The sequence below is a fragment of the Saccopteryx leptura genome, chromosome 4 (assembly GCF_036850995.1).
Source record: "Saccopteryx leptura isolate mSacLep1 chromosome 4, mSacLep1_pri_phased_curated, whole genome shotgun sequence".
Classification (NCBI taxonomy): Eukaryota; Metazoa; Chordata; class Mammalia; order Chiroptera; family Emballonuridae; genus Saccopteryx; species Saccopteryx leptura.
In genome coordinates, this window is record NC_089506.1 from 5,230,042 (window position 1) to 5,302,130 (window position 72,089).

Sequence of the window (72,089 nt, forward strand, 5' to 3'; positions counted from 1 at the left end):
AGGATTTAAGAAGACTCAAGCTTGAAAATATGACCTGTAAGATCTCTTTGAAATGACCACAGAATTGTCTGTGTGGATAAGAAAGACACTGGTGACAACATGACCCATGGGACAGACAAGAACAGAATTCAATGGTGTGACTCACTTCCATTCAATTGTGTCGGGAGGCACAGAGTAAGGCTGAAGTCGTGATTGAACACACCTGGTGCCCCTTCTCCTCTGCCTGAGGGTGACCTGAGCCCATTACTCCCCAAGTTCAATCATGAAATGGGAGCTTTCACATGACACTGATCCCAGGACCCTCTGAAGCAGAGGAATCCTGCAGATGCAACATGAGTGATCATGGAACTAAATATATTTTAAATGAATAATATTGCAGAGTGCCCTTTGTCTCGGTTATTGGATTTTGGGGCCCCCCTTCAGTGTCGCTCCAGCAGGGGTGCCTCCCCTCATCCTTGTCATAGCTCAAGATCGGGGGAGTCTATCTGGATAAATGCATATTCCCTGTAACAGTCTCTGACTTCTTCCTTCAATCAGGAGGCTCTGGGACCCTCAGGGGAAGGTTTCAGAGCTAAAGTGCATCTACCCAGAGGGGAACCCTATGTGTGTTGTGTGAGGGGCTCATGTAGAGAAACAGAGCCCTGCTGACTTGGACAGGGCACCCCACAGAGCTCTGGGTTTAAGTCCCAGAGCCTACCAGGAAAGAGACAGCAGGCAGGGGTCAGCATCGGCACGCCCCCTGCCGGCCATGTTGTCCTCCTTCTGGTGGTCAGTGTCCTCCTCCTGTGTCCATGCTACGCTGTCCTGTTTACTTGTCCTTTCACAAAGGGCTGCTCTGTACACCTCTGACTTGGCTCCACCACATCCACTGGAGGGAGTATCTTTGTCCTGCTTAGCTGTGTCACCCAGAAGGTAACCATTGACAAGGCCTTGTTTCCCCTCACAGACCAGTTCATAAAGGAACAGGACCAAGTCCACTCCTGTAGAGGTTTTATGGGCCAGACGGAGAACTAGCAGGTGACCACGTGTTAACCAGGCAGGACAGAGTGAGAAGCATGACGCTAAAGGGAGTGAGGACTCCAGTGGAGCAGAAGAGGGCGGGGTCCCGCCCTTCCTGTGGGGACCGGAGGTGGTGTCCCCGAGGTGGAGAGATTACTGTGGGACCTGGTGAAGGATCCCCCGTGGGAGGTGTGGTGTGAGGTGGGCCAGGGGACGCAGGTCAGGAAGACTTAGAAACACAGTGCGTGTCATAGGAGAGCACGGGGAGCCTTCGGGTGGCTTAGGGCAGTGGTCCCCGACCTTTTGTGGGCCACATACCGGTTTAATATCAGAAAATATTTTCATGGACCGGCCTTTAGGGTGGGTTGTGACTGAGGCAAACGTCAAGAGTGTCTTAGACGAATGTAACAGAAGGAATCTGGTCATTTTTTAAAAATAAAACATCTTTCAGACATAAATATAAATAAAATGAAAATAATGTAAGTTATTTATTCTTTCTCTGCAGACCGGTGCCAAATGGCCCACGGACTGGTACCAGTCCATGGCCCGGGGATTGGGGACCACTGTTGTAGGGGACTCAGAAGGTACCATTATCCTGGAAAGCACAGGAGAGACTCAGCAAGTTGTCCCTGAAGTTAGTCGGGGAGCTTGTAAGGGTCCTCAAGGATTTCAGAGAGCGACCTGTCAAGTCAGTCACCGCCCAGGAACCATAAAGAACAGATGGTGACATTCTTGGTCTTTGAAACATGTGGTTTAATTTGGATTACATTTTATGTCTTTGAGGAGGGTACGTCTCTGATTCCTGAGGGTGACAGGACCCTCTGCTTCTGCATCGCTACTACTTGCAGCACTTCATTCCCATTATGCCACACTTGCCGGCAATCCGTCTTGTGCCTTTAGCGCAACGGAGGGGCATGCATCTTCCTCCCCTATACTTGCAGGACTGAGCAAGACCTGGAGAGAAAACAGAGAAGTCAGAAACATGTCAGAAATCTGAGCCCTGTAGTGTAAGGATGCCCCGGGTCAGTGTCCCCTGGACACCCCCCCCAAGGCCGCGAGTGTTTGGTGACAATAAAAGATGAGTGTGTAATATGAAGATCCAGATTTAGGACAGAGACTAGAATGACTGAGGTTCAAGAGGATCCATATGTTTCTAGAACGAGCACATTAAAGGGTCTGAGCCAGAGGGAGGGACAGGCTGGTCAAGAGTCCCTGCCACTTCAGGTCCTCCGAGTGACAGTCCCCAAGAAGTCCTGCCTTAAGTCAGGGTCACACAGGGGTCAGTGGTCTCTGGATCAGACACAGCTGGTGGGTGTGTATTTTATCTCTTTGTTTTGTCAGCTAAGGATTTGAGCTGAGCAGCCTCTTTCACGTCCAAGAACTGTTTCTGGAAAACTTAACATCGTCATAACTTACAACTGAAAATGGTATTTCTGGTCCCTGAGAACCCTCTCCAACCTGGTCCGGTTCTCACTCTTCCTGGGCCTGCCCTTCCTTCTTCTCTTCCCGGCCTCCAGCATCCCCTCGCCTCTCCTCCCTGCCCCGGCCTTCCCTGGTCCTGCTCTGTGCTGTAATACAGCCATGAGGGAAACTGATAAAACTGGCTTTCCAGAATATTTTGTAATGTCTTAACCGGTGACCTCATGTCTCAGTCTCACACTACTCTCTCCCTCCTGTCTCCTTTCTTCCTTCATCCTTCTATTCGATCCCTGTAACACTGAGGAGATATTGAAAAGTCAGCACTGAAGTCAGAGCCACTGGAGACGGGCAGCTCCAAGCCCTGAACCAAGAGGAGCCTGGTTAGTGCGTGTCCTTGACACTGTCATGCTGAGAAGACAAAGGCACAATGGTGTCCCCCACACAGTGTCCCCAAAGCCAGGCTAGCCTTGCTGTTCTCCACAGTTCTCTAGGTCAGTGTTTTTCAACCAGTGTGCCATGAGACATGGTCAGGTGTGCCGTGGGGAAATTAAACATGGGTCCCCAAACTACAGCCCACGTGCCGGATACGGCCCGTGGAGGCTATTTATCTGGCCCGCCGCCAGCCACCTCCATCCGAACATAAACATTCCCCTCACAATCCCTCCAGCTATCAGCGACAGGAAGAGTGGAGGCACAGGGAACGCTCACTGACCAATCACCTTCTAGGATTCATCCCGACCACTAGCGATGAACCAATAGTAGGCCGCCTCTCATCCACACCCAAGAAGGTCCCCGCTCGGGCTGCCGCACACTTGTCATTGTGTGGCTGCAGCGAGTAGTTGAAGCTGCTACTCCTCCCCATGGTCCCGATTTCTAATCCCGGTCAGGACTGGATGTAAATGTTGCCAACACTAGATGAAACCTCAGCCTCAGCTGGTTATGTCTATCCTGATGGTGTATATAGATATTTGACCTTTTTCTTTTTAAAAGAGGCCCCCACAGAGGGTGATATACAATGCATCACAATGTTATCTATATTGTATATGGCCTCCTGAAGGGTCATTTTCTTAAAGAGCTCAAATCCCTATATACACCATCAAAAAAGACAGAACCAAGGCCCCTGCACCCAGCTGACCATGGGATTTGAACCCACAACCTCAGGGAGAACTCTAGTATTTATCAGAATCCTTACCTAGAAAGCAAACTTCCCAATCTGACAGTAGAGATGCTCTGAGGACTTATGATGTTACACAAGTGCCCAACATTTTCTAAAATTGATTTTGTCCAGTCTCTATATAGAGAGAGTATTTGCCAAATTGATTTGAACCCACAACCTTGATGAAAGCTCCAGTATCTATTAGCGGGACTATATATATGAGGGGATACATGGGACTGTATATATGAGGTTACATGGGACTGTATATGAGGGGATGTTACGTGGGACTGTATATGAGGAGATGTTACTTGGGACTGTATATATGAGGGATGTTACATGGGACTGTATATATGAGGGATGTTACAGGGGACTGTATATATGAGGGGGTTATCCTTTTTTATTTAACTTTTTCTTTAATAAATGTAATTTATTTAAAGGACCTCTGCCAGGCATATTTCACTCTTGTGACAGTTTGGGATCTCAGCAGGATGAGCAAGTGACAGTGATGGAGAAGTTTTGGAGAAGGGAAAAATGCAAATGCCGAACAGAGCCCTGGACAAAATTCTGACCCAGATGAAGGCCCTAGAATGAGTGGTCGACCAAAGAATAAAGACAAGATGGTGAGCTCAAGGCAATACAGCAAAAGCTATCTTTCATTTGGATTTACTTTCACCGGGGATGAGACAGCACTGACTCTGCTGTGATTGGTGTGTGGTGAGAAGCTTAACAGCGCCATGGTGCCAAGCAAGCTTAAACGCCATCTCCAAATGAAACACCCTTCCGTTCAAAACAAGCCGATGGACTATTTTGTACACTCACGTACAAACAATGAGAAACGGGCAACTTTTTTGAGAAAAACCACAAAGGTAAACGAGAGAGCCCTCAAAGCTAGCTACCTTGTTGCTGAACTCGTAGCTAAATCACAAAAGTCCCACACTGTGGCAGAAACATTAATACTGCCAGCTTGTAAAGCCATTGTAAATGAGATGCTTGGCCCTACCATGGCCAAAGAGATAGCTAAAGTGCCTCTCTCAGATAACACAATTGCCAGATGTATTGATGACATGTCTGCGGACATTGAAACTGTTGTTTCGGAAAAGGTGCACATCAGTAAGAAATTTGTCTTGCAACTTGATGAGTCGACGGATATTAGTGGACATTGTCAGCTCTTGGCCAACGTGTGTTTTGTGGATGGAGAAGCCATTAGAGAAAACTTCCTATTTTGCAAGGCACTGCCAGAAAAATCAACAGGAGAGGAAATATTTTGGGTCATGTCGGAATATCTTGATAAAAGCGGGCTTACATGGGAAAACTGCACAGGTGTCTGTACTGATGGAGCCACAGCCATGGTCGGGCACATCAAAGGCTTCGTAAGTAGGGTCAAAGAAAGAAACCCAGATGTTATTGTTACACAGTTTTTTGCACCGTGAGGCCCTCATTACAAAGACCTTACCAGCAGATCTAGCTCCTGTGTTGGATGATGTTGTGAGCATAGTGAACTTTGTGAAGACGTGACCTTTGAGATGTTGCTTATTTGTGTCTTTGTGTAACTGTAAAGAAATGGGAGCGGAACATAAAATCTTATTGCTCCACACGGAGGTCCGGTGGCTGTCGCGTGGCAAAGTGCTGGCCCGTGTGTATGAGTTGCGAGAGGAACTTAAAGTATTTCTGACAAACGAGAAGTCCGATTACTCAAAGCTGCTTGCAAGTGATGAGTGGTGTGCAAAGCTGGCATACCTGGCGGATATATTTCATTATCTGAATGAACTGAACACACGGATGCAAGGCCAAAATGAAAACCTGCTTACAAGCTCTGATAAAATGAATGGATTCCGTTTAAAGGCGCAGCTCTGGCAACAACATGTGCAGCGTGGCAACCTTGAGATGTTCCCGCTCACCGAGAAACAGCATGATGGCAACACTGCTGCAATGTGCGAGGTGATTGGCAGACATTTGAAAACTCTTGAGAAGACGTTGTCATTTTATTTCTCTTCAGCCTTCACAGAATGCCTTGACTGGGTTAGGGACCCATACAGTTCAGTATCCATTGATGGAAAGGACATGACTTTAAAGGAGCAAGAGGAACTCATTGAACTGAAACAAGATTGTGATTTAGTGCTAAAGTTTGCTGATCTTCCTTTTGGACAGTTTTTGGTTATCTGTTGCCAAGGAGTTCCCCATTCTGGCCAACAAAGCTATTTTGACATAGCTCCCATTTTCAACCACATATCTATGTGAGCTGAGCTTCTCAAGCTTGACTGCGATAAAAACTAAAAACAGAGAGAGACTGAGAGCTTTTGAGGAAGAGCTTCGTGTGTGTCTACTATTCCTGCCAGGATATCCCTTTTGTGTTCATCGAAACAAGCCCAGGTTTCACACTAAGTGAGTATAAATACATTTAGAAACTATATTATTAACTATATGTATAATATGTATTGTGTTAGAGTGTCATTTTGGTAGGTGGTGTGCCCCAGGATTTTTTAAATGTAAAAAATGTGCTGTGGCTCAAATATGGTTGAAAATCACTGCTCTAGGTCACGGGAGATCTTGCCCTTTAGTTTAAAGAGTCAGCAAGTGACACTGTGCACTTCCGTTTTTAAACCAAATCAGATATCTTTCTATAGGTAAGAAAAGCCACGTGACACAGGCGTCCTCTGTGAGCAGCCCCTCATCTCAGAGGACGGTGAGTAGGTGGCATTTACCGGCTAGCAGGACCCTTCAGGGGGCTCAGAAGGGCATGGAATTGCCCGGCCTGTCCTTGACCCTCCTCCGTGGGGAAGAACAGGGTGCTGGGCTCTCCTGAGTCCTTCAGACAGTCTGTCTGGTCTAAAGGTGTGTGTAGACGACAGAAGAGAGCAGGAGAGAGAGAGGAGGAGAGAGGGAGAGACAGAGAGAAGGAGAGACAGGGAAGGAGGGTGGAGAGCTGGGGGCACAGAGGGAGACTGTCCCGTCCTGTCCACCTGTCTGTCTCTCGTTTCAGCCCCTCTTAACTGGAACAGCGAACAGGAACACGAGGAGCAAAGCAAACAGGAGCTGGTAGGTCCTCATGGTGACTCCGGTGAGCTGCACAGCTGAGTGGACAGTGAGCTCCGCTTTGCTCCTTATAAAGGACCAGTTCCCGCAGGGTTCTGTGTAGGCTGCACCTCTGGTGACTTCACAGTAATTAAATTGTCTGTCTCTCATGTGCCATGACAAAGGCCCTGGGGCACCAAGTGCACTGAGTCATCCTAATGCAAATCGGGATGGGAAACCCCAGGGCACCTGTCCCCTGCCTTGGGACCAGCCCCGTCTCCCTGTGCCGCTGGGCTCACGTGTGACGTGTACGAGACATGTGCTGGGCTGTTTCTGTGTGGGAACAGACATCCTGGAACACACTGCCCACCCCGTGGCACATTGAACAAGCCCACGCTGTGTTTCCTGAGCACATGGGGATGGTCTCAGCCAAGCTGGGAGCCAGGCTGTCTCATTGCAAGAAACAAGGGACACAGTGGGCCTGACCTGAAACTCTGAGGTTCCTGTGGATGGGGGACATTCATGTGGAACCTGCAGTGGTGGGATTCAAATCATTTCACAACTGGTCTCTGTACTAATGACCATTTTAAGTATTAAAAAAAGATATGCCAAATGCTGGTTTATTATCTTATGCATTAAATATTTAAATAACAATAAAAGAGCTATAAAATACTAGATTAAGTTATAACTGGCTCACCAGAGTCAACAAAAAATAGGTATCAGTTCGCTAATAGAATTACTTAAGGAAATTACAATTTGCCCAGCTTAGGATCTATTGCAGAAGGCATAATGTCCAAGTGCTTAACCTGTGCCCAAGTAAATACTTAGCAAAGTAGAAAAATTAAGAAATAGGGAAAGAGGAACATTTCCAGGTGAACATTAGAAATAGATTTTATGGCCTGACCTGTGATGGTGCAGTGGATAAAGCATCGACCTGGAAATGCTGAGGTCGCCAGTTCGAAACCCTGGACTTGCCTGGTCAAGGCACATATGGGAGTTGATGCTTCCAGCTCCTCCCCCATTCTCTCTCTCTGTCTCTCTCTCCTTGCTCTCTCTCTCTCTGTCTCTCTCCTTTCTCTCTCCTCTCTAAAAAAATGAATAAAAAATCATATGTCTTAAAAAAAAAAAAAGAAAGAAATAGATTTTACTAAAGTAAAGCCACCTGCACAGGATACAAGTATCTCTAAGTTTTTATTGACATCTTTTCAGGATAGGTAGAAGCTTTCTCTACTAGAAATGAGACCACAGTAACAGTTGTTAAGAAATTCCTATATGAAATGATTCTCAGATTTAGCTTGTCCATTAATGTTAGGTCTCATAATTGGCCTGCGTTTATATCGAAGGTCTCACAGCTAGTAGGAAAGGCACTCAGTATTAATTAGAACTTACATTGTGCTCACAGGCTTCAGAGTTTGGGAAAATTAAACCAAACTCTTAAAGAAGTCCTGACCAAATTCATTCTGAAAACTGGGGAAAACTAAATTAGCTTACACCTATATTTCTGCTAAAAGCTAAATGTTCCCAAAATTCACCCTGTATAGAATTGTATTATGGAAGGCAACCCCTTTTCCCTAAGTTCCCTTACAGACCCCCATGGAGACGGTGCAAATGGATCTCATCAAACCCTGTAAGTGGACCCTGAGAAGGATGACATGCCCTGCTCCAGCCACAAACCAGCAGCTGACTAGTCTATGTATGACAGAAGCTTGAGGAACTTCACCATGGGACTTCCCATAATTAAACTTTGGGAAGGGAGAGACTAAAATCAGGGAGAGGCCAGAGCAGGTCATCTTAAGGTCTGATATGTGTGTTACTGTAGGTCACACAGAAGGGAAATATAAGTCCCTTTGTAGAAGGGAAGCTATGAGGTAAATAAAATATATATGTGTATATTTATAGCTACCCCTATAAAGTAACCTATAAATATAAGCTACTTAGAGAGAGGACACCTCCCCCCAAAAAAATACTTTCAAAAAATTACTTGTTGCCAGCTTGGTTGTCACTAAAGATTAAAATTTTTGAAATGAGGAGTTCTGATTAATTAGAAAGAGATATTATAGTTTTAATAATGAAAGGCATAAGGAATAGAAATACTTCTGAAAGAAAAATGAAGACAGTAAGTTGTTACAAAAGCTAGTTATTTCTACATAGATAAGAAAGTTCATAAACGTTAAGGGTTATGTCAGTTGCAGAAGGTTTGTGCAGGTTGTAGGCATTTAAGAAAAGGTAAACTCTATCAAATTAATGACACTCAGAAGTCACTATACCCTTACACTACAGGGTAATAAAAAGCTAAATCAAGAATTTGATTAAAACTTAAATAAAACCAGTGGGGAATATAACAATGTGCCAAGAAAGTGTAAAACTGTTAGCATGAGCAAAGCCAATTTGTATGCCTTCTGTAATCATCATTTTGAAATTCTTGTATTATTGTAAGTGCAAACTTGCAAACTAAGCTAAACTTCAAGTCATACTGTCAACATAGATACTGCAACATGTCAGACACTGTGCAGCCCAGACTTCCTGATAAGCTAACCGTAGTTCTGTTCTATGAACTGATGTTGTCGTTTTTTACTTTATAAGCTCTGCACTCTAAGTATTCAGGGCTTCCAATTTCAGTCTGTTTACCCCTGCAGCCAGTGACTTAAAATAAAACTACTTTTAAATCGTTCTGTAGTTTTAGTGTCTTTCTAGAACTCACTGGTCACTTTATAACATTCTTTCTTTCTTTCCTTTACTTTCTTTTCCTTCCTTCCTTCCTTCCTTCCTTCCTTCCTTCCTTCCTTCCTTCCTTCCTTCCTTCCTTCCTTCCTTCCTCCCTCCCTCCTTCCCTCCCTCCCTCCCTCCCTCCCTCCCTCCCTTCCTTCTTTCCTTTCTTCATTCCAAGCCTGTAAGGAGAAAGAGAAACCTTGTCCAGCTCTTCTATGAGTCCTTACTGGGGAATCGAACTGACCACCTCTCTGCTCTAGACTAGAACTCCAACCACCAGAGCTGTCCAGCCAGGGCTTAATTATTTATGTTTTTTACTTTTATAAATAGAGAGAATGGAGAGAGAGGAGAGGGGGAAGAGAGCTTAACTCTGCCCATGCAAAGTGCAGGCATAAAAGTCCCTGTGCTCACCCACTTTTATCATCTTTTCTTTTTGCCAGTGGCCCTCGGACTCCCCAATATCGTCATTTTTTCTTCTAGCCCAGGATCTGGACAGCATGTCCTAGGCTATATTGTAGCTCAGAGTGACCAAGAGACAGAGTTCTGACCAATAAAATGTAACTCTTGAGCGATTAAGTAATAAAATGGATTTTTTCAATTCAATTATTTACTTCTATGAGAGAGAGAGAGAGAGAGAGAGAGAGAGAGAGAAGAGAGAGATGAGAAGCATGAACTTTTTGCAGCACTTCTGTTGTTCATTGATTTATTTCATACTTGCATTGACAGGAGAGGCTCACTTTAAAGCACTGAACCCTTGTTCAAACCAGCCATTTTGGGCTCAAACCAGTGACCTTGGCTTCAAACCTGTATTCTTTGATCAGAAGCCACTGACCGTGGGCTCATGCCAGCAATCTCGGGATCATTTCTATGAGTCCAGCTAAGCTGTTGAACCCATGCAGATACAGGTTAGTTAGCACTCAAACTGGCATCCTTAGGGTTTCATACGTGGGACCTCAGTGACCCAGCTCAACACTCTATCCACTGTGCCACCACATCTCAGACAGAATTTTATTATTTTCATATAATGAAATAAAGTGTTTTTACAGAGTGTAGTTGTACAATGCTATTGTTAATATTTTGCTCAGTATCTGTATTGAAGTACAAGAGCACCTGAATTTGTGCAGCTCTATTCTGACCAGGAAGAGGACAGTTACCGGATAAGGATGGTGGAACAGGGAAATGTGAGATGTCCATCCTGAGACCAAGTTGAGACATGACACCCACGTCCTGTCCTGCCCACATGCAGATTGCTGTGACTTGGGAAAAACACACTCCTTCCTTTCTGCCGGCCCTGGTGGCTGGGATCCCGGGGCCCTGGTGTGGCTGAGAGCAGTCTGCACCTGGACTGTGAGGTTTGGGATCTTTTCCAATGTGATCCGTAAGGACTCCCACCCCAATGGGGTTCCGGCTTTGTTTCTGTCAGGAGTCAGCAGGGACAACATGATCTCATGTCTAGGAAGTGCCTGGGTTTATTTTCTCTTAAGGTCTTTCTGTTTGGTATTGGTTTTCAAAAATGAAATAGTTGCCCATTTATTTCAGTAAGTTGTTCTGATTCATTTTTAAATTTAGGAAATGTCCTCTTTGTCCCAAGTACCGTAGATCATTTCCGAGTGAGTCATTACACCTCTGCCTTTTTCTCTTTCCTAGGGATAATTTGCATTTCTTTGTGGCTTTTCAAAGTTTTGGTAAATTTTGAGTTTTGACTCTTTCCCATCACGGGATGTAAAGCTGGGTCTCCCATGGACAGTGCTCTCCTGTCCTGGCGGTGGGAGCTGACAGGAACGCATGGTGACTGATGGTAAAGTTTCAAAATGAAGTGTTTCTTATTTGACCATTTGCAGGGAAAGGTCATCTGAAGTAGAAGTGGCCACAGGGCAAAGAGCACATAGAAGGTTCTATGAGGACAACACAGCCTCAGGGTGGAATCCAAGGTCCTGGCTTTAGGACATGTGTGGCGACCCTGGTACAAGAATAAGGGGACAGAGAGGTGCTTGTCATCTGGAAAGAAGGCTTCTCTGTGTCCCTGTCTTCCCTGCAGCCTCCCTCTCAGCTCAGGATCAAACGCCTGTTCGTGGCATTGCTTAAAACATACAGTTTAATGATAGAATATATTAGATTATATTAGAATCAGTATGTGATTATTGTAACTAGGAGATTGTATCTCTTTAAGCAGATATAGAGGACTTCGAAACCAAGTGTTTTCTTTGACATTGACTCATTTACCCTTTGTGGTCCAAATGAGGACCATTGAGGTCATGGTCACTGGACATCTGAGCTTTACCAGTGGCTCTGGGATTCCCCTTTCTCAGTTCATTATTAGAGATCATCAATGCTGCTCATTATGCTCCGCTTTGGGTGTAGTTCTTACTTTTCTCTGCTGGTGGCACTTTGATTTTGAGTCCTGGAGATGGAAGCTGACAGTCTCATGGAAATTGAGAGTGCTGTTCAAGACATGAGAGAATTTAGGTCAACTCTTGCACTGGTCATTGGGCTAATGTCACCACTGCAACCAAGAGGAACTATATATTTCACTGGTCAATGGGTATGACCCACTCTAATGAATGGCTCATTGTCATTGCTTGAGACCACAGATTCTGGTTAGTATACTGTTTTTTGTTGTCGTTCTTACTTTTCTCTGTTGCTGACACCCTGAAGCATTAGGTCTCTTGATCTTGTTGATATAACTAGGAATACACACATGTGACTGAAACACCTGCTTATCCTGAGAAAATATACATATCAATGCCCTCCCTTGTCTTAAAATTAAAGAACATGTAACACAGTCCATTGGAACCACGTTTCCTGTGTCAACAGCACTCTTTGGTTCACTCCAGACTCCTTTCACCTTTGAGTTTTATTATGAATGGATTAAATGTTGTCTGTTAAGCTTGTTCTAAATATGTTTATTTTGCTTTTTTTGTTATTGCCGTGTAAATGATCAAATTGTTCATTATTGGGTTGGAAATGTTGGATAACATAATGTAGACCATTCAGGACGGAATTCTCCATAGGTGTGAATCATACACATAAGAAAAAAGGAGCAGAAGCAAAAATAAAAAAGAGAAAGAGAAACTGTAATTTTAATGCTTGAAGTTTATTCCGGAATGAAAGGAGAGAAGGGACAGGTACACAGACGAAATGCAGTCTTGGTCCCTCAGTGGAATGTCACAGTGCGCTGGGTCTCGGTTCACAGAACACAGTGACAGCAACAATTGTATGAACGGCATTTCTCCTACGGAATCCAGGGTGACGCTCATTTCTATTGTGTAATTCCTCTCTGCAGCAGTGTAGTAACATACTTGAAAAAGACTGTGGAGGGAAGAGGAGGCTCAGGCAGGGAGGGACGGGCACAGGGAGCACAAGCACAGCCAGTATCAGAACCATCTACTCAGAGGAGACGTGTCTGCTATGGGAGACCACAGCTGCCAGGTCAGGGGAAAAAGTCACCTGTCTCTGTAAATGACAAGGACCTGCTGAATCTGCGTTGGTCACACAAATCCATGACCATCTCTGACCTGAGTCCATCACGTCTGTGCTCATTCTCTGCCCCGCCTCCATCGTCCTCTCCTCTCGTGGTGCCTGCTTCTCTCCCCCCTCATCCCACCCCCGACACTGACCCCGGACTCCATGCCCCTCTGACAGGCCCTCTGATGGTGTCAGTTCTTGTAGCACGTGGGCATGTGACACCTGAAGCTTCTCTAGTGACACGTTCCTCACCTGAAATGGGCAATACCATGTCCTGAGCCGCTTCCTCAGGCTGGTCTTGGGCGGGCAACTGGTCACCTGTCTCCTGCAGGGGCTGAGCCCAGGCCTGGAAGGCCAGGAGAAGCAGGGCAGTGAGGAGGGCAAAGGTCCTCATGGCTGAATGTCCCCTGGAGGTGCGGGTCAGGTGGGAGGGCAGAGTGAGAGGTGAGGAGGGTAGAGCCAGCCTGCACTTATAGTGGGGTGGGTGGGGCACAGCGACTGGGTTGTGGAGCCTCTGGCTGGCCTGGGGCCAGGGCCTCCAGGGCTCCCAGCATCCTTAGTGATCCAGTCCCGGCCTCTTTGAGGCAGCATGTGTCCCTGGGCTCAGTGCCCACCTTGCTTCATGTTAATATTGATGATCTGGTGTGTGTTCTGTGCCATCTGCTTGGGTATTTAACGTCTAGTGTCAAAGAGGACAGGACTAGAGCTGTCATTCAGTGAGTACAGGGAACAACGTTCTTCTGTGTCTGATGCAGGGACCTGCTCACTTGTGGAGTCTCAGACCTTGGGATCAGACCTTACCTTATAGTATTAGCAGGTTCGTTCTCCTGGTTTAAAAACTATGGGGGACAGTTTGCTGGTCCTGGCTGGGAGATCTCCTGAGGTGGAGGGGACACTGACTCAGACTCTGTGAAGTGAGCACAGAGGGACAGGAGGGAAGGAGTTGATGAGAGTTCAGCTGAAAGACACACTCATTTCCTGACGTCAGTAGAATTTAAGCATATCACATTATCTTTTCTCCAATGACTTGTGTCCTTGTTTAGAAATGAGTGATACAACAAAGTTCTTACAAACTCCTTCTGAAATTTCTGATGTTTTAAAGGTAAAAGTAATTCTTGAACCAAAAAGAAATTTTAAAAGGGAGCTGAGTGATGAGTGAGACTATCGGTCCCCTCCCTGCGCCAGCCCTCCACCTGCTCTGCAGCGGCCACCAGGGTCCCCGTGTTCTGAGTGTCCTTCCTCACCCCAGGCTTTATCTAGAACACTGTTCCAGCAGCGCTCACAAGACCACGTCCCTCTATGAATAACATTGTACCATCCCAGCACTTATAAGTCAATTATAAGCGGACACTTACTGATCACTAAATTCTGACATTTTGGTTATTCCTAACTATTTTCAGTTATGAGCATAACTTCAGTGAGTAACCTCTTGTTTGTTTGTGACTGTCTTCTATAGAAATGTCCCTAGTAGATTCTGGGTCAAAAAACACATCGTATACATTTAAGAGATATTAATATATTATCATCTGCATAGCTCCAGTTGACATAGCTCACTGAAACATATGAGCCCACCTGCTTCCCAAGCACAGTGGGAGGTATTTAAAAGTCTCCGTGGTTCCCGAATTTTCTCGTTTATTTTTTTAAGCCTGTGATCTGGGCAGCCATGTGTCTTGTTAAAAATAAACTGGATTTTCCAGACCCTCTTGCAGCTCAGAGTGACTATTTAAACAGTGTTCTGACCAATCAAATGTAACCTCTGAGTTAGAGCCATTATTAAAAAATAAAATGAGTTACTGTCACTGTTTATAGTTGTGCTGTGTTATTCTTTAATATTTTTTCTCTTTATTTCTACTTGGAGGATGGGAGCAGCTGGACTTGAGGCCTCTCTGGGAAGGACAGTTACTGCATGTGGACAGCGTAGCCAGGCAATGGGAGATGCCGTCCTGAGACCCCAGTTGAGACAGGTCCCCCACCTCCAGTGCTGCCTGCATGCTGATCGCTGTGATCTGTAAATAACCTGCTCCTGACTCTCTGAAACCCCTGTTGGCCGGGACCCTGGGGTCCAGGCGTGGCGGAAAGCAGTTTGTTACCTGAACTGTGAGGGTTGACATCTTTCCCAGAGTGACAGGTAAGACCTGCAACCCGGATGGAGTCCTGGCTTTGTGTCTCTCCTGAGTCACGGGCAACATGTGTCCACATCAAAGAAGTGTCTCTGTTTATTTTCTCTGAATGTTCTTTCTCTTGGCATCGGTTTTGGGAAATGGAATACCTGGCCGATGTATTCCTTTTGGTTTGTAGTGCTTCTTTATACATTCAGGAAATTGTCACTCTGTCCCAGGGGCTGTGGAACATTTTCATGGTCTGTCATTTCCCTTCGCTCTTTCTCTTGTTTACACAAATACTTTGCACTTTTATGTGCTGTTAAAATTTTTGGTCATTTGTGAGTTTTGTCTCTTCCCCAGTACCGTTTGTAACCATCAGTCTTGTCTGTGTCGGTGCTCTTGTTCCTGGGAGGGGTGGGGGCTGAGAGGGGCACATGGTCGGTCAATGATAGTTATGTTTCCATTTAAAAGTGATTCTAGTTTGAACTATTCTCAGAGGAATTTTTCTTGAATTACTTTATTTCCCCATGTATAAGATGCTTCCCATATATAAGACACACATTAATGTTGGGGCCCAAAATTTGAAAAAATAATTGTTTTTTATAAAGTTATTGAACTCAAGTTATATTCATTATAAAATTCATACAACTCCTCATCACTGTCAAAATTCCCAGCCAGTACATTGTCCTCATCTGTGTCTGATGATGAATCACTGTCTTCATATATCGCCTCATTCTCAGTTCCATCAATTGCGTTTGAAATGCCACAACCACTGTATTAAATGAACTCAATTCTTAGAACCCACACTTTCCAAAATAAGTTGTGTCTTAAAATGGGGAAATATGGTGGATGTGGCCATAGTGAAAAAGATCAAATAGAAGGTTCTATGAGTTCAAAACAGCCTCAGGGTAGAATCCAAGGTCATGGCTTTAGAATGTGTGTGGTGACCTTGGAACGGGGAGAGGGGGACAGAGAGATGCTTGTCATCTAGAAATAAGGCTTCTCTGTCTCGGTGGCTTCCCTGCAGCCTCCATTTCAGGTTAGGACCCAGTGCCTGTCTGTGGCATTGCTAAAAACATACCGTTTCTTGCTAGATTATATTAGATTCAGTATGAGATTTTTGTGACTCATAGACTCCATCTCTTTAAAGACAGTGTTGAGATCAACTCTTTCAATGGACAATGAACTAATCACCTTTTTAAGGTTCATGGGGGACCATCATTTCTCTGGTCACAGGCATGATTGTGATACGGACCCGATCAGGACTCTGCTTTCCTGTGGCTGTTATTTGAGATGAACGATGCTGGTCAGTCTGCTCTGGTTTGGGTGTAGTTCTTACTTTTCCCTGTTGGTGGCACCCTAAGCATTAGGTTGATTGATCTTGTTGATACAGCTAGGTACATGCACCTGTGACTGAAACATCTGTTTATTGTAGAAAGTATCTCTGCATATCAATGTCCTCTCCTGCCTTAAAATTAAAGAACCAGTACCAAGCTCATTAGGTCTACTCTTCTTGAAGTTAATGGCACCTTTTGTATTCTTTCATTTCTTAAAAATTTTCTTAAGTGAGAAGCAGACAAGCAGAGAGACAGAATCCCTCATGTGACCCAACTGGAATCTACCTGGCCAGACCCGTACTGGGCGATAATCTGCTTTTTTGAGGCTATTCCTTTGTTTCTCAGCAATGAGCTATTTTTGCACATGAGTTGAAGTCATGGATACATCCTCAGCTCCTGTGTCCATCTTATACTAAATGAGCATGGCTAGGGGTGGAGAAAAGAGAGAAAGAGGGGTGGGATGGAAGTGTGGAATGAAAGGAGGAGAGAATCAGATGATCAATTCTCCTGTGTGCCCTGACTGGGAATTGAATTCCATATGTCTATACGCTGGGCCAACACTCTAGTACTGAGCCAACCAGCCAGGGACAAATGATACCTTTCAGTATAATCCATAGAAAAGTTCCACTTTGAGTTTTATTATAAATCAATAGAATTTAGAGGGTTAGAAATTTTCTTAAATAACAATCATGATCCTTTTTGCTAGTTTTGTCATTGCCGTGTGATGCTCAAATGTTTCATCTTCAGGATTAAAAGGTCGGTTAATTTAATGCTGACCACACAGGAAAGAATTTTCTGTGGTAGTACAACACAATAACAAGAATAATGGAGGAAGAGACCAGATGACCACAGAGTAGGTGGACAATCCAACTCCCACTACTCAGAACCAAGGTGGATTACAACTTAATTCTGAGAACACTCATCTTGAAAGTCCAACTTTGGACTAAATTAAGAGGATTCTATAGCCGAAGGCCACCAAAGAACACACACTGAGACTCTTAGGAAAGGGGAGATGCATAAAGCACTGCCTCCCTCCCGGAAGGAGCATCGGCCTGGAGGGACTATTGAGACGAGGAAGGTTACCCGGCGAGTTGTGGGTCCTCAGCCCCAAAACCAGAATTCCAGCCTAGAGCCCTGGAGCCTGGAAGGGGCTTTTGCACTGTATTTGGCTGAGAAAGGAGCCTATTTACAGTTTGAGAGATGGAGGCAGAACTGTTGGACCCAGGCTCTGTATTAAAGGGACTGTATGGAGAGCCTCGCTCACAGACCCTTTCCTGGAGCTCCAAGAGTGGGGAGCGCTGGGAGGACTGGAGTTGTCAGGGAAGAGAGTGGTCTGAGAGGCACAAGGGAAGACACTTTGAGGGATGGACACCCTAACCCCTGAGCTGAGTCACTCCCCAAATCTAAATTGATCATATTACCTGGGAACAGCATCACCAGCAACGGGAAGATATTACTCCGTCAACAGGATAGTCTCCTGCCCCAGTTAGAACAGAGAGCTGCTTACAGGCAGGCAGCATGTTAGAGACAGAAATAGTGAGTGCAGAGGTCTAAGCAGTACTGCCTCCCCACACTGCTGAGTGCTCCCCTGGTGTAGATGGACTGGTGGCAGCAGGGCATGGAAGTGAAGGTCATGCGGTCCGAGTGAGCATACGTGGATCTGACAGAGGAGGCAGACACCCGCGGTGCAAGCAGCATTGTCCGGGTTCGTACTGTCCTGAATCCGGTGCTGGCCACCCTCAGAGACAGTGGAGGCTGAGGCCACCTTGGAAGTTGTCTAAGCAGGAGCACGCAAGCCAGCCTGGGGCAGCGGAGACTGCAACAGCCATGGAGGTGGGCTGCCACCATCATCACCTCAGCCCGAAGACCCATGGCAGGAACAGTGGCAGCCGGCCAGTGGACAGACCATACAATGTGAGCACAGGGCCACATCCAATGAGCCCCAGTGAATAAACCCTACTGAGTTCTGAAAAAGAAGAAAAAAAAAGAAACAAAATAAAATGTCAGGAAGGAATGACACCTGAGGCTAAGGGCAGGTCACATCCAACATAGTATCTAATCATTAAATTACAGTACTGAATCCAACATGAATCCAGCAATAAGAGGCTGCAAAAAGCAGATCTCAGGGGAACTTTAACTTTTAATAGAACTTCCCCCAGGCCAAGAGAAAACAAAAGCAAACCTAGGAGTGTGGCTAATATTTACAAGGGGACCTGGGCCCAGCAGAGGCAGCCACAAGACCTTGATCAACTGTAGCTCCCAAAAGGTTAATAAGAGTCAGTCATAGGCAGTGATGCCCACTGATCAGCACCAGGCCCCAGACAGCGAGGTCCAGGGCAGGCACATTCAGAGGCAAGAAACAGAAAGCACCAGTTCAGGACCTAAAAACCCTTGTAGTGTGGAAGCTTAGGGAAGGAATCGTCACACCTGACCCAGCTAAAACATAGAAAATGCTGACACAAACAGGAAAAAGAACAGTGATAGCAGATGAGTAGCCCACAGTGGATTACAAGCAACAGCTTATGTCAACCCAAGAAGACTTAGAAATAACACAACTGAAAATTGGAGGCAGACATACCAAACCTAGATTTAGCTAGCTTTACAAATGACACACCCAAACAAGAAGTGCATACACAGACAAAATGGAAAGTCAGAGAAATGTAATCCAAATGAATCAACAAGAGAAATACCTAGAAAAAGAACTGAGAGATATGGAAATAACCAAACTACCAGATGCAGAGTTTAGAATAATGATTAATAGAATGCCCAAGGATCTTAGAGCAACAATGGATGGACACAATGAACACCTACAAAAAGTGATAACAAGCATCAAAAGGACATTGAAATAATAAAGAAGAACTGGTCATAAATGACAAATACAATATCAGAAATGAAGACTACAGTGGAAGGAAATAAGGCAGGCTGGATGAAGCAGAGGATTAAATCAATGATTTAGAAGACAACATAAATGAAAGCATGGATGCGGAGCAGCAAAAAAGAAGACTCTGAAAAAGTCTGTGGAAACTCTAAGAGAGCTCTGTGACAACATAAAGAGAAACAACATCCACATCATACAGGGTTCCTAAAGAAAAAGAGAAAGAACAAGGAATAAAGAGGCTGTTTGAAGAAATCATAGTGAAAACTTCCCTAAATTGATGAAGGAAAAAGTCACACAAGTTCAAGAGGCACAGAGAATTCCATTATAGAGAAACCCAAAGAAACCTACACCAGGACACATCATAATTAAAATACAAAAGCCAAGAGATAAAGAAAAAACACTAAAAGCTGCAATAGAATAAAGCCAATCACCATCAAAGGAGCCCTCATAAGGATGACATTTGACTTTTCAACAGAAACATTTTGAGGACAGAAGAAAATGGCAAAAAATATTAAAAGTAATGCAAAACAAGAGCCTACAACCAAGATGTCTTTATCCAACAAGGCTACCATTTAAAACTGAAGGAGAGATAAACAGATTTCCAGACAAAAAAAAATTTAAAAAAACACTCAAGAAACAAAACAAAACACTTTTCATTACACCAAACCAATGCCGCAAGAAATGTTAAGGGGCCTGCTCTAAATAGAACAAAGGGGGGAAAATATAGTAAAAGAAGAATGTAGATTTAAAGAATAAAATGGCAATAAATAACTACATATCAATAATAACCTTATATGTAAATGGATTAAATGATCCAATCAAAAGACATACGGTAGCTGCATGGATAAGAATACAGGACCCATACATATGCTGTCTACAAGAGATACACCTCTAAAAAAAAAAAGATACACATAAACTGAAAGTAAAAGTTTGGTAAAAAATATCTCATTCAAACCAAAATAAAAAAAGCTGGGGTAGCAATACTTCTATCAGCTCCAGTATCTAAAAGTCCTTTAAATTTATGCCCTTGTATTGTTAGTTCCATTTCAGGGCGTTTCTGACCTATTTTCTTTAAATCCAATTGGCAAAATCAGAGGAGCCAAATCACCAAATTTCTTGGGGCCCCTTTTGCAGGATGTGGCCTGAGAGGCAGAATTCACATCCTTATACTATTCTTCTAACTGCCTGAATTTTGATTGGATTGTTTATCTTTCTGGTGTTGAGATTTACTAGTTCTTTATAAATTTTGGTTATTAACACCTTATCAGACGTATTGTCGAATATGTTCTACCATTGTGTGGTTTGTTTTTTTTACTTTGTTCATATTGTCTTTACCTGTGCAGAAACTTTTTAGTTTGATATAGTCCCATTTGTTTATCTTGTCTTTTATTTCACTTGTCCATGGAGATAAATCAGCAAATATGTGTATATTACTGTGATATATGTCAGAAAGCTTACTGCCTGATTCCTTATAAGATTTTTATGGTTTCATGACTTACATGTAAGTTTTTTTTTTCCATTTTGAATTTATTTTTGTGAATATTATAAGTTGGTGGTCTAGTTTCATAATTTATAATAAATTGCATTTAGTTTGCCTTTACGTATTTATTTTTTACTTGACCTTATCGCATACCCTGTGTGTTCTGTCTGAGGTGTGGATGGTGCCTGGACTCCTCCCCTCCCAGCAGAAGGGCTCACCCCCCTCCCTGCCCCTTCCCCAATGACCACCTGTCCATGGTTGGCACAGGCCTAGTTATAACTTCATGTTCTCCTTATGTCCTCCCCCACCCCCAGACATATTTAATTTCTCTCTGATCCTAGACTGTTACATTGTATCCTTTTGCTTTATTTCAGTCTGCACAGAGATCTTCCATTTTCTTTTGTTTACCATCTTAGCCCTAACGAGGCTCTACACTTGAATAGAAATGTGTTTTCCCATTGTCCTCCTCCTCTTCCCCCCCACCCTCGTGACACGCAGAGTTCCCAGCCTGGATGCTCTCCAAAAAGGAACTAACTCTGACACATTGTGTACCTCCTGAGGTCACTTCCTCGTGACCGTCCAGAGGAGGAGGACAAGGCTAAGTGCTCCAGCATCTCAGGTGGGGTGAAGGTGATACAGGTGGGGTGAAGGTGAGACAGGTGGGGTACAGGTGAGACAGGTGGGGTACAGTGAGACAGGTGGGGTACAGGTGAGACAGGTGGGGTACAGTGAGACAGGAGGGGTACAGGTTAGCCAGGTGGAGTGACTTTGACACAGGTGGGGTATGGGTGAGACAGGTGGGGTAGAGGTGCAACAGGTAGGGTACAGGTGAGACTGGTGGAGGACAAGTGAGCCAGGTGCGGTGTAGGTGAGACAGGTGAACAAACATCTTCCATGAAGGTTAGTCAGTGGGAGGGAAGTGGTTGCAGGAACTAAATGTACATGATGTTTAAATGTAGCCAGGCCTCTTGTTCACATAACATCTTGTCACCCTCAGAACCACTTGGTGTATCGGTCCCATTTCACAGACGTAGGAACCAAAACTCAGCGAATGTCAACCACTCACCGAGGGGGCCCAGTCACGGAGGAGCTTAATCTGCCACTGGGTCTGTTCCAGCATCTCCAGCCGCATAGAAGGGAAGTTGGGGTTCCGTCTCAACCTCAGGGGGTCTGGACCAGAGAGCACTCAGCACAGGGGGAGAGGTGGTGTGAGGCCTGGGGGGGCCCAGCCTTGGGGAAAGAGCAGAGTGGGGACAGCACAGGGCTCAGCAGGGTGCTGTCAGGGGCACACAGGACGAAAGCACAGGTGCACAGAGACTCCCCGGGGGGAATGTCAGTTGCAGGTCAGAAGGACTCACACTACGAGTTCAGAGTCCTCGGAGAGGAGTGACTGGCTAGTGTCTCCTTGTTCACGTTTCCTGTTCAGCTCATGACAGCTGCTGTAGGACCCCGAAGGAGTGTTCTGTCCACGACGTCACCGTCTTACCTCCAGTGTGGGGCCAGCCTGCGGACCAGCAGCGCTTTCTGCAGTTTCCCATGAAGTCGTTGGAGGCGAGGGAGGAGGCAGACTGTAGTCCCAGGTGCCCAGGAAGCTGGGAGACAAAGAGGGATGTTAACTCATATTTAATGTTCTTACAGAACCTAAACCCTCCCTTGGAAAAGAGGAGAACTTGGCCAACATAGTAACCAATAACTGTGAGGGCTGACTGGTCGACCAGGTCCCCGTCAATGAGTAACCAAAGGAAAGTCAGCACAGCTTTGCAGAGGAGCAGTGTGGTCTCTTGTCCCCTGTCCATCAGTGTTTGTAACAAGGTCCAGACGCAGACTCAGGTGTTAGTTTCCCCACTGTTCCTAACTGGCAGGCTCACCCTCCACGTCTGTGCACAGGGATTGTCGTGGGATGTTGTGTGTTTCTGGGGTCTTTCCTGAGAGTCCACAGTGAGCCCTGTCTTTTAATAGAATGTTCTACCACCGCCAGGAGCATTTCTAAACCAGTGAGTAATTTAAGAATAGCTCACTTTCTGATTTGTGTTTCCTCACCGTGAAGTAGAACCCTCTTTGACTTCCCGCATAATTCTCCCGTACTTTTGCATCCACGGACAGGTCGCTCTTCCAAAGCCCCCCGAAACCCCCAGCTTGCCCGTGTCTCTGCTCCTCTTCCTCCCTCTCATCTTGGTCCAGCACGGAGGATGGGCTTGGGGACAGCCAAGCTCGGGTCAGAGGGGCGCGGACGGCAGGGGGCGAACCCTGGTGGGAACACTGGACCCCTTGGCCAGGGGTGAACACTGAATGTGAAGGTTGTTGGAGCTCGTGGTCCCAGCTCTGACAGCCCTTGTCACGGTTCATCAGAAGAGGGACATGTGACTCTCACTTAGCGACATGCTGCTTGACAACTCTGAGAAAACTCACTGATTATGTCCAATTTTCGTTCATTCAATTTCCTCAACAAATTGCTGAAAATTGAACAAAAGAGAAAAAAAAATATTTTTAAGCTTTGTGGTCCCTGTATTCTGACGGAGGAGAAAAACAACAGACACAAGAAACATTGGCTACATTCAGTATTTATAGGTGCACAGTGCAGTGTGGTATAGAACCCTACACTTGAAACTGAAGTAATGTTATTACACAGGGTCTCTCCAATACATTTAATAAAAAATGAAGAAAACATGCTGGGGTCTTAGGAGAGACAGGGGGCACTGAGTGGCCTGTGGCAGGGACAGGAGAAGGCACCGCAGTGTGACGCGTGAGCAAGCGGGTCCTTCCCAGATCCGACCCTCTGACCCTGTCTGTGGCGTTAGTGCTCTGCTGCTCTGAGCCCCGGGCTCTGCTCACTCTCCAGCTTCCCTGGACGTTGTCAGGTCTTTTAAAACAAAGAGCCAGATGGTTGGAGCACGTTGACCTGGGGTCCTGCCCAGTTTCCATACCCTCCACCCCATTGGAGAACACGCCTGCCATTCCCACCTTCCCAATCTGCTTGCTTATTCCCTGGAAGCTGGTGCACTGTCTCTGCAGCACAGTCTCCTGCTGCAGTTGTGGAGAATACTTGTCGTCTCAGAGGCGACTGTTTAAAATCAATTTACTGACATCCTGCTCCCAGAATTCCAGTTTCCTGATCTCTCGATATCTGTTGTTCTTAGAGTCTGGAACCCGCTGGGACCCGCTGACTCTGTGAGCCACTCTGCGGGATAGACAATAAATTCTGCAATGCAACGGAGATGCCGCGGGGGCGTGGCCTCCACTGCCCTGGCTGTCGACCTATGGGGGCGACATTTGTGGGGAAACACTATGTGCCCTCACCCTGGGTCCACGCCGTGAGCTCAAAAACTACCAGAGACTCTTCAAAGACACAGAGCCTCCCTTTCTCAGGTCTCTGGCTCACAGTGAGTCACCAGTTCTAGTTATGCCAAACCCAGCTGTGTATGTAGGTGGTCCCCACTGAGTGATGCCAGAAACAGGAGTCCAGGCAGAGATGTTTCCTTCCTCACCAGGACTGAAGTCACTAGTACCCGGGGTGCAGGACATGGAGGAGGAGTGTTGGGAACGCACCTCCCCCCACAGGAATGCTGCGGTTCTGCCCGGGAAAGGCCACGGAAACACGTCCCCAGAAGAACGTGGATAGGGGGCAGGGGTGGGGGACTTCGCAGGGATGACAGACATGAGCGGGCTACACAGGAGCCCGTGGAAAAGCCTGATCTTTTTTCTTCTTCCTGCACCAATGCCACATATTTCAAACCTCAGTGTCATTTTCAAATATTGTAACTGGTAGTGGAGGCCACAATAGTTGCTCCTTATACAAACAATCTTGTTTTTTCCTTCACATTTTCGTTGTACAGTGACTTTTTACATCAGCTGATTAACAGCACAGAAACTTTTAGACTGAACTTCAAATTCCTAAACTCTCACCAGACTACGAAACGTTATCAACCAATTTACTATTCTTTTTCCATGTAGAACGATAGTCACGGAGTTCTACTAGTTCCTCCCCCCATGAAGTGATGAGGAGGACGTTCCACAGTAGAAAAGACTTAGGATATAGAGCCAGTTCTCAGTTCTAATCGGGGTTTCACCAGGTACAAACCTGACCACCATGCGGAATGTCTCTAGTCTCATTTTCCGCAGGCGTACGATCAGGAGTAACAGAAGTACCTGCACAAGGTAAGACTAACCTGCCTCCGGCTGTAGGGAGGCCAGGAGAACACCCACCTCCGCACACTCTTCTTGCTGGTCCTGATCATTGAAGAAATGTAACACAGGAAACCAACCGTTATTTGGAAATGAGAAGGAAGGACACACAACCCCCACCCCGTGCCAGCCACTTCTGAAGAGTCTTGTTCCAGACAAGCTAATGGTGCGTTTACAATGACGAGAATCATTTTCCATAAGGAGCTCAAGATGTTACTTACGGGTGAGGGAAAAGAGTGAAAATCTCATTCCTCCCTTCCTGGGATTCTAAGTTAGGGTTGGTTGGCCGCCCCCCAGTGACAGAGGACAGGGACAGCAGGTGGAGTCAAATGAAGGGGCGGGTTGCTCTGAGGTCCCTGTCCGAGGACCACGCCTGATTGGGGAAGAGGACTTGTAGTTGCTCCGGCTTCCGCAAAGGAGGAAAGCCCCTCAGCTCTCTCCCACCAGGGCTGTCAGGCTCACCCACATGAGAACCACACACTGAGGTCTGGTCAGTCATGAGACATCACCGTGACATGGACAGGGACCTGAATCAGCAGGGTCCTGTTGGAATGGAAAGCGAGTTTCACTGCTCAGGAGAGGCGGGACCAGTCCCAGGTAGGAGCACAGGACATGGGGATGTGGTCGTGGCTGCCTATCTAGAGATCTCAGGAGATTTGGGGGGATCTGAAGAGAGAACGGAGTCTTGGGAGGGAGTTTTGCCAGGTAGATGGTGGCTTCCGTTCACCTCAGTTACATTTTTCCACCTGCCAGAGTGACGAGAGGGGACATGAATGGCTATATCAGGACTGGATGTGTCCCCAAGTTCAGACAGCAGATTATACAAGTTTTATGACAGTTAATGGGGGAAAGAAAATTCATACAAACTCCTCAGTTTTTTATTTTTTCATAGACTAAGTGTCCATCCATTGTAGTCACTCTTATTTTTACTACTGTTGTCATGACTGTTCTTTTCAGGGTCTTCGGCGTTAACAAAATCAATGCCTCCTGCTCTGACCCAATGTTGTTGACCACAGTCCTTGTTCATTTCATCACATCCACTGCCCAGCATGTAATCTAACGAGCCCCAACTGGACAGTCTGTTCCACAGTTAGTCACCCTGATCAGACCGACCCAGAAGAGGAAACTTTAAACTGAGTTTTATCAACAGCATTCTCATGCCCTTGATCCCCCTTCCAGGAGTTCCCAGCAAGGTCTCCACGGAGCGGACGCCATGAGGTTGTTGTACCTGCTCACCCTCGTGGTCGTCTTCATCTCCCAAATGACAGCAGTCATGCCCTTGTTGGTATCTGTTCTTCCATCCTGTTTCCTTCCTCCGACCACTCTGCTCTGGGCAGGACCCACTGGTCCCCCGTAGCCAGAGTGGCGGTCACACACAGGAGCAGCGACAGGAGGGGCTGTCCTCAGACTTTAAAACAAAGACTAGAGTAACAGGTAAAGAATTCCACTACATAATGATAAAGGGAGCAATCCAACAGAAAGATATAACCATTATATATATCTACACACCTAATATAGGAGTACCTAAATATATAAAGCAGACTTTGATGGATTTAAAGGGTGAGATCAATAGCAATACTATAGTAGTAGGGGATTTCAATACCCCACTAACATCACTAGATAGATCCTCAAGAAAAAAAAAAATTAACAATGAAACAGCAGACTTAAAGGACACACTAGATCAATGGGATTTAACAGATATCTTCAGAACCTTTCACCCTAAAGCAGCAGAATATACATTCTTTTCAAGTGCTCATGGTACATTCTCTAGGATAAACAACATATTAGGGCACAAATGTGACCTCATATCAAGCACTTTCTCTGATCACAATGGTATGAAATAAGAAATGAATCACAATAAAAAAAACTCAAAAATTCGCAAACACATGAAACTAAATAGCAGGTTGTTTAACAACAAATGGATTAACAATGAGATAAAAAAAATATATAAAAAAATTCCTAAAAAGGAATGATAATAGGCATACAACAACTCAAAATTTATGGGACACAGCAATAGCAGTACTGAGAGGGAAGTTCATAGCAATACAGGCACACTGTAAGAATCTCGAAAAAGCTCAGATAAACAACGTAACCTTTCCATCAAAAGAACTAAAAAAAACCCCAGCAAGTAAAGCCCAGATTTAGTAGAAAGAAGGAAATAATAAATATTAGAGAGGAAATAAATTAGATAGAGGCTAAAGAAACAATACAGAGGATCAACGAAACCAGCAGCTGATTCTTTTAAAAGGTAAACAAGATCGATTAACCTTTAACTACACTCACTAAAGAAAAAAAAAGAGGACTCAAATTATTTATTAATTATTTATTAATTTTATTTAAATTAGAAATGAGAGTGAATAAATAACAACTAACAAATTAGAAATACTAAATATTGTAAGAAAATACTATGAAGAACTGTATGCCAGAAAATTAGACAACTTATAAGAAATGGATAAATTCCTTGAAACATACAATCTTTCAAAAATCAAACTGGAAGAATCAGAAAACCAAAACAGACCAATTACAACAAATGAGATTGAAACAATTATCAAGAAACTCCCAACAAAAAAAAGTCCGGGGCCTGATGGCTTCACAATTGAATTCTACCAAATATTCAAAAATAACTAACTCTTATCCTTCTCAAGCAATTTCAAAAAATTCAAGAGGAAGGAAGACTTCCAAGCTTTTTTTATGAGGCAAGCATAATTCTAATTCCAAAACCAGGCAAAGACAGCACAAAGAAAGAAAAGTATAGGCCAATATCCCTGATGAACATAGATGCTAAAATCCTCAACAAAATATTAGCAAACTGGATGCAGCAATATATGAAAAAAATCATACACCATGATTAAGTTGGATTTATTCTGGGGAGGCAAGGCTGGTATAATATTCGCAAATCTATCAATGTGATTCATCACATAAACAAAAGGAAGGAGAAAAACCACATGATAATTTCAATAGAACCAGAAAGAGCATTTGATAAAATCCAGCACCCATTCATGATCAAAACTCTCAGCAAATTGGAAAACAGGGAACATACCTCAACATGATAAAGGCCATCTATGACAAACCCACAGCCAACATCATACTCCATGGGAAAAAATTAAAAGCAATCCCTTTAAGATCAGGAACAAGGCAGGGGTTTCCCCTTTCACCACTCTTATTCAACATAGTCCTGGAAGTCCTAGCCACAGCAATCAGACAAGAAGAAGAAATAAAAGGCATTCAAGTTGGAAAAGAAGAAGTAAAACTCGCATTATTTGCAGGTGATATAATATTGTATATAGAAAACCCTAAAGTCTCAGTCTGAAAACTACTGGACATAGTAAATAAATTCAGCAAGTTGGCAAGTTATAAAATTAATACTAAAAAAATCACACACATTTCTATACACCAACAATGAACAGTCAGAAAGAGAAATTAAAGAACCAATCCCCTTCACTCTTGCAACCAAAAGAAAAAACAAAAACTAGAAGTAAATTTAACCAAGGAGATTAAAGACTTGTACTCAGAGAATTATAAGACATTGATAAAAGAAATCAAGGAAGATACAAACAAGTGGAAGCATATACCGTGTTCATAGCTAGGAAGAATAAACATCATTAAAATGTCTATATTACAGAAAGCAATTTATAAATTCAATTCAATACCAATTAAAATACCAATGACATACATCAAAGATATAGAACACATATTCCAAGAATCTATGTGGAACAAAAAAGAACATGAATAGCCTCAGCAATCTTGAAAAGGAAGAATAAAGCAGGAGTTATCAAACTTACAAATATTTAGAAAAACTACAGGGCCATTGTATTCAAAACAGCCTGGTACTGGCATAAGAACAGACATATATTATAGATCACTGGAACAGAACAGAGAACCCAGAAATAAACCCACAGCTCTATGGACAACTGATATTTGATAAAGGAGGTAAGAGCATACATTGGAGTAAAGACAGCCTCTTCAAAAAATGGTGTTGGGGAAATTGGACAGCTACCTACAAAAAAATGAAACTAGATCACCAACTTACACCACTCACAAAAATAAACTCGAAATGGATAAAAGACTAAAACGTAAGTCGTGAAACTATAAGCATCTTAGAAGAAAACATAGGCAGTAAGCTCTCTGACATCTCTCACAGCAATATATTTTCCAATTTATCTCCACGGGGAAGTGAAATAAAAGACAGGATAAACAACTGGGACAATATCAAACTAAAAAGCTTTTGCACAGCTAAAGACAACAAGAACAGAATAAAAAGACAAACTACACAATGGGAGAACATATTCGACAATACATCTGAAAAGGGGTTAATAACCAAAATTTATAAAGAACTTGTAAAACTCAACATCAGGAAGACAAACAATGCAATCAAAAAATGGGCAAAAGAAATGAATAAACACTTCTCCAAAGAGGACATACAGATGGCCAATAGGCATATACAAAAAAATTCTCACATCACTAATCATTAGAAAAATGCAAACTAAAACCACAATGAGATACCACCTCACACCAGTCAGAATGGCGCTCATCAACAAAACAACACAGAATAAGTGCTGGCAAGGATGTGGAGAAAAGGGAACCCTCCTGCACTGCTGGTGGGATTGCAGACTGGTGCAGTCACTGTAGAAAACAGTATGGAGATTACTCAAAAAATTAAAAATTGAACTGCCTTTTGACCCAGTTATACCACTGTTAGGAATATACTCCAAGAACACCATAGCACTGTTCCAAAAGGAGAAATGCACCCCCATGTTTATGGCAGCATTGTTCACAATAGCAAAGATCTGGAAACAGCCCAACAGTCCATCAGTGAACAAGTGGATTAAAAAGCTTTGGTACAGTCTGACCACGTGGTGGCACAGTGGATAGAGTGTCAGACTGGGATGCAGAGGACCCAGGTTCGAAACCCTGAGGTTGCCAGCTTGAGCGCGGGCTCATCTGGTTTGAGCAAAGCTCACCAGTTTGGACCCAAGATAGCTGGCTCAAGCAAGGGGTTACTCGGTCTGCTGAAGGCCCACGGTCAAGGCACATATGAGAAGGCAATCAATGAACAACTAAGGTGTTGCAACACGCAATGAAAAACTAATGATTAATGCTCCTCATCTCTCTCCGGCCCTGTCTATCCCTCTCTCTGACTCACTCCCTGTCTCTGTAAAAAATAAAATAAAACTAAAAAAAAAAAAAAAAAAAAAAAAAAAGCCCTGGCCGGTTGGCTCAGTGGTAGAGCGTTGGCCTGGCATGCGGTGGACCCAGGTTCGATTCCCGGCCAGGGCACATAGGAGAAGCGCCCATTTGCTTCTCCACCCCCCCCCTTCCTCTCTGTCTCTCTCTTCCCCTCCCACAGCCAAGGCTCCATTGGAGCAAAGATGGCCCGGGCGCTGGGGATGGCTCCTTGGCCTCTGCCCCAGGCGCTAGAGTGGCTCTGGTCACGGCAGAGCGATGCCCCGGAGGGGCAGAGCATCGCCCCCTGGTGGGCAGAGCGTCGCCCCTGGAGGGCGTGCTGGGTGGATCCCAGTCGGGCGCATGCGGGAGTCTGTCTGTCTCTCCCCGTTTCCAGCTTCAGAAAAATACAAAAAAAAAAAAAAAAAAAAGCTTTGGTACATATATACTATGGAATACTACTCAACCATAAGAAATGATGACATCGGATCATTTAAAATAACATGGATGGACTTTGATAACATTATACTGAGTGTAATAAGTAAATCAGAATAAACTAAGAACTATATGACTCCATACATAGATGGGACATAAAAATGAGACTCAGAGACATGGACAAGAGTGTGGTGTTACCAGGGGAAGGGGGGGGAAGGAAAGGGAGGGGGTGGGGTAGGGGAGGGACACAAAAAAAAAACCAGATAGAAGGTGATGAAAGACAATTTGACTTTGGTTGAGGGGTATGCAACATAATCAAATGTCAAAATAGTCTGAAGATGTGTTCCCTGAACATGTATGTGTACCTTGATTTATCAATGTCACCCCATTAAAATTAATAAATAAAAAAATGACTGAAAAAAATGAGAAAATGGGACTTGAGATGTAAAGTATGAGTTATAATAGTAAATAAACCAGTGAGATGGATATTACTCATTCATGGGATAGAAAATTGAGAGCAACCAATTAGACAAAAATTCATAGACACAGAACAACATGGTGGTGACCATAGAGAAAGGTAGGTTGGACCGTTACTGAAAGTTAACAGGTCAAATATATGGTGATGAAACGAGACTTGACTTTGGGTTGTGGGCACACAATACAATATACAGACCATGTATAATAAAATTGTACAACTGAAACCTCTTTAATTTTATTAACCAATGTCACCCCAATACATTTAAATAAAAATTAAAAAAGGAAATAAAACCAGTTAGATGAAAAGATAAGTGAACAACAGAATAAACAGTTGTTAATAAAAGGGAATTCAGAACAGAGAGGATTATGAAGAAAACCCCCAATAAACTGGTAGTAGAATAATAATTTTTGGAAGTCAAGGGAAAGCTTAGATGCTGGAAAACAGAAAACATTCTACAGTTTTGTTTGGATTTCTGTGCTAAGGAAACTAGAGGGATTTGAGAAGATTCATGCTTGAAAATATGACCTGTAGGATCTTTTTTAAGACACCACAGTATTGTCCATGTGAATAAAGAAAGAGTCTGGTGAGAATGTGACCCATGGGACAGACAGGAAGGTAATTTGATGGTGTGACTCACTCCCTTTCAGTTGTGTGGGGAGGCCACAGTGGGGCAGAAGACTTCACAGAACACACATGGCTCCCTATTCCTCAGCCTGAGGGGTGACCTGAGCCCAGTACACACCAAGTGCCACCATGAAATGGCAGCTTTCACATGACCCTGAGCCCAGGACCCTCTAAGGCAGAGGAAGCTGGAAGATGCATCATGGGTGGTCATGTGATTAAATAAATTTTCCATGAAAAATATTGCAGAGTGCCCTTTATCTTGGTTATGGGATTTTGGGGAACCCCTTCAGTGTTGCACCAGCAGCTGCTGCCTCCCCTCATCCTCGTCTTGGCTCCGAGATCGAGGGAGTCTATCTGGATAAACGCGTGTTCACTGGATGTCTTTGACTTCTCCCTCCAATAGGGAGGCTCTGGGACCCTCACGGGAAGGTTTCGGAGCTAAAGTGCATATACCCAGAGGGGAACCCTATGTGTGTTGAGTGAGGGGCTCATGTAGAGAAACAGAGGCCTGCTGACTTGGACAGGGCACCCCACAGAGCTCTGGGTTTAAGTCCCAGAGCCTCCCAGGAAAGAGACAGCAGGCGGGGTCAGCATTGGCACGCCCCCTTCCGGCCATGTTGTCCTTCTTCTGGTGGTCAGTGTCCTCCTCCTGTGTCCATGCTACGCTGTCCTATTTACTTGTCCTTTCACAAAGGGCTGCTCTGTACACCTCTGACTTGGCTCCACCACGTCCACTGGAGGGAGTCACTTCATCCTGCTCAGCTGTGCCACCCAGAGGGTAACCATTGACGAGGCCGTGTTTCCCCTCACAGACCAGTTCATAGAGTAACGGGACCAAGTCCACTCCCGTAGAGGTTTTATGAGCCAGACGGAGAATTAGCAGGTGATCACGTGTTAACCAGGCAGGACAGAGTGAGAAGCATGACGCTAAAGGGAGTGAGGACTCGGGTGGAACAGAGGAGGGAGGGGTCCCGCCCTTCCTCTGGGGACCCAGTATATGAGGCCCCCGTGGGAGGGGTGGTGTGGGGCGGGCAAGGGGACACAGGGCGAGAAGAAGTATGAGCGCAGTGCTGTCAGAGGAGAGTGCAGGGAACAGTGGGGACTCAGAGGGAACCATTTCCTTGGAAAGCACCGGAGGGTCCCCGCACCGTGTCCCTGAAGGTTAGTCAGGGAGCTTGTACAAGGTCCTGAAGGATCTTGAAAAGCAACCTGTCAGGTCAGTCACCACAATGTCCGGAAGGCAACATTCTTGGTCTTTGAAAGATGCGGTTTAATTTGGTTTACATTTTATCTCTTTGCTAAGGGCACGTCTCTGATTCCAGAAGGTGACAGGCCCCTCTGCTGGTGCATGGCTGTTATCTGCAGCTTCTCTTTCACAGCGCAAAGCAGTTGCCTATCCGTCTTCTGCCTCCAAAGCAATGGAGGACTGGCATACTCCTCCTTTACTCCTGCAGGACTGAGCAAGACATACAGAGAAAACAGAGAAGGCAGAAATGTGTCAGAAATCCAAGCTGCACGTGGGAAGGATGCAACGGGTCAAAGTCCCCCTGACAGACCCCCAAGGCCGCGGGTGTTCCGTGACAGTGATAAGAGATGAGTGTGTAATATGAGGATCCAGATATTGGACAGAGGTTAGAAATGCTGAGGCTCGACAGAACCCATATGCTTCTAGAACCAGCAGATTAAAGTCTCTGAGCCGTGGGGAGTGACAGGCTGGATGAGAGTCCCTGCCACTTCAGGTCCTCCGAGTGAGAGACAGTCCCTACGAAGCCCTGCTGAGTCAGGGACACACACTGGTTAGTGGTCTCTGGATCAGACACAGCTAGTGGGTATCTGTTTTTATCTCTTTGTTTTCTGAGCTAAGTATTTGAGCTGAGCAGCCTCTTTCACATCCAAGAACTGTTTAAAGAGGACTTAACATCGATGTAACTGACAACTGAGAATTATGTTTGTGTTTCTGGTCTCAGAGAACCCTCTTTGACCCAGTCAGGTTCTCACTCTTCCTGGGACCGCCCTTTACAGCAGTCACTCCCCCTTTCATTCTTCTTTTCCTGGCCTCCTGTCTCCTACCCCCCCCCCCCCCGCCACCCCAACCTCTGGTCCTGCTCTGTGCTGGAATACAGCCAGAAAGAAACCAGATCAAACGGGCTTTTCGGAATAATTAGTGATGTCTTAACCGATGACCTCAAGTCTCAGTCTCAGGCTCCTCTCTCCCTCCTGTCTCCTTTCTTCCTTCATCTTTCTATTCGATTTCATGACACTGAGGAGACAGTCAAACGTCAGCATCGAGTTCAGAGCCACTGGGACGGGCAGCTCCAAGCCCTGTAACAGTCCAGGCTGCCTTGCTGTTCTCCACAGTACTTTAGGTCACGGGAGACTCGCCCTTTATTTTAAAGAGTTAGTAAGTGACACTGTGCACTTCTGTTTTCAAACCAAATCAAATTCCTTTCTATACATAAGAAAAGCCTCATGACAGAGGCATCCTCTGTGAGCAGCCCCTCATCTAGGAGGATGGTGAGCAGGTGGCATTTACCAGCTAATGGGCCCCTTCAGGGGGGCTCAGGAAAGGCTGGGAATTGCCTGGCCCAGTCCTGATCCTTCCCCATCATGAAGGACAGGGTGCTTGACTATCGGAGTGCTTCAAAAAGTCTGTCTGGTCTAAAGGTGTGTGTAGACGACAGAAGAGAACAGGAGAGAGAGGAGAAGAGAGGGAGAGACAGAGAGAAGGAGAAAGAGGGAAGGAGGGTTGAGAGCTGGGGTTACAGAAAGGGACTGTCCTGCCCTGTCCACTTGTTGGTCCCTGGAGCCAGCCCCTCTTACCTGGAACAGCGAACAGGAACACGAGGAGCAAAGCAAACAGGAGCTGGTAGATCCTCATGGTGACACCAGTGAGCTGCACAGCTGAGTGGACAGCGAGCTCCACTTCACTCCGTATAAAGGACCCCGGTTCCCGTCAAGTTCGGTGTGAGCTGCATCTCTGGTGACTTCACAGTAATTAAATTGTCTGTCTCTCATGTGTCAGGACAAAGGCCCTGGGGCACCAAGTGCACCGAGTCATCCTAATGCAAATCAGGATGAGGAAACCCCAGGGCATGTGTCCCCTTCCTTGGGACCAGCCACATCTCCCTGTGCCACTGGGCTCACCTGTGGCATTTACGGGACATGTGCTGGGCTGTTTCCGTGTGGAAACAGACTTCCTGGAACATACCTGCCCGCCCCGTGGCACTTTGAACAAGTCCACGCTGTGTTTCCTGAGCACATGGGGATGGTCTCAGCCATGCTGGGAGCCAGGCCTGACTAATTTCAAGAAGCAAGGGACACAGTGGGACAAACCTGAGCCTCTGAGGTTCCCATGGATGGTGACATTCATGTGGAATCTGCAGTGGTGGGATTCAAATAATTTCACAACCGGTCTCTGTCTTAATGACCGTTTTAAGTATTAAAAAAAGATATACCAAGAGGTAGTTTATTATTTCATGCATTTAATACTTAAATAATAACAATAACAGACGTATAAAAAACTAGGTTAAGTTATAAGAAAGAGTTGTTTTATACTTGACAAAAAAATAAAATTGTTAGTTAAGGTATTCCATATTGCTACTTTTTTTTTATTCATTGAGAGGAGGGAAGGCAGAGAGACAGATTCTTGAATGTGCCTCAATCAGGATCACCCAGGAAGCCCACTTGGGGGTGATGTTCTGCCCAGCTGGGGAGATGCTCCATTGCTCAGTAACTGAGCTCTTAGTGCCTGAGACAGAAGCAATGGAGCCATCCTCAGTGCCTTGGACCAACTTGCTCCAATTGAACTATGGCTGCAGAAGAGGTTGCGGAGAGAGAGAGAGAGAGAGAGAGAGAGAGAGAGAGAGAAAGAGAAAGAGAGAGATAGATAGAGAGAGAGAGAGAGAGAAGCAAGATGGGAAGGAGTGGAGAAGCAGATGGGGACTTCTCCTGTGTGCCCTGACTGGGAATCGAACCAGGACATTCACATGCCGGGACGACACTCTACCACTGAGCAAACTGGCCAGGTCCCCATATTTCTTCTCAATTGGCACCCTCACTTGCAATTTTCCTCACTTTTATTCAAGCATCATTGGCTGTGTGATTTATCCTTAACCATCTATTTTCTGTAGGAGTAGGATCCCATTCTTTTAGAGGCAGGCTGAGTAGACTAATAGTCATTGTGTCTGATATATTAGAAACAGTTACTTGAATTCCCTTCTCTGAATATAATATATTCATCATTGAAAAAACCCTTTCTGAAAATAATTTTAGCTCTTTAAACACTTTCAGGAATTGCATAGCTTTTGGAATTTTTAAAAATGTTTTCCATGAAATCAAAATGATGAATAATATCAATTTGGTAAATAGAAAATTCATTAAAGACGAGCAATGGCATTTCAGCTCCTTTCTATGGAACTAGTACATCTTCAGTATTCCAGTAATCTGTGCAGTTGTGCAGATGAACATTAAAAAAAAATGAGGAATGTAAATTTGTGGTTTCCACATTGGGCGGCTGCCCAGGAGAAAAACCTGAGTACAAAGTGTCATTTTAACAACCGGTTAACCCAACTCAACAAAACATTAGGTGTCAGGTCGCTAATAGAATTATTTAAGGAAATTACTATTTGCAGGCTTAGATTCTACTGCTGAAAGCATAGTGTCCAAGTGTTTAGTCCGTGCCCAAGTAAATACTAAGCAAAGTAGGGAAATTAAGAAATAGGGAAAGAGGAACTTTCCCAGGTGAACATTTAGAAATAGATTTTAGTAAAGTAAAGCCACTGGCACAGGAATACAAGTACCTCTTAGTTTTTATTGACATCTTTTCAGCGTAGGTAGAAAAATTCTCTACTAGAAATGAGACCACAGTAACAGTTATTAAGAAATTCCTATATAAAATGATACCCAGATTTCACTTGCTATTAATATTAGGTCTATTAATGGGCCTGTGTTTATATCCAAGGTCTCACAACTAGTAGTAAAGGCACTTAATATTAATTAGAAATTACACTTTGCTTACAGGCCTAAGCATTCAGGAAAATTAAACCAAACTCTGAAAGAAGTCCTGACCAGACCAAACTGATTCTAAAACTGATGAAAACTGGACTAGCTTAACTCCCTAGTTCTGATAAAAACTAAATGCACCCAAAATTCACCCTGTATAGAATTTTATTAGGCGGGGTAACACCCCTTCTCCGTAAGTTCCCTTACAGACCCCCATGGAGATGGTGCACAGGAATCCCACTAAACGCTGTAATGGACCCTGAGAAGGATGACACGTGCTTCTCCAGCCACAAACCAGCAGCTTGCTGGCCTACGTACTCAGAAGCTTGAGGAACCTCACTGTGGGAGTCATTATAATGAAACTTTGGGAAGGGAGGGACACTAAAATCAGGGAGAGGCCAGAGCAGGTCATCTTAAGGTCTGATACATGTGCTGCTGTAGGTCATACGGAAGGGAAATATAAGTCCCTTTGATAGAAGGGAAGCTATGAGGTAAATAAAAAATATGTGTGTGTTCTTATAGCTACCCCTATAAAGTAACCTATAAGAATTAGCTACTTAATGAGAGGGCACTTCCAAAAATAAGTATGTGTTTTAAAATTACTCGTTGCCAGCTTGGTTGTCACTGAATTTTAAAAATTTTGAAATTAAGAGTTCTAATTAAGTAGAAAGGGGATTGTACACTTTTAATAATGAACAGTAGAAAGTATAGAGATACTTTTGTAAAAAAGGAGAAAGTAAGTTGCCATGAAAGCTAGTTATTTCTAAATAGATAAGAAAGTTTATAAAAGTTAAGGGTTATGTATGTTGCAGAAGGTTTGTGCAGGTTGTAGGCAGTTTGAGAAAAGGTAAACTCTATCAAATTAATGACAATCAGAAGTCACTATATCCTTATACTACAAGGTAATAAAAAGCTAAATCAAGGATTTGATTCAAAGTTACGTAAAATCAGAGGGGAATGTAACAATATGCCAAGAAACTGTAAAACTGTTAGCATGAGCAAAGCCATTTTGTATGGATTCTCTAATCACCAAAGAGAGAGAGAGAGAGAGAGAAAGAAAGAAAGAAAGAAAGAAAGAAAGAAAGAAAGAAAGAAAGAAAGAAAGAAAGAGTTGTATAGTGACCAGAAAGTTTCAGAAAGACACCAAAATTACAGAAGAGTTTAAAAGGAGTTTTATTTTAAACAAATTTTTGTATTTTTGTAAGTGCAAACTTGCAAACAGAATGAACCGCAAGGTGTACTGTCAGCTAAGATACTGTAACATGTCAGAAACTGGGCAGCAGAGACTTCCTGATAAGATAACACTAGTTCTGCTTCTGTAAACTGCCACTTGTGGTTTTTGTCTTTTAAACCCTAGACTCTAAATGTTCAGGACTGTAGGATTTGGGTCTGTCTACTCCTGCAGCGTTTGGTAAATTTTGAGTTTTTCTCTTTGCTGCCACGGTCTGTATGTAAAACCATGGTCACATGGTCTTCCACGGCTCCTTCCTATCTTCTTCTGGGAGGAGGGGGCTGAGAGGGTCCCATTGACAGATGGCAAAAGTTCAAAACAAAGTGTTTCTCATTTCACCTTTTGCAAGGAAAGGTCATCTCAAGTAGAAGTGGCCACAGGGAAAACAGCACATAGAAGGTTCTATGAGGACAACACAGCCTCAGGTTAGAATCCAAGGTCATGGCTTTAGGACTTGTGTGGCGACCTTGGAACAGGGAGAAGGAGGCAGAGAGGTGCTTGTCATCTGGAAATAAGGCTTCTCTGTCTTGGTGGCTTCCCTGCAGCTTCCCTCTCAGCTCAGGACTGAGCACCTGTCCATGGCATTGCTAAAAACATATCATTTCTTGCTAGACTATATTAGATTCAGGATGGGATTATTGTAACTAGTAGACTGAATCACTTTAAACAGAGAATTAGAACATGGAGACCAACTGTTTCCTTTGGCATTGACTCATTTCCCATTTGTGATCCAAATGAGGACCATTGAGTTCATGGTCACTGGGCATCTGAGCTTCACCACCAGCTCTGGGAGTCCTCTTTCTCAGCTCATTATTTGCGACCACCGATTCTGGCCATTATGCTCCAGTTCTGGTGTGGTTCTTACTTTTCTGTGTTTGTGGCACCCTGATTGTAAGTCCTGGAGGTGGGAACAGTCAGTCTCATGGAAATTGATAGTGCTGGTCAAGGCATGAGGGAATTAAGATCAGCGCTTGCACTCATCATTGGGCTAATATCACCACTGCATCCAAGGGAACTATTTATTTCACTGGTCACTGGGCATGACCCACTCTACTGAATGTCTCATTGTCATTGTTTGAGACCACAGATGCTACTTAATATACTGTTTTTTGGTGTCGTTCTTACTTTTCCCTGTTGGTGGCACCCTGAAGCATTAGGTCACTCGATCTTGTTGATACAGCTAGGAATACGCACATGGGACTAAAACACCTGCTTACCCTGAGAAAATATACATATCACTGCCCTCTCCCATCTTAAGTTTAAAGAACATGTAACACAGACCATTGGAATCACCTTTTCTGAAGTCACCAACACCTCATGGTTCACACCAGACACCGTTCTCCTTTGAGTTTTATTATGACTGTATTAAATATAGTCTGTTAAACTTGTTCTAAATATGTTTGTTTTTGCTATTTTTGTTATTGCCGTGTAAATGCTCAAATTGTACATTATTGGAATGAAAAAGCTGGATAACATAATGTACATCATTCAGGACAGAAATCTGTGTAGAGGTGAACCACACACATAAGAAAAATGGAGAAAAAAGAGAGAAACAGAAATTTTAATTCTCGAAGTATATTCTGGATAATGAAAGGAGAGAAGGAACAGGTACACAGATGAAATGCACTCTTGGTTCCTCAGCGGAATGTCACAGTGAGCTGGGTCTTGGTTCACGAAATCTGCGACAGCAATTATTGTATAGACGGCCACTGATCCTACAGAATCCAGATTGACGCTCATTTCTAAAGCATAACTCATCTCTGCACGAGCATATGCTTAGTCTCGTGCCACCTGCGGAGGAAAGAGGAGGGTCAGGCAGGGAGGGACGGGCACAGGGAGCAGAGACACAGTCAGTATCAGGGACACCTACTCAGAGGAGACGTGTCTACTATGGGAGACCACACCTGCCAGTTAGGGTGAAAGGTCACCTGTCTGTGTGAATAAGAATCACTGGCTGACTCTGCGTTGGTCACACAGACCCCTGTTTGTCTCTGACCCGAGTCCATCACGTCCACGCTCATTCTCTGCCCTGCCCCCATCCTCCTCTCCCCTCATGGTGCCTGCTTCTCTCTCCCCTCATCCCACCTCCTACTGTGAGTCCGGACTCCATGACCTATGACAGGCCCTCTGATGGGAACAGACCCTGTAGCACGTGGGCAGGTGTCACCTGAAGCTTCTCTAGCACCGCGTTCCTCACCTGAAATGGAGAAGACCATGCCGCGGTAGTTGTACTCAGGCTCGTCCTGGGCGGGCACCTGGTCAGCTGTCCCTGCAGGGGCTGAGCCCGGGCCTGGAAGGCCAGGAGGAGCAGGGCAGCGAGAAGGGTGAGGGTCCTCATGGCTGGGAGTCCCCTGGAGGTGCGGGTTGGGTGGGAGGACAGAGTGAGTGGTGGGGAGGGTGGAGCCAGCCTGCACTTATAGTGGGGTGGGCGGGGCTCAGGGACTGCGCTGAGGGACCTCTGTCTGGCCTGGGACCAGGGCCACCGGGCCTCCCAGACAGTTTGAAGCTCCTGTCCCCACCTCTTTCTGGCAGCACGCATCCCTGGGCTCAGTGCCCACACTTGTTTCATGTTGATAGGGAAGATGAGGACACACTGGTGTGTGTTCTGTGTGCCATCTGCTTGGGTATTTACCTTCTAGTGTTCAAAGAGGACAAGGACTAGAGCTCTCAGTCAGTGAGTACAGGAACAACGTTCTTCTGTTTCTAATGCGGGGCCTTGTTCACCTCTTGAGGCCCCAACTCTGGAACCAGACCGTTCCTTATAATATTAGAGGGTTTGTTCTCCAGGTTCAAGGACTGTGGGGGAGGTTTGCTGGTCCTGGCTGGGAGATCTCCTGAGATGGAGGGGACAGTGACTCAGACTCTGTGAAGTGAGCACAGATGAACATGAGGGAAGGAGTTGGTGAGAGTTCAGCTGAAAGACAGATTCATTTCCTGACGTCAGTAGGATTTAAACACATCATATAAACTGCTTTCCAATAACTTGTGTCCTTTAGGATAAGTACGTGATACAACGAAGTTGCTGCAAACTGCCTCTGAAATTTCTGATGTTTTAAAGTAAAAATGTAATTCTTGAACAAAAAAGAAAACTCGAAAGGGAGCTGAGTGATGAGAGAGACTATCGGTCCCCCTCCCTGGGCCAGCCCTCCACCTGCTCTGCAGGGGCCACCAGGGTCCCCGTGTTCTGAGTGTCCTTCCTCACCCCAGGCTTTACCTCGAACACTGTTCCAGCAGCACACAGGACCACATCCCTGTGTGAACGATATTGTACATTCCCGGTTTTTATAAGTCAAGTTTTAGTGGTCATTCTTTGATCACTAAACACTGAGAGTTTGTTATTGTAACTATTTTTAGTTACAAGCATAAATGCAGTGAGTATCTACTTGCCCATTTCTTACTGTCTTCTATAGAAATGTCCCTAGTAGATTCTGGGTAAAAGTAACACATCCTACACATTTAAGAGACATTGATGTATCATCCTCTGCATAGGTCCTGTCAACATCGCTCACTGAAACATATGAGCCCACCTGCTGCCCACGCACAGTAGGAAGTGTTTAAAAGGCCCCATGGTCCCACAATTTCATTATATGTTTTTTTAAGCCTGGGCTCTGGGAAGCCATGTGATTTGTTATAAATACACTGAATGTCCCCGACCCTGTTGCAGCTCAGAGTGACCATTAAACAGAGTTCTGACCAATCAAAGGTAACCTCTGAGTAGGAACCATTATAAAAAATAAAATGAATTACTGTCACTGTTTATAGTTGTGCTGTGTTATTGTTTTATATTTTATATTTTTGCTCCTTATTTCTACTTGGAGGATGGGAGCAGCTGGACTTGGGGCCTCTCTGTTCTGCCCATGGGAAGGACAGTTACTGCATGTGGACGGCATAGCCAGGCAATGGGAGATGCCCATCCTGAGACCCCAGTTGAGGCACGTCCCCCACCTCCGGTGCTGCCTGCATGCCGATCGCTGTGAGCTGTAAATAACCTGCTCCTGACTTTCTGAAACCCCTGGTGGTGGGAACCCTGGGGTCTAGGCATGGCAGAAAGCAGTCTGCTACCTGAACTGTGAGGGTTGACATCTGTCCCAGAGTGACAGGTAAGACCTGCAACCCGGATGGAGTCCTGGCTTTGTGTCTCTCCTGAGTCACGGGACAACATGTGTCCACATTGAAGAAGTGTCTCTGTTTATTTTCTCTGAATGTCCTTTCTTCTTGGCATCAGTTTTGGGAAATGGAATACTTGGCTCATTAATTTCTTTTGGTTTATAGTGCTTATTTATACATTCAGGATATTGTCACTCTGTCCCAGGGGCTTTGCTACATTGCATGATCTGTCATTTCCCTTTGGCTCTTTCTTGTGTTTACACAAACACATTACATTTTTATGTGCTGTTAAAATTTTTGGTCATTTTGTCTTTTGTCTCTTCCCTACTACCGTTTGTAAAGCTGGTCTTCTGTGTGTCTGTGCTCTCGTGTCCAGTGGTGGGGAGCCTGAGAGGAGTGAATGGTCCTTGCTGGTTTAATTTCACATTAAAAGTTTTTTAGTTTAAAATATTTACAGGGTAAATTTTCTTGAATTACTGTATTTGTCCTTGTATAAGATGCTTCCCATGTATAAGATGCTTCTTATGTATAAGATGAACCTTAATATTGGGGCTTGAAATATGAAAGAAAAATTTATTAAATAAAGTTAAAGAACTCAAGTTTTATTCATTATAAAATTCATACAAGTCCTCATCTCTGCGCACACTCCCATCCACTAGCTTGTCCTCATCTGTGTCTGATGACGAATCACTGTCTTTATATATTGCCTCATATGCAGTTTCATCTATGGCATTCGAAAAGCTACAACCACTGTATAACACTCACCCAGTTATTAGGCCCCAAAGTTTTCGAAATGTGGTGTGTCTTACACATAGGGATATACGGTAGGTGTGGTAACAGTGCAAAGATCAAATAGAAGTTTCTATGAGTACAACACATCCTCTCGGTAGAATCCAAGGTCATGGCTTTTGGACGTGTGTGGCGACCTGAAACAGGGAAAGGGGAGCAGGGACATGCTTTTCTTCTGGAAATGAGACTTCTTTTTGTTGGTGGCTTCCCTGAAGCCTCCCTCTCAGCTCAGGACCCAGCATCTTTCTGTGGCATTGCTAAAAACATATTGTTTCTTGCTAGGTTATATTAGAATCAGTATGATATTTTTGTGACTAGTAGACTCCATCTCTTTAAAGAGAGAGTTGAGATAAACTCTTTTAATGGAGAATGAACTAATCACATTTTTAGGTCTCCCATGAACCCTAAAGGCATGGTCAAAGGCATGACCTGTGATACTGACCGAATCAGGACTCTGCTTTCCACAGGCCATTATTTGAGATGAGTGGTTCTGGTTAGTCCACTCAGGTTTGGGTGCAGTTCTTACTTTTCCCTGTTGGTGGCACCCTGGAGCATTAGGTCACTAAATCTTGTTGATACGGCTAGGAACGTGCACATGTGACTGAAACATCTGCTTATCCTAGAAAGTATCTCCACATATCAATGTCCTCTCCTGCCTTAAAATTAAAGAACAAGTACCATGCTCATTGGGTCTACTCTTCTTGAAGTTAAAGGCACCTTTTTTTTTTTAAGTGAGAAGCATGCAGGCAGAGAGACAGACTTCCTCATGTAAGCTGACTGGGATCTACCTGGCAAACCCCCTCCTTGGCAATGTTCTGATCATCTGGGGCTATTTCTCTGTTACTTGGCAACTAAGCTATTTTAACACCTGAGGTGAAGCCACAGAGCCTTTCTCATCACCTGGGGCTTAAATGCCTTAAATGAGCATGGCTGGGGAAGGCTAAAAGAGATAAAGAGAGAGAGTCGGGAAAAGAGGAGAGGGAGAGAAGCAGATGGTCACTTCTCCAGTGTGCCCTGACCAGTCACCGAACCCAGGATGTTCATACTCTTGGCCGACGCTCTACACTGAGCCAGCCAGCCAGGGCCTAATGGCACCTTTTAGTACACTCCATAGAAACATTTCTCTTTGAGTTTCATTATGAATTGATTGAATATGGAAGGTTAAAGTTTTCTTAAATAAGAATCATGTTCCTTTTTGCTGGGTTTGTTATTGCCATGTGATGCTCAAATGGTTCATCATCAGGATTTAAAGTCCGATAAATTTAATGCTGACCATGGAGGACAGAATTATCTGTGCAAGTGCATCACACTAACAAGAATAATGGAGGAAGAGACAAGATGGCCACAGAGTAAGTGGACGCTCCACCTCTCACTTTCCAGAACCAAGGTGGACTACAACTTAATTATGAGAACACTCATCTTGAAAGTCCAACTTTGGACTAAACTAAGAGGATTCTGCAGTTGAGGACCACCAAAGAAGCCACACTGGGACCTTTAGGAAAGGCAGAGATGTTGGAAGGGTCTGCCCCCCTCCCAGAACTAGCAGCAGCATCCAGGAGGGAACCTCCCGATGTCGAGGGTTGCTTGGCGAGTTCTGGGTCCACAGCTCCGAAACAGGAATTCCAGCCTAGAGCCCTGGAGCGTGGAAGGGGCTTATACAGTATTTGGCTGAGAAAGAAGCCTAGTTACATTTTGAGAGAAGGAGGCAGAACTCTTGAACCAGGCTCTGCATTAAACGTACTGAACGGAGAGCCTTGCTCACAGCCACTTTCCTGGAGCTCCGGGAGTGGGGAGCACTGGGAGCACTGGAGTTGCCCGGAGAGAGAGTGGTCTCAGAGGCTCAGGAGGTGACACTCTGAAGGATGGACACACTAACCGCTGGGATGATCACTCTGCAAATCTAAAGTGAACATTTTTCCTGGGAACAGCATCACCAGCAAAGGGAAGAAATTACCCCGTCCAGCAGAGGCTCCCCTGCCCCAGTTAGAACAAAGAGGGGCTTAGAGGCAGGCAGCATGTTAGGGACACAAATACTGTGTGCAGTGTTCTAAGGTGCACCACCCCCAGCACTGCTGAGTGCTCGACTGTTAAGGTGGAAACCAACAGCGACCGTTGCAGAGGTCCAGACTCGCACACTGTGCTTCCTGCGATGTGGACCAGCCTTTGGCAGGGGTGGAAGCCTGAGCGACAGTGGAGGATGTCGGAGCATGGATGAGCAAGCCAGCCAGGTAGGCTGGAAGCCGCAGTGGCCGCTGCAGAAGACTGGGCCAGTGGGAAACCTCTCTGTGGTGTAGTCACGTGCTCAGCGGCAGCAGAAAGTGGGCGACCTTCAGGGTGGTCTGAGCTGGTGCTGATCAGTCTGGCTGCAGAAGTGGTTGTTGCAGCAGCTGCTGAGAGGTCTGGGCCAATGCACAAACACCCCAGTGACACAGAGCCACCCTTGGCAGCCCGGGATGAGGTCTGAGCGGGCTTGCGTGGGCCTACACGCAGAGGTTGAACCAATGCAGATGCAGCAGTGGCCCAAAACCATGCTCACACTGACTGCCGTGCAGTCCTGCCTTCAGCAGCAGTGGAGGCTGGTGAGGCCTTGGAAGCAAGCTGACTACGGCAGCACCTGAGCACATACGCCCCAGGCACCTACTGCGTACACTGGCCGGTGGACAGAACACACAACGGGAGCACAGGGGACACACCCACTGGACCCCTGTGATTACACCCTACTGAGTGCTGAAAAAGAAGAAAAAATTAAAAGTAAAATAAATAAATAAAAAGTCTGGATAGAATAACACCTGAGGCTAAGGGGAAAGCCATATCTGATATGTACCTAATCACTGAATTACAGTACTGAGCCCAGCAAGTAGCCAGCAATAAGAGGCAGCTGAAAGTGGATCTTAGGGGAACTTAAATTTTTAATGAAACTTCTTCCAGGCCAAGAGGAATTAAAAACAAGCCTAGGAGTGTGTCTAATATTTCCAACAGCGCCTGGGCCCAGCAGAGGCAGCCAGAAGATCTGGATAGCCTATGGCTCCAAACAGGGTGATAAGAGCCAGTCATAGACAGTGACCCACACTGATCTGCTTCCGACCCTGGACAGGGAGGTCCAGGGCAGGCACATTCAGTGGCCAGATACAAAAAACACCGGTTCAGGACCTAAAAACCTTGTTACAGTGGAAGCTTAAGGAAGGGCTCCTCACACCTAAGACATAGAAAACGCCCACACAAACAGCAAGAAGAACAGTGAAAACAAATAAGTAGCCCACAGAAGATTACAAACAACAGCTGATGCCAACTCAAGAAGACCTAGAAATAACACAACTGAAAATTGGAGGCAAACAATACCAACCCTAGACATAGCTAGCTTCACAAACAACACACTCAAATCAGGAGTGTATACAGAGACAAAAATGGAAAGACAGAGAAATACAATCCAAATAAATCAATAAGAGCAATCCCCAGAAAAAGAACTGAGTGAGATGGAAATAAGAAAACTTCCACATGAAGAGTTTAAAATAATGATTATTAGAATGCTCAGAGATCTTAGAGCAATAATAGATGGACACAATGAGCACCTGAAAAAGGAGATAACAAGCATCAAAAAGGACATTGAAATAATAAAGACTAAAAAGTCAGAAATAACAAGTACAATATCAGAAATGAAGACTACACTAGAAGGAATTAAAAGCAGGCTGGATGAAGCAGAGGATCAAATCAGCAATTTGGAGGACAAGATAAACAAAAGCACAGAAGTGAAGCAGCAAAAAGAAAAGAGGCTCAGAAGTCTGAGGAAACTCTGAGAGAGCTCTGTGACAACATGAAGAGAAATCGCATCTGCATCGTACAGGCTCTACGATGAAGAAACAGAGAAAGAAGAAGGGATAGGGAGCCTGTTTAAAGAAATTATAGCTGAAAATTTCCCTAAATTGATGCATGGAAAGGTCACACAAGTGCAAGAGGCACAAAGAATTCCATTAAGACAAACCAAAACAAACCTACACAAGACACATCACAATTAAAATACCAAAGCTAAGAGATAAAGAAAACTATTAAAAGTTGTGAGAGAAAAAAAGTCAATCATCTACAAGGGTGCCCCCATAAGGATGACATCAGACTTTTCAACAGAAACACTTGAGGCCAGAAGGGAATGGCAAGAAATATTCAACAAGATGCAGAACAAGTGCCTAAAACCAAGAATCTTTATCCAGCATGACCATTGTTTAAAATTGAAGGAGAAATAAAAAGCTTCTCAGAAAAAACCCCAACAAAACTCAAGGAATAAACTACAACCACACCAATGCTGCAAAAAAATGTTAAGAACCCTAATATAAACAAAACAAAGGGCAAAAATATATATATATATTAAAATAGGTATGTAGCTTTAAAGAATAAAATGGCAATAAACAACTATATATCAATAATAACCTTAAATATAAATGGATTAAATGCTCCAATCAAAAGACATAGGGTAGCTGCATGTATAAGAAAACAGGACCCATACATATGCTGTCTACAAGAGACACACCTCAAAAAAAAGTTACAATTAGACTGATGGTAAAAGGTTGGGAAAAAATATTTCATGGAAACGGAAATGAAAAAAAAAGCTGAGGTAGCAATACTTATATCTGACAAAATAGACTTTAAAACAAAGGCTAAAGTAAGGGATAAAGAAGGTCACTATATAATGATAAAGGGAGCAATCCAACAGGAAGAGATAACCATTATAAATATCTATGCACCTAATATAGTAGCAACTAAATATATAAAGCAGACTTTGATGGACATAAAGAGCGAGATCAATAGCAGTACTATAATAGTAGGGGATTTCAATATCCCATTAACATAACTAGATAGATCCTCAAGAAGTGAAATTAAGAAACAAACAGCAGACTTAAAAGGCACACTAGATCAACTGGATTTAATAGATATCTTCAGAAACTTTCACCCTAAAGAAGCAGAATATACATTCTTTTCAAGTACACCTGGTACATTCTCTAGGATAGACCACATGGTAGGGCACAAAATTGGTCTCAAAAAATTTAAGAACATTGAAATCATTTCAAGTATCTTCTCTGATCACAATGGAATGAAACCAGAAATCAACTACAATAGAAAAACTGAAAAATACTCAAACACTTGAAGAGTAAATAGTATGTTATTAAATAGTGAATAAATTAACAATGAGATCAAAGAAGAAATAAAAAATTCCTAGAAAGAAATTAAAATGAGCCTACAAGAAATCAAAATTTATGGGACACAGCAATAGCATCCTGAGAAGGAAGTTCATAGCATTACAGGCATATCTCAAGAAGCTAGAAAGAGCTGATATAAACAACTTAACCCTGCATCTAAAAGAACTAGAAAAAGAACAAGTAAAGCCGAGAGGAAGTTGAAGGAAGGAAATAAAGATAGGAGAAAAAATAAATGACATAGAGTCTAAAAAGCAATATAAAGGATCAAAAACCAAATGCTGGTTCTTTGAAAAGGTAAACAAGATCGATTAACCTTTAACCAGACTCACCAAGAAAAAAAGTGAGATTACTCAAATAAATAAAATTAGAAATGAAGGTGAAGAAATAACAACTGACACAATAGAAATACAAAGGATTGTAAGAAAATATTATGAAGAACTGTATACCAAAAAATTAGACAACTTATGTGAAATGGATACATTCCTTGAAACATATAATCTTTCAAAAATCAAGCTGGAAGAATCAGAAAACCTAAACAGACCAATTACAACAAATGTGATCAAAACAGTTATCAAAAAACTCCCTGGGCCAGATAACTTTACAGGTGAATTCTACCAAATATTCAAAGAATTAACTCCTATTCCTCTCAAGCTATTTCAAAAAATTCAAGAGAAGGGAAGATATACAAGCTCTTTTTATGAGGTGAGAATAATTCTGATTTCAAAACCAGGCAAAGACAACACACAAAAAAGAAAATAATAGGCCAAAATCCCTGATGAACTTAGATGCTAAAATTCTCAAAAAAAATATTAGCAAAATTTTTTTTCATGGATTCAGCAATCCATGGGAAAAAAAATCATACATCATGATCAAGTAGGATTTATTCTGGGGGAGGCAAGGCTAGTACAATATTTGCAAATCAATCAATGTGTTTCATCACATAAACAAAAGAAGGGACAAAAACCACAAGATAATATCAATAGATACAGAAAAAGCATTTGATAAAATCCAACACCCATTTATGATCAAAACTCTCAGCAAAGTGAGAATACAGGGAACATACCTCAACATGATAAAGGCCATTTATGACAGACCCACAGCCAATATCATACTCAATGGAAAAAATTAAAAGTAATTCCCTTAAGATCAAGAACAAGGCAGGGGTGCCTCCTTTCACCACTCTTATTCAACATAGTTCTGGAAGTTCTAGCCACAGCAATGAGACAAGAAAATGAAATAAAAGGCATACAAATTGGAAAAGAATAAGTAAAACTGTAATAAATTGTAGATGATATGATACTGCATATAGAAAACCATAAAGTGTTAGTCAGGAAACTATTGGACCTGATAAATGAATTCAGCTAGGTAGCAGGACATAAAACTAATACTTAGAAATCAGATTCATTTTTATACACCAATAATGATTTGTCAGAAAAAGAATTAAGGAATCAATCCCTTTCGCTAATGCAACAAAAGAAATAAAGTACCTAGGAGTAAATATAACCAAGGAGATTAAAGACTTGCACTTGGAAAATTATAAAACATTGATAAAAGAAATCAAGTAAGATACAAACAAGTGGAAGCATATACTGTTTCATAGATAGGAAGAAAAAACATCATTAAAATGTCTATATTGCTAATAGCAATTTATATGAATTTACAATTGTACATATTTATATGAATTGAACTATACAATACCAATTAAAATACCAAAGACATACCTCAAAGATATAGAACACATATTCCAAATATTTTTATAGAACCAAAAAAGAACAAGAATAGCCTCAGGAATCTTGAGAAAGAAGAATAAACCGGATGGTATCATACTTCTCGATATCAAGTTATACTATAAGGCCATTGTACTCAAAACAGCTTGATACTGGCATAAGAACAAGCATATAGATCTTTGAAGCAGAACAGTGAACCCAGAAATAAACCCACAGCTTTATGGATAACTGATATTTGACAAAGGAGGTAAGAGCATTCAATGGAGTAAAGACAGCCTCTTTAACAAAAGGTGTTGGGAAAATTGGACAGTTACCTGCAAAAAACTGAAACTAGACCACCAACTTACACCATTCACATAAACTCAAAATGAATAAAAGACTTAAATGTCAGTTATGAAACCATAAACATCTTAGAAGAAAACATAGGCGGTAAGCTCTCTGACAACTCTCACAGCAATATATATTGCTGATTTATTTCCACAAGCAAGGGAAATGAAAGACAGGATATACAAATGGGAATATATCAAACTAAAAAGCTTTTGCACAGCTGAAGACAATATGAACAGAATAAAAAAAACAAACCACACAATGGGAGAACATATTCGATAATACATCTGATAAGGGGTTAATAACCAAAATTTATAAAGACTGGCCGGGTCCTGGGGCAGGGTCCTCAGAGCAGCCCGCCCCTTCATTTCACTCCACCTGCTGTCCCTGTCCTCTGTCACTGGGGAGTGGCCGCCCAACCCTAACTTAGAACCCCAGGGAGCCGGAATGAGATTTCCATCCTTTTCCCTCACCTGGAACATCTTGGGCTCCTTATGGGAAATGATTCCCGTCATTGTAAACGCACCATGAGCTTGTCTGGAACAAGCCTCTTCAGAAGTGGTCCACCCGGGGTGGGGGTTGTGTGCCCTTCCCTGTCATTTCCAGATAACGGTTGGTTCCTGTCTTACATTTCTTCACTGAGCAGGACCAGCATGAAGAGCGTGCCGAGGTGGGTGTTCTCCTGGCCGCCTTATAGCCGGAGGCAGGTTAGTCTTACCTTGTGCAGGTACTGCTGTTACTCCTGATTGTACCACCTGTGGAAAATAAGACTAGAGACATTCCGCATGGTGGTCAGGTTTGTACCTGGTGAAACCCCGATTAGAACTAGGAACCGGCTCCAGATCCTGAGTTTCTTTTCTACTGTGGAACGTCCTCCTTGTGGCTTCATGTGAGGAAGAACCATTAGAACTTTGTGACTATCATTCTACATTGAAAAAGAATAATAAATTGGTTAATAATGTTCCATAGTCTGGTGAGAATTTAGGAATTTGAAGTTCAGCCTAAAGGCTTCTGTGCTTTTAACAAGCTGATGTAAAAAGTCACTGTACAGGGAAAATGGACAGGAATAAACAAGATTGTTTGTATAAGGAGCAACCATTGTGGCTTCCACTACCCATTATAATAGTTGACAATGACCCTGAGGCTTAACACATATGGCATTGGCACAGGAAGAAGAAAAAGGATCAGGCTGCTCCACGGGCCCCTGTGTAGCCCGCTCATGTCTGTCATCAATGTTCTTCTGGGACGTGTTTCCGTGGCCTCTCCTGGGCAGAACCGCAGCATTCCTGTGAGGGGAGGAGCATTCCCAACACTACTCCTCCATGTCCTGCACCCCGGGTACTAGTGACTTCAGTCCCGGTGAGGAAGGAAACGTCTTTGCCTGGACTCTTGTTTCTGGCATCACTCAGTGAGGACCACCTGCATATTTAGCTGGGTTTGGCGTATCTAGATCTGATGACTCACTGTGAACCAGAGGCCTGAGAAAGGGAGGCTCTGTCTCTTTGAAGAGTCTCTGGTAGTTCATGAGCTGATAGCATGGACCCAGGGTGAGAGCACACAGTGTTTCCCCATGGATGTCACCCCAGAGGGTGACGGCCAGGGCAGTGAAGGCCACACCCCCGCAGTACCTCTGTTGCATTGCAGAATTTATTGTCTATCCCGCCGAGTGGCTCACAGTGTCAGCGGTTACCAGTGCATTCCAGACTCTAGGAACGACAGATACCGAGAGAATGGGAAGCTGGAATTCTGGGTGCAGGATGTAAGTAAATTGATTTTAAGTAGTCGCCTCGGAGATGACAAATATTCTTCACAACTGCAGTAGGAGATTGTGCTGTAGAGACAGTGCACCAGCTTCCAGGTTATACATAAGCAGATTGGGAAGGTGAGAATGGCAGGCGTGCTCTCCAATGGGGGTGTAGGAGGGCGGGGGCAGGAGGGATGGAAACTGGGTAGGAGCCCAGGACCTCCGGTCAACAGGCTCCAACCATCTGGCTCTTTGTTTTAAAAGACCTGACAATGTCCAGGGAAGCTGGAGAGTGAGCAGAGCCTGGGGCTCAGAGCAGCAGAGCACTAACGCCACAGACAGGGTCAGAGGGTCGGATCTGGGAACGACCTGGTTGCTCACACGTCACACTGCGGTGCCTTCTCCTGTCCCTGCCATGGGCTGCTCAGTGCTCCCTGTCTCTCCTCAGAGCCCAGCATGTTTTCTGCAATTTTTATTAAACGTATTGGGGTGACCCTGGATAATAACACTACTTAAGTTTCAAGTGTACAGTTCTACACCACATTGCACTGTGCACCTATAAATACTGAATGTAGCAAATGTTTCTTGTTTCTGTTGTTCTTCTCCTCCATCAGAATACAGGTACCCCAAAGGTTAAATATATTTATTTTTCTGTTTTGTTCATTGTTCACCAATTTTTTGAGGAAAATGAATGAACAAAAGTTGGACATAATCGGTGAATTTGCTCAGAGTCGTCAAGTACCATGTCGTCAAGTCACATGTCCCTCTCCTGATTGACTGTGACAAGGGCCATCAGAGCTGGGACTGTGAGCACCAACAGCCTTCACGTTCAGTGTTCACCCCCGGGTAAGGGTTCCAGCATTCCCACCAGGGTTCGCCCCCCCCCCCGTCCTTCGTGCCTTCTGAGACGATCTCGGCTGTCCCCAGCCCGTCCTCTGTGCTGGACCAAGACGAGTGGGAAGGAAGGGGGACAGAGGCATGGATGTCTGGGGATTTGGGGGGTCAAAAATCCCTTTGGGTACTCAGAGCTGCAGTAGAGAATCTTTATGTCCCCCTGATTACACCACTTCTGAGGGAGTTTTACAAGCACCTCCTGATATCTTCTATGCCTCTGACACACAAGCATACATCCGCACTGGTATATACTCAGGAGGATGAGAGACAGGGAAGGTTCTCATGTTCCGAGCAAGCATGAATCATCACATATGAAAAACAACCATAGCAAAAAGGCACATGTGATGGATGGACCAGAAAGATTAGAAGGACATGAAAGGGACCCTGAGCAAGAGCAGGACCTGGGCAGGCTACCTGCCCTCACATATTCACACACTGAGGGCAATGACATCTCTCCTCTAACTCTCCCATTAACACAGGTTGATTCTGCACAGCCCTAACACCCAGCTCCTGTCCTCTCATCTACACAGTGCTTCCCAATGACCTCAGGCATGAGCTCTCATCTACACAGTGCATCCCAATGACCTCAGGCATGAGCTCTCATCTACACAGTGCATCCCAATGACCTCAGGCATGAGCTCTCATCTACCCAGTGCTTCCCAATGACCTCAGGCATGAGCTCTCATCTACCCAGTGCATCCCAGTGACTTCAGGCATGAGCTCTCATCTACCCAGTGCTTCCCAATGACCTCAGGCATGAGCTCTCATCTACCCAGTGCATCCCAATCACCTCAGGCATGAGCTCTCATCTACACAGTGCTTCCCAGAGACCATCAGCCGTGAGCTCTCATCCACACAGTGCATCCCAATGAACCTGGGCCATGAGCACCCTCATCATCCTCGCAGCCTTTCTCTTCTTGGCCTTCCAAGCCTGGGCTCAGACCTTTAAAAAGACAGCTGACCAGGTGCCCACCTGGAACAACCTGAACCCAAAGACCTAGAGCAGCCATAGGTCGAGGTCCATAACCAGTCTGGACATGGCCATCTCCTTCCTGGGAGATGAAGACCTGGCTCAAGAAGCTTCAGGTGACACAGCAGCCAATGTGCTATCGGGGTTAGCAGCTCAGTAGAGGGGATGTTAGAGGGACGTGGAGTCTGGGCTCAAAATTGGGTGTGTGTGGATGAGGAGCAGTGACCCTGACTGGAAGAGGAGGGTTGTGGGGTGCGGGGCACGTAATAAGCACGTAGATCACAGACATCAGAGAAAAATCATGAGTCCTCATGACCAATGCAGAGACACTGAGAGTCCCTGCAATTTACACAAACACATGTAAACTGGCAGGTCTTGTCTACAGTGAGTAGACATGTCACCTCTCACAAGATCTCCATGAGGTCAGAAGTATCTCTCCTCCCTGTGCCTGTCCCCAATGTCCTTGATCTTCCCTCTTCCCTCCACAGGTGTTCAGAGAATAAACATCTGCACTTGTTGACATGGACACATCTGAAATATTCTTGAACATCATTCTGGGAGCTGTAGGATCAATGACCGTCTGTACAAGCTTCGCTGTCACTGAGCTTGTGGACCGATACCCAGAGCACTGAAGACCTAAGAAGTGTTTAGTCATTCTACCTGGAATTTCTGTTCATTCTGTCTCCATAGTAACCTTTACTCTAAGCTGCAAGAAAGTCTTAGACATCAAGTATTGTTTTAATAAAGCACATCATTGCCCAGATCACTGCCAAGAACTGGGGAATCATGGCAGCTTTTAAAACCTTTCCCTGTGAGTGTGCAGCAGTTGGGCTCATATATTTTGGTGAGAGATACAGAGATGACCTCTGCAGAGAACAATAAATCAATGTCTGTTCAATGTATGAGACATGTTTTTGAACATAGCCATCTAATTTATAGACATTTATCTAAAAGACAGTAAAAAATAAGCAACATGATGTGTATAAAATGATACTCACTGCAGTTATGCTTGTAATTACAAATCTTTAGAAATAACCTAATTGTTAGAATTTAACTATCAATGAGAGACTGCTAAAAGGTGACTTATAAACGCTGGGATGTATAATGCCGTTCGAACAGGGATGCTGTCCTGTGCACACTGCTGGAAGAGTTCAAAGTAAAGCCAGGGGTGAGAAAGACACTCAGAACCTGGGGACCCTGGGGGCCCCTGCAGAGCGGGTGGAGGGCTGGTGCAGGGAGGGGGACCGATAGTCTCACTCCTAACTCAGCTCCCTTTCAAATTTTCTCCTTCTTGCAAGAATCATTTTTTTTACTTTATATATCAGCAATTTCAGATGCAGGTTGCAGAAACTTCATTTTGTCAGCTATTTCTCCAAAAGGACACAAGTCATTGGACAGCAGTTAATGTGGTATGTTTAAATTCTACTGAAGTCTGGAATAAATCTGTCTTTCAGCTTAACTCTGACCAATTTCTTTTTTTTTTTTTTTTTTTTTGCATTTTTCTGAAGCTGGAAACGGGGAGAGATAGACAGACTCCCGCATGCGCCCAACTGGGATCCACCTGGCACGCCCACCAGGGGGTGATGCTCTGCCCCTCCGGGGAGTCGCTCTGCCGCGACCAGAGCCACTCTAGCGCCTGGGGCAGAGCCCAAGGAGCCATCCCCAGCGCCTGGGCCATCTTTGCTCCAATGGAGCCTTGGCTGCGGGAGGGGAAGAGAGAGACAGAGAGGAAGGAGGGGGGGGTGGAGAAGCAAATGGGCGCTTCTCCTATGTGCCCTGGCCGGAATCGAACCCGGGTCCCCCGCACACCAGGCTGACACTCTACCGTTGAGCCAACCGGCCAGGGCCACTCTGACCAATTTCTTACATCATGTCCCACTGAGCTCACTTCACCTGAGCCTGAGTCAGTGTACCCTCCACCACAGTAGCCTATCCAACCAGGACGTGAAAAACCTCCTTCAAAGGATAGTTAGTGATGCCTTTGAACCTACAAGGTGGACCCTCCACTCCACAAGGGAAAATATTTGGTCCCACAGATGAGCAAGGCCTTGCATCAGACACAGAAAAAACGTTATACCCTATACTCACTGAATGAGAGCTCTAGTCCTTGTCCTCTTTGAACACTAGAAGGTAAATACCCAAGCAGATGGCACACAGAGCACACACCAGGTCCTCATCATCACTATCAACATGAAACAAGTGTGGACACTGAGCCCATGGACGCGAGCAGCCATGAAGGGGAAGGGACAGGAGCATCAACGAGGCTGGGAGGCTCAGTAGCCTTGGCCCCAGGCCAGCCAGAGGCCCCACTGCCCTCACTGTGCTGTGGTCGCTGAGCCCCGCCCACCCCACTATAAGTGCAGGCTGGCTCTGCCCTCCCCACCACTCACTCTGCCCTCCCACCTGACCCGCACCTCCAGGGGACTCTCAGCCATGAGGATCCTCACCCTCCTCGCTGCCCTGCTCCTCCTGGCCTTCCAGGCCCGGGCTGAGCCCCTGCTGGAGACAGCTGACCAGGTGTCCACCCAGGACCAGCCTGAGACCGAGGACCAGGATGTGGCCATCTCCTTCACATTAGAGGAACGTGTCACTCAAGAGGCTACAGGTGACACCTGCCCACATGCTACAGGGTCTGAGCCCATCAGAAGGCCTGTCAGAGGGGCGTGGAGTATGGGATCACAGTCGTGGGTGGGATGAGTGGGGTGAGAAGGCGGTACCATGAGTGGAGATGAGGATGGAGGCAGGACAGAGAATGGAACACGTGAGCTTTCACCCTATCATGGCAGGTATTGTCTGGCAATAGACAGGTCACTTCTCAGTCCTGTCCCTGATACCAGCTGTGCCTCTGCTCCTTGTGCCCACTCCCACTGTGCCTGACCTTCCTTTTGCCTCTGCAGGCTTTGAATGAGGAGCCAGGTGCACATGCCAACCAGCTGCTTTGCAGGGTTAATGGATCTTATGCTAGAAGATGCACTAGCTTTGGTAACAAATACATGCTTTGCTGTCACGATACTTTGTGAACCGAGACCACAGTCTCTGCGAAGTTACTCTGAAGACCTGAAATAGTGTTTATCTGTGCACCTGCACCTTCTCTTCTCTCTCTCCATAATAAACTTCAAGTATAAATTCACTGTTTAGCTTTTTTCCCTCTTTACATTATTCATTTTTATTGATTTTAATTTTTTGTGTTTACATAGATTCTAGTCTTGCCCCAAATGCATCCCCCTCCCCCGTATTCTCCTCAACATCTCCCTCCCCCCTTCCCTTCAGTTTATCCCATCCTCTCATCCCCTTTCCCTCTGTCCTTTTTTTCTCTGGTCCCTCTGATCCCTCCTCTGTGTCAATTCCATTCCTCAGTTCACATTGTTCATTGGATTCCTCAAATAAGTGAGGTCATATGATATTGTTTTTACTCTGTCTGGCTTATTTCACTTAAATAATAGTTTCCAGGTCCATCCATGTTGTTGCAAAAGGTAAGATTTCCTTCTTTTTCATGGCCCCATAGTGTTCCATTGTCTTTATGTACCATGCTTTTTAATCTATTCATCCAGTGATGGACACTTCGGCTGTTTCTCGATCTTGGCTATTGTGAACAATGCTGTCATAAACAAGGGGGTGCATTTCTTCTTTTAAATCATTGATATGGTGTTCTTGGGATATATTCCTAAAAGTGGGATGCCTGGGTCAAAGGGCAGTTCCTTTTTTAATTTTTTGAGGAATCTCCATACTGTTTTCCACAGTGGCTGCACCAGTCTGTATTCCCACCAGCAGTGCAGGAGGGTTCCCTTTTCTCCACATCCTCGCCAGCACTTATTCTGTGTTGTTTTATTAATGAGCGCCATTCTGACTGGTGTGAGGTGATATCTCATTGTGGTTTTAATTTGCATTTCTCTGATGATTAGTGATGTTGAACATTCTTTCATCTGACTATTGGCTATCTGTATGCCTTCTTTGAAGAAGTGTCTATTCATTTCTTTTGCCAATTTTGTGATTGGATTGTTTATCTTTCTGGTGTTGAGTTTTACAAGTTCTTTATAAATTTTGGTTATTAACCCCTTATCAGATAGATGTATTGTTGAATATGTTCTCCCATTGTGTGATTTGTCCTTTTACTTTGTTCATATTGTCTTTAGCTGTGCAGAAACTTTTTAGTGTGATATAGTCCCATTTGTTTATCTTGTCCTTTATTTCACTAGCCCGTGGAGATAAATCAGCAAATACATTGCTGTAAGAGATGTCGGAGAGCTTACTACCTGATCCCTTATAAGATTTTTATGGTTTCATGACTTACATTAAGTTTGTTATCCATTTTGAGTTTATTTTGTGAATGATATAAGTTGGTTGTCTAGTTTCATTGTTTTGCAGGTAGCTGTCCAATTTTCCCAACATCATTTGTTAAAGAGGCTGTCTTTACTCCATTGTATTTCCTTACCTCCTTTGTCAAATATCAGTTGTCCACAAAGGTGTAGATTTATTACTGGTTTCTCTGTTCTATTCCATTGATCTATATGTCTGTTCTTATGCCAGTACCATGCTGTTTTTAGTACAATGGCCTTGTAGTATAACTTGATATCAGGAAGTGTGATACCACCCACTTTATTCTTCTTTTTCAAGATTGCTGAGGGTATTCGTGTTCTCTTTTGGTTCCATATAAATTTTTGGAATATGTGTTCTATATCTTTGAAGTATGTCATTGGTATTTTAATTGGTATTGCATTGAAGTTATAAATTGCTTTGGGCAATATAGACATTTTAATGATGTTTACTCTTTGTGTCCATGAACACGGTATAAGCTTCCACCTGTTTGTATCTTCCTTGATTTATTTTATCAATGTTTTATAATTTTCTGAGGACAAGTCTTTAATCTCTTTGGTTAAATTTACTCCTAGGTACTTAATTTCTTTTTGTTGCATTAGCTAAGATGATTGATTCCTTAATTTCTCTTTCTGACAGATCATTGTTGGTATATAGAAATGCCTGATTTCTGAGTATTAATTTTATATCTTGCCACTTTGCTGAATTCATTTATCAGCTCCAGCAGTATTTGACTGAGACTTTAGGGTTTTCTATATACAATATCATATTATCTGCATATAATGATAATTTTATTTCTTCTTTTCCAATTTGGATGCCTTTTATTTCTTCTTCTTGTCTGATTGCTGTGGCTAGGACTACCAGAACTATGTTGAGTAATAGTGGTGAAAGGGGGAACCTTTGGTTTGTTCCTGATCTTAAGGGGATTGGTTCTAATTTGTGCCCATTGCGTATAATGTTGGCTCTGGGTCTGTTATAGATGGAATTTTTCAAGTTGATGTATGTTCCCTGTATTCCCACTTTGCTGAGCGTTTTGATCATAAAAGTGGGCTGGATTTTATCAAATACTTTTTCTGCATCTATTGATGTCATCATATGATTTTTCTCCTTATTTTGTTTATGTGATGAATCACATTAATTGATTTGTGAATATTGTACTAGCCTTGCCTTCTCAGATTATTCTCACTGGATTATGGTGTATGATAGTTTTCATGTATTGCTGGATCCAGTTTGCTAATATCTTTTTGAGAATCTTATCATCTAATTTTATCAAGGATATTGGCCTATAATTTTCCTTCTTTCTGTTGTCTTTGCCGTGTTTTGGAAGCAGAATTATGCTCGTCTCATAAAAGGAGCTTGGAAATTTTCCCTCCTCTTGTAATTTTTTAAATAGTTTGTGAAGGATAGATGTTAGTTCTTTGGATATTTGGTAGAATTTGCTTGTGAAGCTTTCTGGCGCAGGGCTTTTTTGGGGGAGAGTTTTTTGATAACTGTTTCTATCTCATTTGTTGCAATCATTCTGTTTGGAATTTCTGATTCTTCTAGATTTTTTAAAAATTATATGTTTCAAGAAATTTGTCCATTTCCCCCAAGTTGTCTAATTTTTTTGGCATACAGTTCTTCATAGTATTTTCTTACAATCCGTTGTATTTCTGTTGTGTCAATTGTTATTTCTCCACTCTCATTTCTAATATTGTTTATTTGAGTCTTCTCTCTTTTTTTCTTGGTCAGTCTGATTAAAGGTTCATTGATCTTGTTTACCTTTTCAAAGAACCAGCTATTGGTTTTATTGATCCACTGTATTGTTTTTTTAGCCTCTATGTTTTTAATTTGTGCTCTGATCTTTATTGTTTCTTTACCTATACTTCCTCTGGAGTTTACTTTCTGCTCTTTCTCTATTTCTTTTAGATGCAGGGTTATGTTGTGTATTTGTACTTTTCCTAGCTTCTTGAGGTACACCCATAACGCTATGAAATTCACACTCAGAACTGCTTTTGCTGTGTCCCATAAATTTTCAGTTGTTTTATACTCATTTTCATTAGTTTCTAGTAATTTTTTCATTTCTTCTTTGATCTAATTTTTAACCCATTTGTTATGTAATAACAGGCTATTAAATTTTCAAGTGTATGAGTATTTTTCAGTTTTTTTGTTGTAGTTGATTTTTAGTTTCATGCCATTGTGATCAGAAAAGATCACTGATATGATTTCAATCTTTATAAATTTGTTGAGACACATTTTGTGGACCAACATGTGGTCTATTCTAGAAAATGTACCATGAGCACTTGAAAAGAATGTATATTCTGCTGCATTAGTGTGAAAGGTTTTAATGATATCTATTAAATTCAGTTGATTAAGTGTGTCCTTTAAGTCTGTGTTTCTTTGTTAATTTTCTTTCTTAAGGATCTATCTAGTGATGGTAGTGTGTTATTAAAATCCCCTACTATTATAGTATTGCTATTGATCTTGCCCTTTATATCTATCAAAGTCTGTTTTATATATTTAGGTGGTCCTATATTAGGTCTACTGATATTTATAATGGTTATGTATTTCTGTTGGGTGCTCCCTTTCTCCTTATATAGTGACCTTCTTTATTTCTTACTCTAGGCTTTTCTTAAATTTTATTTTGTCAGATACAAGTATTGCTACTCCAGCTTTTTTTCATTTCAGTTTGGATGAGATATTTTTTCCAACCTTTTACTTTCAGTCTATGTGTATCTTTTGTTTAGAGGTGTGTGTCTTGTGGACAGCATATGTATGGGTCCTGTTTTTTTATCCATGCAGCTACCCTATGTCTTTTGATTGGATCATTTAACCCATTTACATTTAAGGTTAGTATTGATATGTAGTTATTTATTGCTATTTTATTCTTTAAATCTACATTCCTCTTTTACTATATTTTCCCCCCTTTGTTCTGTTTACAGCAGGCCCCTTAAGAAATCTTGCAGCATTGGTTTGGTGTAATGAATTTCTTGGGTTTTTTTTTTTTTTTTTGTCTGGAAATCTGTTTATTTCTCCTTCAATTTTAAATGATAGCTTTGCTGGAAAAAGACATCTTTGTTGTAGGCTGTTGTTTTGCATTACTTTTAATATTTCTTGCCATATCTTCTGGCCTCAAGTGTTTCTGTTGAGAAGTCAAATGTCATCCTTATGAGGGCTCCTTTGTTGGTGATTGACTTTTTTCTCTTGCAGCTTTTAGTATTTTTTCTTTATCTCTTAGCTTTGGTATTTTAATTACGATGTGTCTTGCTGTAGTTTTCTTTGGGTTTCTCTTTAATAAAATTCTCTGTGCCTCTTGAACTTGTGTGATATTTTCCTACATCAATTTAGGGAAGTTTTTGCTATGATTTCTTCCAACAGGCTCTCTGTCGCTTGTTCTTTCTCTTCTTCTTCAGGAACTCTGTATAATGCAGATGTTGTTTCTCTTTATGTTGTCACAGTTCTCTCTTAGAGTTTCCGCAGACTTTTCAGAGTCTTTTCTTTTTGGTGCTCCGCATCTATGCTTTCATTTATATTATCTTCTAAATCTTTGATTTAATCCTCTGCTTCATCCAGCCTGCCTTTAATTCATTCCATTGTAGTCTTCTTTTCTGATATTGTATTTGTTATTTCTGACCAGTTCTTCTTTATTATTTCAATGTCCTTTTTGATGCTTGTTATCTCTTTTCTTAGGTGCTCATTGTGTCCATCCTTTGTTGCTCTAAGTTTTTGGGCATTCTAATAACCATTATTTTAAACTCTGCATCTGGTAGTTTGGTTATATCCATATCTCTCAATTCTTTTTCTGGGGATTTCTCTTGTTGATTTATTTGGATTGCATTTCTCTGTCTTTCCATTTTGTCTGTGTATACACTCCTCATTTGGGTGTGTTGTTTGTGAAGCTAGCTATGTCTAGGGTTGGTATTTGCTCCCTCCAATTTTCAGTTGTGTTATTTCTAGGTCTTCTTGGGTTGACATAAGCTATTATTTGTAATCCACTGTGTGTTACTTATCTGCTATCACTGTTCTTTTTCCTGTTTGTGTCGGCATTTTCTCTGTCTTAGCTGTGTCAGGTGTGAGGAGTCCTTTCTTAAGCTTCCACTCTATAAGGTTTTTAGGTCCTGAACTGGTGCTTTCTGTTTCTCGCCTCTGAATGTGCCTGCCCTGCACCTCCCTGTCCGGGGCCTTGTGCCAATCAGTGGGCATCACTGCCTATACTGGCTCTTATCAACCTTTTGGGGGCTACATGTGATCCAGATCTTGTGGTTGTCTCTGCTGTGCCCAGGTGCCCTTGTAAATATCGGCCACATTTCTAGGAGTGCTTTTATCTGCTCTTGGCCTGTGGGAAGTTCTATAAAACTTCAAGTTCCCGAGATCTGCTTTCTGCGGCTTCTTATTGCTGGATTCATGTTGGGCTCAGTACTGTAATTCAGTGATTAGGTACTATGTTGGATGTGGCATACCCCTTAGCCTCAGGTGTCATTCCATCCTGACTTTTTATTTATTTATTTTATTTATCTTGTTTCTTTTTTTTCTTCTTTTTCAGCAGTTAGTAAGGTTTAGTCACTGGGGTATAGCGAATGTGGCCCTGTGCTCACATTGCATGGTCTGTCCACTGGCCGGCCACCACTGTTCCTGCATTGAGTGTTTGGGCTGAGGTGATGCTGGTGGCAGCCCACCTCCATGGCCAGTGCAGTCTCTGCTGCCCCAGGCTAGCTTGTGTGCTCCTGCTTAGACTACTTCCAAGGTGGCCTCAGCCTCCATTGTCACTGAGGGTAGGCCAGTGCCACAATCAGGACTGTGCCAGCCCAGACAATGCTGCTTGCACCGCAGAGGTCTCCCTCTGCTGTCAGACCTGCGCATGCTCACTCGGACCATGGTGGCCTCCGCATCCATGGTCTGCCACCACCAGCCCACCTACACCAGGGGAGCACTCAGCAGCATGAGGGGGGCAGTGTTGCTTAGACCTCTGCACTCACTATTTCTGTCTCTAACATGCTGCCTGCCTGTAAGCAGCTCTCTGTTCTGACTGGGGCAGGAGACCATCCTGTTAATGGGATAATATCTTCCTGTTGCTGGTGAAGCTGTTCCCAGGTAATATGATCAATTTAGATTTGGGGAGTGACTCAGCTCAGGGGTTAGGGTGTCCATCCCTCAAAGTGTCTTCCCTTGTGCCTCTCAGACCACTCTCTTCCCTGACAACTCCAGTCCTCCCAGCGCTCCCCACTCTTGGAGCTCCAGGAAAGGGGCTGTGAGCGAGGCTCTCCATACAGTCCCTTTAATACAGAGCCTGGGTCGGACAGTTCTGCCTCCTTCTCTCAAAGTGTAAAAAGTCTCCTTTCTCAGCCAAATACAGTGTATAAGCCCCTTCCAGACTCCAGGGCTCTAGGCTGGAATTCTGGTTTTGGGGTTGAGGACCCACAACTCACCGGTCATTCCTCCCTGTCTCAATAGTCTCTCCAGGCCTATGCTCCTTCCATGAGGGAGGCAGTGCTTTTTGCATCTCCCCTTTCCTAAGAGTCTCTGTGTGTGTTCTTGGTGGTCTTCGGCTATAGAATCTTCTCAATTTAGTCCGAAGTTAGTTTTTCAAGATGAGTCTTCTCAGAATTAAGTTGTAATCCACCTTGGTTCTGGGAAGTGGGAGTTAGAGCGTCCACCTACTCTGTGTGGTCATCTTGTCTCTTCCTCCATTATTCTTGTTAGTGTGATGTACTAGCACAGAAAATTTTGTCCTGTGTGGTCAGCATTAAATTAACTGGCCTTTTAATCCTGATAATGAACAATTTGAGCATCACACGGCAATGACAAAACTAACAAAAAGGACCATGATTGTTATTTAAGAAAATTTCTAACCCTCTAAATTCTATCGACTTATAATGAAACTCAAAGTGAAACATTTCTATGGATTATACTGAGAGGTACTATTTGTCCCTGGCTGGTTGGCTCAGTGGTAGAGTGTTGGCTCAGCATATAGACATACTGGATTCAATTCCCTGGGCACACAGGAGAATTGATCATCTGATTCTCTTCTCCTCCCATTCCGCACTTCCATCCCACCCCTCTTTCTCTCTTTTCCCCACCCTTAGCCATTCTCATTTAAAGTAAGTTGGACTCAGGAGCTGAGGGTATATCCATGACTTCAACTCAGGTGCTAAAATAGCTCTGTTTCTGAGCAACAGAGTAATGGCCTCAGAAAAGCAGAGTATCGTCCAGTAGGAAACTGGCCAGGTAGTTCCCAGTTGGGTCACATGAGGGATACTGTCTCTCTGCTTGCCTGCCCCTTACTTATAAAAAATTTTAAGGAATTAAAGAATAAAATAGTTGCCATTAACTTCAAGAAGAGTAGACCCAATGAGCTTGGTACTGGTTCTTTCATTTTTAGGCAGGAGACAATGTCCTAAATGAGGACATTGATATGCAGAGATACGTTCTATAATAAACAGATGTTCCAGTCAAAATTGTATGTTTCTAGCTATATCAACAAGATCAAGTGACCTAATGCTTCAGGTTACCACCAACAGAGAAAAGTAAGAACTACACCCAAACTGGAGCAGACTGACCAGCTTTGGTCATTTCAAATAATAGCCAGAGGAAAGTAGAGTCCTGATCGTGTTCGTATCACAGATCATGCCTGTGACCAGGGAAATGATGGTCCCCTAAGAACTCTAAAACTTTGATTATTTCATTGTCCATTGAAAGAGGTGATCTCAACACTGTCTTTAAAGAGATGGAGTTTATTAGTCACAAAAATCTTGTACTGAACCTAATAGAGTCTAGAAAGAAACATATGTTTTTAGCAATGCCATGGACACGCACTCGGTCCTGAGCTGAGAGGGAGGCTGCAGGGAAGCCACCGAGACAGAGAAGCCTTATTTCCAGAAGAGAAGCACCTCTCTGCCCCCGTCTCCTTGTTCCAAGGTCGCCTCATACGTCCTAAAACCATGACCATGGATTCTACCCTGAGGCTCTGTTGTACTCATAGAACCTTATATTTGATCCTTGCACTGTCCCATTTTAAGACACACCATTTTTTGAAAAATTTGGGGTCTAAAAACTGGGTGCATTTAATACAGCGGTTGTGGCATTTCAAATGCAATTGATGGAACTGAGAATGAGGCAATATATCTATATGAAGACAGTGATTCGTCATCAGACACAGATGATGACAAACTAATGGACGGGAATTTTGACAGTGATGAGGAGTTGTATGAGTTTTATGATGAATATAACTTGAGTTTATAACTTTATGGGAAACGATTATTTTTTCAAATTTTGAGACCCAACTTTAAGGTGAGTCCTATATATGGGAAGCATCTTATACATGGGGAAATAAAGTAATTCAAGAAAAATTCCTCTGGGAATATTTCAAACTAGAAACACTTTTAAATTGAAACATAACAATCAATGACCAACCACACACCCTTCTCAGCCCCCCCCCCCAGGACACGAGGGCACTGACACAGGGAAGACCAGGCTTTACAAACTATAGTAGGGAAGAGACTAAACTCACAAATGACCAAAAGTTTTAACAGCAGATAGAAATGCAAAGTATTTGTGTAAACAAGGGAAAGAGCCAAAGGGAAATGACAGACCATGCAAATGTTCCATAGCCCCTGGGACAGAGTGACAATTTCCTGAATGTATAAGTAAGCCCTACAAACCAAAAGGAATAAATCAGCCAAGTATTCCATTTCAGAAAACCGATGCCAAGAAGAAAGGACATGCGGCCCTGGCCGGTTGGCTCAGCGGTAGAGCATTGGCCTGGCGTGTGGGGGACCCGGGTTTGATTCCCGGCCAGGGCACATAGGAGAAGCACCCATTTGCTTCTCCACCCCCCCCCTTCCTCTCTGTCTATCTCTTCCCCTCCCACAGACAAGGCTCCATTGGAGCAAAGATGGCCCGGGCGCTGGGGATGGCTCCTTGGCCTCTGCCCCAGGCGCTAGAGTGGCTCTGGTCATGGCAGAGCGACACCCCGGAGGGGCAGAGCATCGCCCCCTGGTGGGCAGAGCCTCACCCCTGGTGGGCGTGCCGGGTGGATCCCGGTCGGGCGCATGCGGGAGTCTGTCTGACTGTCTCTCCCTGTTTCCAGCTTCAGGAAAAAAAAAAAAAGAAGAAGAAGAAAGACATTCAGAGAAAATAAACAGAGGCACTTCTTCTATGTGGACACATGTTGGCCCGTGACTCAAGAGTGACACAAAGCCAGGACTCCATCCGAGTTGCAGGTCTTACCTGTCACTCTGGGAGAGATGTCAACCCTCACAGTTCAAGTAGCAGACTGCTTTCCGCCATGCCTGGACCTTAGATTGCCACAACCAGGGGTTTCAGAAAGTCAGGAGCAGGTTATTTACAGCTCATAGTGATCAGCATGCAGGCAGCACCGGAGGTGGGGGACGTGCCTCAACTGGGGTCTCAGGACGGGCATCTCCCATTGCCTGGCTATGCCATCCACGTGCAGTAACTGTCCTTCCCATGGGCAGAACAGAGAGGCCACAAGTCCAGCTGTTCCCATCCTCCAAGTAGAAATAAAGAGAAAAAATATAAAACAATAACACAGCACAACTATAAACAGTAACAGTAATTCACTTTATTTTTTAATTTCAGGTCTGACTCAGAGATTTCATTTGGTTGGTCAGACCACTGTTTACATGATCACTTTGAGCTGCAAGAGGGTCTGGAAAATTCATTGTATTTTTAACAAAGCACAGAGCCCAAGCTTAAACAAACAAATGCCAAAATTTGGAAATCATTGAGACTGTTAAACACCTCCCACTGTGCATGGGCAGCAGGTGGGCTCATATGTTTCAGTGAATGATGTGGACAGGAGCTATGCAGATGATAATATGTATATTAATATCTCTTAAATGTATACAATGTATTTTTTGACTCAGAATCTACTAGGGACCTTTCTATAGAAGACAGTCACAAAGAAGCAAGAGGATACTCACTGAAGTTATGCTCATAACTGAAAATAGTAGGAATAACCAAAAGGTCAGAATTTGGTGATCAGTGAGTGTCCGCTAAAAGTTGCCTTATAAACGCTAGCATGGTACAACCCTGTTCACACATGGACGTGGTTCTGTGAGCGCTGATTGAACAGTGTTTGAGGTAAAGCATGAGTTGAGAAAGGACACTCAGAACACGGGACCCTGGTGGCTCCTGCAGAGCAGGTGGAGGGCTGGCGCAGAAAGGGGGACCGATAGTCTCAGTCATCACTCAGCTCCTTTAAATTTTTTGTTTTTAGTTGAAGAACTACTTTTACCTTTAACACATCAGAAATTTCAGGAGTTTGTAAAAACTTCGTTGTATCACCTATTTCTCAAAAAGAACACAAGTCATTGGAGAAAAGTTCATGTGATATGCTTAAATCCTACTGATGTTAGGAAATGAACGTGTCTTTCAAATGAACTCTGACCAACTGCTTCCCTCGTGTCCGTCTGTGCTCACTTCACAAAGTCTGAGTCACTGTCCCCTCCACCTCAGGAGATCACCCAGCCAGGGCCAGTAAACCTCACCCACAGTCCTTGATCCCAGAGAACGAACTCTCTAATACTATAAGGGAAGGTCTTGTCCCAGTGTCAGGGCCTCCAGAGGTGAGCGCGGTCCTGCATCAGACACAGAAGAACATTATTCCCTGTACTCATTGACTGAGAGCTCTAGTCCTTGTCCTCTTTGAACACTAGAAGGTAAGTACCCAAGCAGATGGCTCAGAACACACACCAGGTCCTCGTCATTAATATTAACATGAAACAAAGTGGGCACTGAGCCCAGGGACGCATGCTGCCACAAAGGGGCGAGGACTGGAGAATCAAAGAGGCTGGAAGGCCCAGTGGCCCTGGCCCCAGGCCAGCCAGAGGCTCCACAGCCCAGTCGCTGAGCCCCGCCCACCCCACTGTAAGAGCAGGCTGGCTCTGCCCTCCCCACCTCTCACTCTGCCCTCCCACCCGACCCGCACCTCCAGGGGACTGTCAGCCATGAGGACCCTCGCCCTCCTCACTGTCTTGCTCTTCCTTGTCTTCCAGGCCTGGGCTCAGCCCCTGCGGGAGACAGCTGACCAGGTGTCCACCCAGGACCAGCCTGAGGACAAGTACCCGGACATAGTAACGCCCATATTAGGTGAGGAACACGTCGCCCGAGAAGCTTCAGGTGACACCTGCCCACGTGCTACAGGGTCTGACCCCATCAGAGGTCCTGTTAGAGAGGCGTGGTGTCCGGGCTCACGGTCGGGGGTGGGATGAGGGGGGAGAGAAGCAGGCACCACGAGGGGAGAGGAGGATGGGGGCGGGGCAGAGAATGAGCACGAACGTGATGGACTCGGGTCAGAGACGGTCATGGGTGTGCATTTCCAACAGAATGACAGCCAGTCTATGTCATTTACAGAGACATGTGACCTTTCCCTCTGACCTGACAGGTATGGTCTCCCATATTAGACACATTTCCACTGAGTATATGTCCCTGATAGTGTCTGTGCTGTGCTCCTGTGTCCATCCCTCTGTGCCTGACCCTCCTCTTTCCTCCACAGCCCTTTTAAAGTATTTTACTAAGCTGCTGAAGAAAGGACTTATACTACAGAAATGAGTGTCACCCTGGATTCTGTAGGAGAAATGTCGTCCATACAACTGTTGCCGTCACTGTGTTCTGTGTACCGAGACCCAAAACACCGTGACATTCCACTGAAGAAACAAGAGTGCATTTCGTTCGTTCACCTGTCCGTTCCCTCCTTTCTCTCTTCGGAATAAACTTCAACCATTAAAATTATTGTTTCTCTTTCTATCTTTATTTTTTTTCTTGTGATACATTTTTCTTATGTGTGTGGTTCACTTCTATGGAGATTTCTGTCCTGAATGATCTACATTAAGTTATCCAGCATTTCCATCCCAATAATGAATAATTTGAGCATTTACACAGCAACAACAAAAACAGCAAAAGTAAACATATTTAGAACAAGCTTAACAGACAAAATTTAATCCATTCATAATAAAACTCAAAGGAGAAAGGTGTCTGGAATATACCAAAAAGTGCTGTTGACACAGGAAATGTGATTTCAATGGACTGTGTTAAATGTTCCTTAATTTTAAGATGGAAGAGGGCAGTGATATGTATGTTTTCTCAGGATAAGCAGGTGTTTCAATCCCATGTGCTTATTCCTAGCTATAGCAATAAGATCAAGCGACCTAATGCTTCAGGGTGCCAGCAACAGAGAAAAGTAAGAACTACACCAAAAACAGTATACTAACCAGCATCTGTGGTCTCAAACAAGGAAAATGAGCCATTCAGTAGAGTGGATCATGCCCAATGACCAGTGAAATAAATAGTTCCTCTTGGTTGCAGTGGTGACATTAGCCCACTGACCAGTGCAAGAGTTGATCTTAATTCTCTCATGCCTTGACCAGCACTCTCAGTTTCCATGAGACTGTCAGCTTCCAACTCCAGGACTCAAAATCAGGGTGCCACCAACAGAGAAAAGTAAGAACTACACCCAAACCCAAGCAGACTGATCAGCATCAGTGGTCTCAAATAATGAACTGAGAAAGGGGAGTCCCAGAGCCACTGGTAAAGCTCAGATACCCAGTGACCATGACCTCAATGGTCCTCATTTGGACCACAAAGTGTAAATGTGTCAATGTCAAAGGAAACACTTGGTCTTGAAGTCCTCTATATCTGCTTAAAGAGATAAAATCTCCTAGTTACAATAATCACATACTGATTCTAATATAATCTAATATATTCTAACATAAAACTGTATGTTTTTAGCAATGTGATGAACAGGCATTTGGTCCTGAGCTGAGAGGGAGGCTGTAGAGAAGACATGGAGACAGAGAAGCTTTATTTCCAGAAGACAAGCACCTCTCTGCCCCCTTATTTCTGTTCCAGGGTCGCCACACACGTCCTAAAGCCAGGACCTTGGATTCTACCCTGTGGCTGTGTTGTCTTCATAGAACCTTCTATGTGCTCATTGCCTCTTCACTGCCCTGTTCCTCCTTTCCTTCCCGGCCTGGGCTCAGCCCCTGCAGGAGACAGCTGACCAGGTGCCCGCCCATGACCAGCCTGAGACCAAGGACCACGACGTGGTAATGCCCATATCAGGTGAGGAACACGTCACCCGAGAAGCTTCAGGTGAAAACTGCCCACATGTTACAACATCTGACCCCATCAGAGGTCCTGTCAGAGGGGCGTGGTGACCAGGATCATAGTCAGGTGTGGGATGAGGAGGGAGAGAAGCAGGCACCACGAGGGGAGAGGAGGCCACTTTTAATTCAGATGACCTTTCCCTGCAAATGTTCAAATGAGAAACACTTTAATTTGAACTTTTACCATCAGTCAACAGGCACCCCTCTCAGCTCCCACAGCCAGGACACGAGAGCACTGACCATGGGAGACCCGGCTTTACAGACCGTGGTGGGAAAGAGACAAAACTCAAAATTTACCAAAACTTTGAAAAGCCACAAAGAAATGCAAATTATCTGTAGGAAAGAGAAAGAGACAGAAGGGAAATGACACACTCTGAAATGATCTGCAGTACTTGGGACGAAGAGGACATTTCCTGAATGTAAAAATGAATCAGAACAACTTACTGAAATAAATGTGCAACTATTTCATTTTTCATAACCAATGCCAAACAGAAAGGACCTTAAGAGAAAATAAACCCAGGCACTTTCTAAACATGGAATGGTGTTGTCCCTGCTGACTCGTGACAGAAACAAAGCCTGGACCCCATTGGGGTGGGAGTTCTTACGGATCACATTGGAAAAGACCCCAAACCTCACAGTCCAGGTGCAGACTGCTCTCAGCCACACCAGGGCCTCGAGATCCAAGACACTCCTGAAATGTTTGGTAAGCATGTGTGTCACTTTTACCAGCATAGGTGTAACTTTCCCAACTCTCTTCCAAAGCAGACTTAGCGTTTTGCATTCCTAGTAGCAGTGTATGGGAGTTTGATCTGTTAGAAGAAGAAAGTCACTCAGCAGAAAGGTGACTAAGAAACTATATCCTGACTATTTCAAACTGGGGCTACTCTGTTACCGCTGAAGACACCTTTCCCAGTCGTCTAGTCAGCAGGCTTGGGCTTTGCCATTTAAACCTCGTCTGTGCTGGAAATGATCCATGGGTTCTAAGGAAGTGACTGTCAAGGACTCGGGCTATCTGGGAAGACGCCTCTGGAGAGAAGAAGTCATCCCCGTGTCTGTGAGTCTTGGCTCTCTGTGAAACAGTGGGCTGGGTTCTGTAATCCCTGAATTCTGGTTCTATGGGTTGATGTCTGAGTGGCAGCTGAAATCTTCCTCCTCCTCGTGGCCCCTGACTAACTGGTTTCCCGGGCTGTTTACTAATCAACCACAAGCCACAGCTGGGTACACAGAAGCCCTCAGGGATGTGAAAACGAGAACTAATTCTCAGTGACTTTTCAACAAATAATACACACACACACACACACACACACACAGCCTCTCAAAGCTCTTCTCAGTTCAGTGGTTTATGGACATGGGCAGACAGGTTCCAGCTGGCTCAGAGAACAGCAGTTTCAGTCGTGCAGGTGCAGACACTGAGGTCCAGGAGAGGAGACACCTTGCTGGGTGTCAGCTACTTAGTGGTGTGAGCAGACTCAGGACAGAAATATAACCCCCTCCTCCAGTTGAGTGACCTGTCACTCAGGCATGCCCTGGGAAAGACATGATGGTGGACCCATGTGAGTGGTGACTCTTTTGTTCTGCAGACATCAGCTGTGGTGTGTCTCCCTCACTGTGGGGGGACCCTCAGCTGCGTCTAGAGTCGGTAGCAGTGTCTGTACCGACTCCTGCAGTCCGCAGGCAGGACGGAGCCCCCGTGGGTTTTCTGATGCCTGCAGGCGCCTCCCATAGTTTTACATTCCAGCTTTATCTTTCTTTTTTCATTTCCTGTGCAGGACGGGGTGGTGGGAAAAAGAAATAACACACAAGACACAAAGGCACGTTTCACCAAAGCTGCCCGCCTTCATCTTGCACAGCGAGACCTCTTTGCTCTTTTACGATTCTGACGTGGCTGTCACCGCCGCACAACCTGGCACATGATGACAGATACACAAGGTGGCCAGGCGGGACACGGGGACACCCTGTTAAGTCTGAAATTTCAGATAAGCAACAGAAAATCTTTCTGTATAAGTATGTTCCAAGTATTGCATGCATCATGGTCATACTAAGAATCATGTGTTGTTTATATTTAATATAATAAGTAAATTTATTTTCGAGGGTTGCTGAATAGTCAATAGAAACTTGGTGTTAGGAGCCAAAGCCAATTGAAATTGAGTGAAAGCCTTTCCTACATAGAGTCCTCATGTGTTGAAGCAAGTTACCTCCGTTCTTATTCTCAGGTGTGAGACAGGGCTAAGAACAGCTGCCCCGTACCTGTGCATC